Source organism: Quercus robur, chromosome 6 (assembly GCF_932294415.1).
Source record: "Quercus robur chromosome 6, dhQueRobu3.1, whole genome shotgun sequence".
Lineage (NCBI taxonomy): Eukaryota > Viridiplantae > Streptophyta > Magnoliopsida > Fagales > Fagaceae > Quercus > Quercus robur.
Window position 1 is genome coordinate 52,695,317 of NC_065539.1, and position 72,089 is coordinate 52,767,405.

Consider the following 72,089-nt stretch of genomic DNA (forward strand, 5'->3'; position numbering starts at 1 on the left):
CGGCCCCCTCCAAATTTGTAAAACCCAGCCGGCCAGCCCACATATAAAACTCAGCTGGCCAGCCCACATGTAAAAAAAAAAAGGAAAAAACAAAAGAAAAAGGGTAAGTTCAAAAATGTAAACCCAGGCTACCCGCAAGACAGAGAGACTGAGAGAGACTCTGCCGCTGCCCACGCCGCCACCACGCGAGACCCATCTCGCCTTGACGCCGCTGCTGGCTTTGATCTGCTCCAGCCTTCACACCCAACTGACTCAAGTATTTAATCTATCCTTCAAAATCTCAGAATCTGTGCTTGTGGTGTTTGTTTTTTGGTGAATCTGTGCTTGTGTTATTTTTTTTTGGCTTTGTGACTGTGTGTTTGTGTCTTTGTGAATTATGAATCTGTGTTTGTGAGTCTTAAAGCATAACCACAGCCACAATTCCAAGCGTGTGAGAGAGATAGGTCCCATACTCAGTTGGAATAATTAAGCAAGCCTATATAAATTGGATTATATGGATGTGGACCTTACCTTAACTTTTTAATACATGATTTGGCTTTTATGTTAAGGCTGAAAACGTGACAACAATGTGGTTTATCAGCCATTCAATAATTTCAATTCCAAGAACCAGATCAATGATGATCTTCAAACACTAAAAACCTTGTCCAAACAATAAAGAGCTGGCAATTTTGGACTTGCTTTAGTTATAAGATAAATTGGCCATTATCATTCCAAGCTACAATTAGTTGTTTTCCAAATTCCAATAATACAACATTGGAAAACAAACCAGTTTTGTTCATTACTGTAGTATAGGTACCGAATACAATAGTGAGCTATGGAAGAATAATTTATAAGCATAGGTGCTGCTCTTGTTGGAAGAGGGAGAACTTCAAAGATCGTACAAGACCTCACTAAAAAAGGAGAATGCAAGACAACTAGACAAAACCATCTACCTAATTTTATTTTTACTAATGTCTAGTGATATTGCTTCCTCAATAGTCAATACATCAATCTTGAGGAATCCATATTGTCCAAGACTTGTGACTAGATTTCTCCCTCTTCCAACAATCTTGTGGATGCGGTTAGGCCTCAAGCTTTGATTGAGTTAGAGAACAGGGCTGCATATATACAAATTGTGGATGTGGTTGGGCTTTAAGCTTTGATTGAGTTAGAGAAGATGGCTGCATATAGGGTCTTGGACAATATGGATTCCTTAAGATTGATGTATTGACTATTGAGGAAGCAATATCACTAGACATTACGAAAAATAAAAATAGGTAGATGGTCTTGTCTAGTTGTCTTGCATTCTTCTTTTTTTAGTGAGGTCATGTACGATCTTTGAAATTCTCCTTCTTCCATCAATAGCGGCAGCTATGCTTGTAGATTATTCTTCCATAGCTCAATATTGTATTTGGTACCTATACTACAGTAATGAACAAAACTGGTTTGTTTTCTAATGTTGTATTATTGGAATTTGGACTTGCCTTTAGTATAAGATAAATTGACCATTATCATACCAAGCTACACTTAGTCGTTTTCCAAATTCCAATAATACAACATTGGAAAAAAAACTAGTTTTGATCATTATTGTAGTATGGGTACCAAATACAATATTGAGTTATGGAAGAATAATCTATAAGCATAGTTGCTGTTATTGTTAGAAGAGGGAGAATTCAACGATTGTACAGGACCTCACTAAAAAAAGAAGAATGCAAGACAACTAGACAAGACCATCTACCTAATTTTATTTTTACTAATGTCTAGTGATATTGCTTCCTCAATAGTCAATACATCAATATTGAGGAATCCATATTGTCCAAGACCCTATATGCAGCCCTCTTCTTAACTCAATCAAAGCTTAAAGCAGGGACAGACACAAGTGGGGGCTCGCCCCTCTGGCCCAAATTTTTTTTAGTAGGTTAATTTTCAAAAAAAAAAAAAAAAAAAGACTTGGGCCCTTTTACTTTTAGCTTCGGCCCCCTCCAAATTTGTAAAACCCAGCCGGCCAGCCCACATATAAAACTCAGCTGGCCAGCCCACATGTAAAAAAAAAAAGGAAAAAACAAAAGAAAAAGGGTAAGTTCAAAAATGTAAACCCAGGCTACCCGCAAGACAGAGAGACTGAGAGAGACTCTGCCGCTGCCCACGCCGCCACCACGCGAGACCCATCTCGCCTTGACGCCGCTGCTGGCTTTGATCTGCTCCAGCCTTCACACCCAACTGACTCAAGTATTTAATCTATCCTTCAAAATCTCAGAATCTGTGCTTGTGGTGTTTGTTTTTTGGTGAATCTGTGCTTGTGTTATTTTTTTTTGGCTTTGTGACTGTGTGTTTGTGTCTTTGTGAATTATGAATCTGTGTTTGTGAGTCTTAAAGCATAACCACGGCCACAATTTAAATATATGCAGCCCTGTTCTCTAACTCAATCAAAGCTTGAAGCCTAACCACATCCACAATTTGTATCCCTTCATAGATGGCTAGCCATTATCAGTACTCATGTTTATTTTTGTTTGCGTAATACTACTGTCCTAAACCATTTTAGAACATTTTTACAATATCATCGATGTGGTAAATTTTTACTGGTTTTTATTTAAGCTCACTTTTAATACTATTTTTGTACTTATCAATAACCATTTACCTCATCAATAATTTATAAAAACGTTTGTAAAATAGTTTGCAGCTTTAGGATTTTCCAATATATAACCTATGCAATCCCCTATTTTGGCTTTAAAGTTACCTAGCTCTTTATTTAGTGACTTGTGGTATAGTAGAATTATTATTACTATTTTAAAAATAATTGCAGTGACTATATATTATAAGGAAAAGTGAATGGATGTCCTAACAATATTTTATTAAATATTTTGAAAAACTTTTTATGGGGAAAGAAAAAAAGCAACTAAATTTTTTTTTACAAATTTTTATATTTCTTATAAAAGTTGTATTAAAACTTTCATAAAATGTTCCATTAACTCATAAGTTGCCCTTGTTATAATAGTGGCCATTTATTTTTTGGGCTAAACGACTTGTGACTTGTATGTAACTCAATAACTCATGCATGCCCACTAGCTCAACGACTTACAGCACAAAATCTTCTTTACCTTCTTCAGTTCACTTGTTCACTAAACCCTCCTCTCTTCGCAACCCCAAAACCTCTGTGGCAAAAGGGTCTGTGTTTGGTTGAGATTCGATCTACTTGAGGTGCTTGTCCCATCTCCTTGTTCTTTTTTGGATTTGTTCTTTTCGTTGTTTGTAGGGGCGGCCCTAGACATTTTGGGGCCTAAGGTGAGAATTAGAAATATATGTGTATGTGTATGTGTATTTATGTATGTGTATGTGTATGAGTGTGTATGTGTATGTGTATGTGTATGTTTATGTGTGTGTATGTGTATGTTTATGTTTATATTTATGTGTATGTGTGTTTATGTTTATGTTCATTTATATTTATGTATGTTTATATATGTGTGTATGTTTATGTATGTGTATGTGTATGAGTGTGTATGTACGTGTGTATGTTTATGTATGTGTGTATGTTTATATATATTTATATTTATAAACATAAATTTACATAAACATAAATATAAACATAAACACATATTTACATAAACATACATGAACACAAACACAAACACAAACAAACATACACAAATACAAACAAACATACACAAAAACAAACAAACATAAACACACATACACATAAACACGCATAAACAAACATAAACAAAAACAAACAAATATAAACACACATACACATAAACACACACACATAAACATAAACATACATAGACATAAACACACATACAGACTGAAAAAAATTAAACCTTCATATAGACTAAAAAAAATTGCAAATTAACACTAATCCTCAAACAATTTCGTTAGTTACTTTAGTGTGCTAAATCGAGCATTTATGTGTGTTTATGTTTATATTTAAGTTTATGTGTGTGTATGTTTACGTTTATTTGAGTTTATACGTGTTTTTGTGTATGTGTGTTTATGTTTATGTATATGTATATTTATGTGTATGTGTGTATATGTTTATGTGTATTTGTATGTGTATGTATATGTGTATGTGTATGTTTATGTATGTGTGTGTATGTGTGCTTATGTATGTGTATGTGTATGTGTTTATGCGTGCTTATATTTATGTATGTTTATGTGTATGTGTATGTGTTTATACGTGCTTATGTATGTGTACGTGTATGTGTATGTGTATTTGTATGTGTATGTGTATTTGTAGATCTCTTTGTCTTTTTCAGATTCAGGTGCAATACCCTGATGCAATTATAATTAATGGCTGAGATTAAAAGTTGAAAAAACAACTTTCAATCTCAACCATTAAATAAAATATATTAAAGGAGAGTTAAAAAATTTTAAAAAAAAGAGTAAAAAATTTTAAAAAAATACCTGCGACAGTGCACCTGATCTCAGTTCGTCTTTCTTCTCTCACTATTTTTCTTTTCTTCTTTTTTATGCGGTACTTTGTTTTTCTTCCTTTTATTTCTGTTTATACGTCGTCTAGGCTGATAGGAGAGGAGCGAGCGAAAGCCACGTCAAGAAAGGAAATCGAAGATTGTGCTGTCGAGCCAAAAACTATGAAAATCTCTTCCTCTCAATTCAGACGATCCATTTAAGTGAAATTGTGGCTCACAAGACTTCATCAGATTATGGTGTGTGATTTTTGTTTATTTATTTATTTGTTTGATTAATTTGGATCTAAAATTAGTTCAACAAGATGATTCTTCTTTTAAAATATAATAACAAAACCAATATATGTTTTTTTAATGGTGGGTTCACTTTCAGTGTTTTCATTTTGTGATTTTGGTTGTTTTGTGGGTTTTGTGTTTTGATTTCGGTGGGTGTGATTTGATTTGTGATTTGGTGGGCTTCTGGGTTTTTGTTGCGATTTGATTTTGGCTGGGTTTTGGCCGTGGTGGTGGTCGTGATTTGATTTTGGCTGGGTTTCAGTAGTGATGCATGATTAGAGGTGATGGGTTTAAAAAGCTCCGGCCATGGAGGTTTAGAAGGAGAGCTTGGTGATCAGCCATGGAGCACGGTGTGACGTGGGTTGAGGTAGAGAGAGGATGAGAGGGAAATAGGGGTGGCCCTAGACATTTTGGGTCCTAAGGTGAGAACTAAAAATTGGGCATTTTTTTATACTTATATGTTAATTAAATTAATGTTTATTTAATATTTTTATATTATATTTTTCATAATTATTTTCATTTTCTTCTAAATTATTTTGAAGTTCATTATCAAGATTTGTTGTATTGCAAAATTGAACATCATCTTCATCTAAATTATTTTGGTGAATTTTTTGCTCATTTGTGATATTTTCATCTAAATTTTGTGTTATATTTTGTTTATTATTAATAACAAATTTATCCATTGATCCTTTTTGAGACTCAATTAATTTTTCTTTTTTTTTTTTAAGTTTTTCATATCCAAATATATATTTTCTAATAGACATTTCTAATCAAACAATATATTTATAAAGACTAAAATAAAAAAATAACTTTCAAGTGTAGAGCAAATGAGAAATAGAACTTGATTTATATAAAAAGTATTGTTGTAGTTTCACTGAACAATAACAAGTTTTTAGCAATCTCAACCTACATAAATTGAAAAAAAAAAAAAATAAGCACAAGCATAACAAAAATTTAAGCACAGCCATAACACTGACACAAGACTTATTAATAAGGCCCACCCACCAAAAAAAAAAAAAAAAAAAAAAAAAAAAACAAACAAACAAAAAACAAATCCTATCTATAACTAAAAAAAAAAATGCAGACTTTAAAAAATAATAATAATATAAAAAAATAACAAAAAAATTAAAAAAAAAAAAAAAAAAAAAAAAACCTTGAAGGCCCAAACTTAACGCCCAGTCCAGGGAGGGTCCAGGCAGCCATAATGATAAACTGATAAGTGATAAACAAAGTTACAAAACCAGCCAGGGAGGGCCCAAACAAACAAAGTTATCTTAAGTTCTTAACAAATAAAATGCAGTGCCCTGTGCCCAAATATTTATAATTTTATACCTGATTCCTGAGGTGAGGTGAGCAGTTGAGACTTGAGAGAGGCGGAGAACAGAGAATCAGAGAGAGGCTGAGGTGGTTCAGCTGGAGACAGAACAGTGGAGACTGGAGACTAGAGAGAGGCGGAGAGCAGAGACTAGAGAGAAAGGTAAAATTTTTAGGGTTTTGAGTGGATTTATTTGTTTTGATTTGTGATTGTTTTGTGGTTAATCTCTTAGAACGGATTTGTAGTTTATCTGGTTGATTTTTGGTCAATGATTTTGTTTAGAACCAATGTTTAATAGGATTTACCAAAATTTTTGTTTTTTTTTTGGTTAAAAGGATGTGCCAGATTATTTTTGTAATTCATTTGAAACTAAATATATATATATATATATATATATATATATATATATATATATTTTTTTTTTTTCCTCTACTACCCGGTTGGTTCTTTTCTAAAATTTTGGGGCCCCCTTCCACTTGGGGGCCTTAGGCAATTGCCTAACTCGCCTAAGGGAAGGGCCGGCCCTGGTTGTTTGGTCACTTGGGTCATTGTTAATCTGTCAATTTTTTTTTTTCAATGGACAATCATTTAATTGAATGCTTTTGATGGTAATATAATCTCATATTCACAGGGAATAATAGATAAGTACAAAGATGGCTTCTGGGTTTGCTTCGAAATGGTCTAAAGGTGTGTGATTGATACTTAAAGATTCAATTTTTGGCCCATAAGTTGCTTATATTGTGCCTTTTGATGCTTTGGTTTGTTTAAATGTAGATTTTAGTCATGCAGTTCATATGGGTTTAATTGATATGATATGATATGTGAGTGCATTGATTGAAATGCTTGTTCATAGGTTGTTAAGCTGTTCCTTTTCCTGGTACTTGTTCTTAATTTAATGTATGGGAAGAGGTAATAATAACTTCTTGTTGAAATATTATTTATGTGAATCTACAATTGTTTGGGTGGTAATGCATTAGGCTGATACATTTTTTTTAGATGTATGTAGGGTTTTAATTTACTTTATGAGTTTGGTGTGTAAATGAGCTTGAGCTGGGAAATCAAATGAGTGTTGAATCTTGATGTTGTTAAACTTTGTAGTAAGATTGAGAATACGAGTACTGAGGTTCAAAACCAGGTTAAGCAAATCTTCAATAAATTAGCTTAGGTTCTAGTCTTTGTACTTGCATTCTTTTATATTACTCACCACCAATAAGAAAGTGGAGTCTTACTCATGATTGGTTTGCCTCATTCAAGATTGGGTTGAATAGATTTAGTGATTTAGCCAAAGCTAAATTTCATTCATGTGAGTCAACTGTATGCTTTTGAAACTATTGGTGCTTAATTGAATTGGCTTCAATAGAAGGAATTAGAATCCAAGCAACTTTGAAGTTGGTGAGAATTAGAGGTAGATATCTAACTTACTATTATAACCTTCAGCGAGAATTCATTAGCTACTAATACTTCCTTGTTGGTCTCATATAGAGTTAGAAAGTCACCTTTGTGAGTACAAGAGTCTTGGTTCTTAATATGTTTCTTGCAGTGCGTAATCCAAGAACTAAATGACCTCCGTTGGTAATTTAATTATCCCTACCACAAAAATAAGGAAATTTAAAGAAAGCAAAGGTGAGGAATGAAGTATACACAAAACATCAGACCATAACCAACATCCTACCAGGTAGTTTTGTGCATTGCTCATGTTTGCATACATGGGAGAAATTGACATGTATGGTTGTTAAATCTGAATTTCGAATACCATCAGATCAATTAATATTTCTTTGCTTCTTTGGGAGTACTCTATAATCATATGTTGTAATGATAGTCCATGGATGTTAAAATCCTGTGTTGTGAATCTAGAAACCCTATTTGTATTAGTACATGAATGATTTTGAAGAATTGATCTGGAGCTTGTAACTATACACTGTTGGGACAAAAGAGTTCATGAAGGTTCAATCACATAGACTGCCATGTCTTGTAGATAGCTGATTTGGCTATAACCTAGCATGCTTTCTACACAAATGGTTCACTTATCTAGGATTTCACGATAATTTAAAATGAGGTGCATAAGAAATAGTTGATTTTAAAAGTTTCTAGCTGATTGATTAAGAGGATGCCTGCCTCTATTATGTGCAGAAGTTCTGGTTATAAAACAAGTCCAGTTTTTTGCTTAAGAGCATGCATGTTGAAGTCACCACACCTACACAGCAAGTATGCCAATGAGCATTTGATATAATAGAAGTTTTGGGTTGTGCATGGACACTCTCTTCTTTAAGGGATGACATGCTGCTGACTTGATTTTCTAATTATGTGGCGAATAACTGTTGGTTCACTTGGTGTGGAGTTGTGGTGCCCATTGGAGGGCTGCTCTTTTTTTTGGTGGGGGGAATTGAATGGTTGCTCCTTGCTTAGTATCTGATGTAAATTGGCTGATTGGATGTGAACCATGCCAAGCTTGGATTAATTAAGTTTCTTGCCTTGTTCTTTCTTTCCTGTCTATGCTATGTTTGCACAGTCCATATTTGTGTGATGCATGTCTTGGAATATGTGGAAACTGCATTTCATCCTATGAAGACATATTTATAGTTTTGGACTCTGAATTTTTTATCTGGTTGGCTCACTGCATCTTATTCAATGCATTGGGGGAAAAAAACTACTAGTGGGCCGTCAATTGCTAGGGGGCCTCAGTAACAACTTTTCTGGTTTACTTAGCACATCACATGAGATAACATGCGGTAATCCCTTATTTCAGGTCAGTGTTTTCCTCCACTGTTGTAGTTTTTTATTTTTTATTTTTATTTTTATTTTATATATTTTAATTTACTTAAATATTATTTTTATAGTTATAATTGTAGAAAATTTTCTTTTGGTTCTCATGCAATATTCTTTGAGATCTTGTATTGTTTGGATGGTTGATAAATGGAAGTAATTTCTTTGTAATCTTGAACAGTACTATGCATAGAATAGGCATAATGAGATGGACCGAGGAGCAGCTTTTGATGGGCTAATTATGAGGAAGAGTCATGATTATGCTTTTTTTTAGCTGACTGAAAATGGGTAAGGGGTTGTCTAGCAGTGGCAATCCTACCTGGGCATGGTTATAGTAGAAGAGGCATAATTATGTGGTTTTTGTCAGTTTGCGTAATTTATTTTTACCTGAGATATCTTTTGAAAATATTCTGTCAAAAATATATGACATACATGAATTGAACCTTTTGATTCTCAGTAGGCCAGACAAGTTTATTCCTCTGGGAGCCTGGGTAGATATATTCACATCCAGAGTCAGAGCAGGAAACCTGCTTGGATTTTCTGAATTCAAGGTGGTATTTGATGGGGGTTGAAAATATATTTTTGACCAAGCCTATATTAAATTTGGTTCTTATTACATCTGCCCCAAATGGTAGCTAAATAATGTTAGCCATCTCCCTTTGGAAGGCTATAAGGATGTTCTAAAAATTGCCTAGTGCCTACAATTTATTTGAAAGATTAAAAGAAACCCTGATAAAGGTCCGCTGTTTTTATCTCCTCTGGATTTTGCCTTAGTTTGTTCTTTGCAATTTCACAGCAACAAAGGACTTTCATTCAGATGAGGACTGTTCTCAAAGTTGTGGACAACTCGGGGGCAAAAAAGGTGATGTGCATACAAGCTTTAAAGGGGAAGAAAGGTGCAAGATTGGGAGACACAATAGTTGCGTCAGTCAAGGAAGCCCATCCAAATGGAAAAGTCAAGAAAGGAAAGGTTGTATATGGTGTGGTTGTGCGTGCTGCCATGCAACGCGGCCGCTGTGATGGCAGTGAGGTTAAGTTTGATGACAACGCTGTGGTGCTTGTTGACAAGCAAGGGCAACCAATTGGGACAAGAGTTTTTGGGCCCGTCCCTCATGAGCTAAGGAAGAAAAAGCATGTCAAGATTCTTACTTTGGCAGAGCATATTGCCTAAAGGAGGGACTCCAGATACATGAGTGACAGCTATAGGCATAGTATAATAGATCTAGCATATGCTTTGTTAGACGCTTGAAATTTATTTCAATTTTATGCACTTCTTTGTGAGAGGGGAAAAAAACCCGAAAGGAATGTCTTTTATCCCATCAATTTTCAAGTAGTGAGGTAATAGAATGACCTGTAATATTCAAATAAGCAATGCTTATAATGCTGCCATTAGTTAGCTCAATTCGTGTACTATCTACGCTGCTGTAGAATGGGGATTCCTCACTTGGTCTCATATTTCTAACCTCCCTAATTATCATCATTAGATAGACCAACCAATAGAAAGTCAAATAATACGGTTAAAGAACTAAAATAAAATAAAAAAGGTTTGTATGCTTACGGAGTCAACTCTCACACCCTAATTTATAGTAACGACTAACAACCCAAGAAGCAGTAAAACCTACTTTGTAGGTGTGTAAACGTATCTAAGAAAAATGACTTCTTTGTTTTACTAAACGTATCTAAGAAAAATAACTTTTTTGTTTTACCCCTTCTTCTAATTTTAATATGCTACTATAACCAGACCAAGAAGAATGTAAACATACTGTGTTTTTCCTCAGTTATCTTTTCTTTCTCACTTCTTTTTGATCGTTCTACTTTAGAGCATTTAAGGGAATGCTTTGATACCATTCAATCAAAGGTAAACAGAAATGGTGAACCCTACCCTTTATGCTTTCATTGATTAATTGATTTTCTCTTTGCTAGGAAAATATACTAAAGTTTCTCTCCTTCAATTATTTGTTATTTTGTTATAAACGCACGTATCGTGTGTGCACACTTCCTACTCCATCATAATATATGATTTTGTTAGAAATACTAGGAGATGCCAATTGAGCTACAAAGCTTTTGGCTATAATCAAATTATCATGATAGATAATTGTGTCCTATCAAAATATGGCTTCCAACTAGACTACTAATTTGCTACTCATTGAACTTGTCACGGTGTAATCAGCAGTGTGCTTATTGTGATTTGTGACCTGTAGATATCCAATGCTTTAACTCTATAAAATTACCACAATTTTTCTCGTGCACTCAAAGAGCTGTACACTTTCTTCATATAACATGGACTGGTCGAAATTTAGTACTTGCTGTAAGATACAAAGAAGAATATAATGTCTCATATTTTGCAACTCTAAAGACAGTATGGTCACATGAGTCTTGTTGGAAGACACGAAGGTTGTTATTTATTTTCAGAGGAAAAGAGCATAAGATAATGCAAATTCACGGTCTCCATGTCATTGATTGTGAATGGCCCAATAAGAACAAAAAAGTGACTGTTAGTAGTCAATAAAGCGGCCATGAGAAGCATTATATATGTATTTGCAATTAAATAAACTACAACTTGCTCACCACTCCAAGTACAAACCCCCTAGAGTCTGAATCCCATGTATGTGGGACTATATGCAATGAGATAATGGTCTCATAAGATGGTCAAGTGTGAATCCTCTCATTGTCAATTGGGTTAGACCTAATCGATGAGTATTCACACTAGTGGGATATAGACAACAAACCATTTGTAATTTCTCTGAAATGCAATAATATGCGTTGTTGTCACCTAAACTTCTTGCTATGGAAAAGTAGTCAACAAAGGCGGCTATTATAGCAAGCAGCATCAGGTTAACTCTCTAGTAAACACAAACCCCAACTTGGTCGTCACTCCAAGTAATGCAGAATTGGTCTAGTGGATTGACTTGAATAACCTCTGCTTCCAGGCAACTTCTTGTGGATCATTCTCTTGTATAAAAGGCCGACACCCTCGCACACTTTCCAAGTGAGTCTTTACTCTTTCTTTTGTACCTTCTTTCTTACATAGTCCTGTCAGCCAGGCTCAAAATTCATACAAACCCCTGCTACATAATCATTATCATCAAGAAGTACCAATGGAAGGAGGTGGAAATGAATTCACAGGTGAGATCACTCTTCGGCCATTGGAGCTTTCTGACATAGATGATTTCATGGTGTGGGCTACAGATGAGAAAGTGACTCGCTTTTGCTCATGGGAACCTTACACTAACAAAGAAGATGCAATCAACTTTATAAATACTAAAGTTATTCCTCACCCATGGTTCAGGGCAATTTGCCTTAATGGCCAGCCCATTGGTGCCATTTCAGTGACTAAAAATTCAGGCAATGATAAGTGTAGAGGTGAACTTGGCTATGTTTTGGGCTCCAAGTACTGGGGTAGAGGGATTGCAACTAAAGCAGTTAAGCAGGTGGCTAATACTATATTTGCTGAATGGCCACACTTGGAAAGGCTTGAAGCTATAGTTGATGTAGAAAATCCGGGATCCCAAAGGGTGCTAGAGAAGGCTGGGTTTCAAAGGGAAGGTGTTCTAAGGAAGTATATGCTTTTGAAGGGGAAAACTAGAGACCTGGTGATGTTTAGTCTTCTTTCTTTTGATCCCAAGAGCTGACTATTTGTTTAAAGTTTTTGTTTTTGTTTTAATTTGTATGTGATTTATGAATCTTAAGCCACCCACCAGCAGAAAACATTAATTAAAATTCTATTCAAATGCTTTGAATGTTCTCTCTTGTCATATAGAACATTCTTGAGATTATAAAAATTTATATCCATAACATATAATATTTGTTTAAAAAAAAAATGTTATTCCTACTACAATCTTTCCATAAGATAGCAACAGATTAATCGTACATAGGAAATTTGTTTAGTGCCAGGCCATCTAGCATATAAAATTTGTATTGGTTGAAGTACAGAATACATATACCATGTAAAATGCACATATAATATGCTTCTCAGGCATGAATGACAGTTGAACTTGAAACCCACAAAATTCCTGTATGTAATGGTAATGGGGTCTCAAAGATTCGGTCCCTGCTGCAAGTCTTTCCAATAGTGCAAAGCAACTGCAATGGACCTTCCCCTAAAATTTAACATCATGTAAATCTTCTTCCCTAACATACATATTATTTTACTATTATTAGGAGCCAAATATCCATGATGAGAAAGAACATATACCAAACACTTGATGTCAGATCAAAAAGACTAAAAAGGGCAATTACTTATTATTATGGAGTGCAAAGGAACTGAGTTTATCTTGTATTTATTTTTAGTACTTTTGGGCCTTGTCTTTGGCTCCTTATGGCCAGCTTTTCCAGGGTGGGATAGAATTCTAATCACACAATCAACTTTCTGCATCATTTTTATCTAACTAAATCTTTGTACCAATTATATATCTATATACATGGTGCACATAACTCTAAAGAGGGAAACAGAAATTGACAAGAATGGCTTAATTTAAGTTGTTGATTTACTAACAAAAAAGAAAAAGAAACGTAGATTTGCTCATGTCATGATACCAGTAGTTATTGTCGTCGCATGTACAATGATTATTTCATATATTGAATATATGTATCCTCTTTTTCAATAGATCAAAATAAAGAACTAAATTGAAAAACAAATTTGCAACACAATAACATCAATAGTCTTCCCAATTACAATGACATATTTCCTAAGTTCACCTTCCTTTTGAAACCCAACTTTTTCCAAAACCCTTTGTGAGGCCCTAATATCTACACTAACAAAGCCTTCCAATCTTTCCATACCTAGAAACTCTTCAAACACACTAGAAATAACCATTTTCACTATCATTGATGGTTATACCTCTGCCCCAATGATGAGTGCAGAGGTGAACTTGGCTATGCTTTGGGCTACAAGTAATTGGTCAAAGGAATTGCACCTAAAGCAGTTAAGCTGGTGGCTAATACTATATTTAGTGAGTAGCCACACTTGGAGAGACTTGAAGCTCTAGTTCTTGTTGAAAATGTGGGGTGCCAGAGGGTGTTAGAAAAGGCTGTGTTCTAGAGGGAAGGTATTCCAAGAAAGTATATGAATTTGAAGGGGAAGACTAGAGACATGGTGATGTTTAGTCTTATTTTTGCTGATCCCCCTAGCTGAGTATGTGTTCACAGTTACTGTTGTTTTAATTTGTATGCGATTTTATGAATCTCAAGGCACCCAGTGGTAGAAGACATTCTTAAAAAATCTAATTTAAATGCATGCTATGAATGTTGTTTCTTGTCATGTAGAATATTCTTGGGATTACAAATTTTATATCCACAACAATTAATTTGTAAGAAAATGTGTGATTTTGTATAGAAAATGTTATTCCCTACCATAGAATTTAGTGCCATGCAATAGCCCATATAAAATACATATATCATATACAAGCAATTGCAACTTTTAGTATTGTTGTGATTGGTCTTTACCTAATGGCTCCTGATCATACTGGCAACATTCTGCATCATTTTTACCTAACCAAATCATTATACCAATTTATCTATTTATATTAGTTAATAAGGCATAGAACTCTAAAAAAGGGGAAAGGAAATCGACAGGAGTGGTATAGTTTACTGGCAAAAAACAATGTTGATTTGCTAAACAGATGGTGACATAATACCAATTTTTGTTGCTGCATTATTGTTTCATACATAGAATATACGCATGATTTCTTTCCAGTGAGTGAACCCCACAACTGTGTGGTATAGCATAGGAAATCCAACATAACATTAGAAAAGAACTGAGTTAATAGAACTTTTCAAGCCTGTTAAGCTTGTCCATCTTCAACTCATTGACAGAAATTGATAGGCCAACCTTTTTAACAATAGATCAAATATCAATATACAAATTGGCAACACCCAGAGAGAGAGAGAGAGAGAGAGAGAGAGAGAGAGAGAGAGAGAGAGAGAGAGAGAGAGAGAGAGAGAGAGAGAGAGAGAGAGAGAGAGAGAGAGAGAGTTAAAAGAAAAGAACCCCTTCAATTAATTACTTGGTCAGTTTTTAAAAAGCTATATATAATGACATCAATCGTCTTCCCATAGACAATGACATATTACCTAAGTAGACATTCCTTTTCAAACCGAGCCTTTTCCAAAACCCTTTGTGAGGCCTTAATATCCACATTAGTAGAGCATTCCAATCTCTCCATATCTAGAAACTCTTCAAACACACTAGAAATAACCAATTTCACTGCCACTATAGTTATACCTTTGTTCCAATACTTTGGTCCAAGAGCATAGCTGATTTGCCCTCTACAATCTCATAGTTAGACCCTGGTTTGACACATGAATCCAATTGGATGGTCCTCCAAACATATGGCTCTGTACCATGAGTGAGGAATTGAAATTTCCTTAAATAATCAAGTGCATCTTTTCTTGAAGTGTAGTACCTTAGTTTGCTAGTGTGAATGACTTGATCATTGCATGCCAATTCCATAAATTCATCTACATCAGAAAATTGATAGGGGCTTTGGTTGATTTCTATCTGATTATATTAATTTATATGCGTTGTTCTTGTAGCTAACTCCAAAACACTAAAATGATTGCTAAATGTTTAGGAAGAAAAGAACAGGTTATAACTTAAGAAGACCAAGAATTAGAACTACAAGTTAAAAGAAGCTACATGAATTAGGGAGCAAAAACATAGAAATTATAGCTTCAATTCAAACAAGTTTAACATAATTAAGGAAAGAGAGAGCCTATGTTCTGCTCTTTCACTTCATACTCGTATCCTTTTATGATACAAGCAATTAGCAAAGGCTCTAAAGATCTTCTTGTACGCACAGACTAGTACAATAATGTTACCCATTACAACCACACATCACATGGCTTGTACTATAATTGGCTGACACTTCACACAACTCTTTTTAGTGATAGACAACTTGCGTCAAGTGCACTAGAGCACTAGACCCATATGATGCAAGCACTGTGTCTAAAATTTGGCATGGGTCCATATTGTTTCGGATTTAGTGCACTGGACTCAAGCTTTACCCTTTAGTGACAAAGTAGGAATCTCTCTACTATTAATTAGAATTCAGCTATTGAGTCATCTTCCAAGTTGTTTAGTATCATACAAAAGTCAACTTTAAGTTTTAAGGATTAGAAAGTGCATTCCAAATATAACATGGATGTCCTACTGATTTCAGGTGATAAGGTTAAATTCTAAACTTTAGGAACCAAAAAAATTAAATGTTAAGAATGTGTTGGTTTTCAAATAGCCCAAAGCTCTGTAAATTGCATAAGGTGAAAAGCACATTTTCGTCCTTACATTTTCACGTGATTTCTACTTTGGTCCATATTTTTTATTTTCACCGATTTTAGTCCCTATTTAGAAAATCGCCATCCATTTTAGTCCTTTCCGTAACTGCCCTAACGACAAAGTCCTAGGTTGCAGACAGAGTGCATCGCTGGCACACTAAATGTTGACGTCAGCATTAAAATAATAATATAATATATTATTTAACATTTTAAAAATGCCACGTCATTTTTTAAAAACAAAAAATTAATTTATGAATTTTAACTAAATGAAAAAAAAAAGGAAAAAACAGAAATAAAAACCAAAAATAATATGAATTGAGATCTAGCTTTATTTTGAGTAAGAACAAACAATCCCAATCATTGTTTTGTTGGCAACCAAACACAATATCAGCTGAAAACTCTTTATTATCAAAAATATTTTTTTTGATATGGGAAAATAAGTAAATAAACCTAGTCAGTGTTTATCAAAAAAAAATTTTTAGTAACCCATTGTTCTTTCCCTGACATCAGAAACATGAAATCAACGATCAAACGAGACAGCATAATCCCAACTTCATTTGCTTGAACTTTTTTCACATTCAAAACCCCAAATTCCTTATCAGATTCTTCAGACTCTCTCAAGCTCTCTCTTCAAAATGCAATTTCAGACTCTCTCTCTCTCTAACTCACCCTCTCTCTTTTCCTCTCTTACTGGTGAACGGAAATGGGCGTTAGTGGTGGAGTCATCCCACAACGAGGAGATGAAGGAGTAGCGGCGGACGGGGTTGTAGTTGACGGTACAACGGACTAGACCCTGCGAGAGCGTTTGTGGAGGGAGCGGATTGGGTTGGAGGTTGGGGGAAGAGATAGATCGTAGATCTTGAGAGAGCCATTGGCTACGACGGTGATAAGGAGAGAGTCGTTGTAGATGCCGTCGACGGTGTCGAAGAAGGCGAGTTCTATGAAAGAGGAGGACGGAGTGGGAGTAAGGTCGAGGATGTGGACGCGACTGGGTTTTTCTGAGTTGTTGCTCACATCAGATTAGGCTTGAGTGAGTGATGGCTGAGTTTTTCTGGGTTGTTGCTCAGATTAGTTTTTTTATTTTTATTTTTATTTTTTATTCATAAATTAATTTTTTGTTTTAAAAAAATGACGTGGCATTTTTAAAATGCTAAATAATATATTATATTATTATTTTAATGTTGATGTTAACATTTAGTGTGCCAGCGATGCATTCCGTCTATCATCTAGAATTTTGCCGTTAGGGCATGGACAGAAAGGACTAAAATGGATGGCGTTTTTCTAAATATGGACTAAAGGCGGTGAAAATAAAAAATAGTGATCAAAGTGAAAATCACGTGAAAATATATAGACGAAAATGTGCTTTTCGCCTATTACCGCACATAAATTTCATTGTGAAAATAGTCTCTGTTGCCAAAACAATCTATTCCATCTCCCATTTTTTCTTGCTTTGAATCTTATGTGTTTTATGTGAAGAATCCTATTTTATTTTTATTTCAACTTTCAGCCACGACATTTTTTTATAATAGCAAAGACATTTATTTTTCTTCAAATCACAAGGATATATCCATACCTGCGCATACAATGGGAAGCAATTTTTTGGTTAATGCGAGGGGTTTAGACTATTTTCTTTGGGTGTGTATAATCCCTTAATTAAAATAACCACAACTTGTGTATCTGGTCTCATAACTTGTACCAAAGACAGATCAGCATGTAGGGTCATTTACTCATTTTACTCTTTGGTTGTCACCAAAAGTTCTTGACATGGTAAAGTAATCAACTAAGGCGGCTATTATTGTAGCATGAGGTTATCTATTGAATTGGGCAGAAGCCACAAGAAGCCAAATATGTTTACTTCAAGAAAATAACCACTCTTCAAATCCACAAGGAGAGATAGTTTGGAGTACCAGAAAATATAGGAACAAAAGTCTGAATTGTCTTGTAGGCTATAATGTGTTTAAGTAGTAAAAGAAACCCTAGGGCAGTTAAGAAAACACACTAAAATTAGATGGCAAAATTGAGATAATTTCAAAACTAAATACTAATATTTCTAGGAGATGCCCTAAAATAGATAATACATTATTCTAAAATTTAATTTAAAAGTTATAATGGAAATAAAAAAAAAGTATTAAAAATGGCAAAAACTTAGATTTTAAGACCTAAACAAAGGAATTTGCCCAAATAGCGGCTTCAATCATGGCCTAAGGCACAAGTTTTGCCTCAAGCGTCGTGACGGATTATCACACAATTTTGTCTTTGTCGCTTATGATTTCTACTAGGGCTTTTCTACATTTTGGATTTTTTTGTGCACTGACTTTTTGATGCTCTCTTTACTCAATGAAAGATTATGTTGTTGGTTCAACATCACCCATCTTGTAGTACAAATCTATATATATCTAAAAGCTGAAGCGTAGCATTTATTGTTGCTACGCTCCAGTTGAGCCATGTCAGTGTCCATCTTATTATCATTTTCTTTCTAATTTTCCTATAATTATTTTTAACATTTACTTTTTATTTTATTTTAATATTTACACTTTTTCCAATATTTCTCCACCCTTACCTTTTCATCTCTCCACTACCCTTTACATAAATATTATTCTTTTTCTTTTCATCTCCCCACTACCCTCTACATAAATATTATTATTCTTCTTTCTCTTCATCATCCTTTATTTTGTCTCTTCTTATTCACACTCTCTTACTATAAATTTGTAACTATCTATTCCATTCTATACATGATTTTCTCTCACAAAAAAAGGTTCTATCTCTCTCTCTCAATTTTTTGATGAATTTTTTATACATTCTTCTATTTATGCCAAATTACTAATCTTTGGGAATCCTTTCTTTTGTATTCTTTTTTTTTTCTTTCTTTCTTTTTCTACACTAGAATTATTATGCTCATTTTCTCACTTAATTTAATCGGGTAGTTTGCCGGAATTCAAAAAAAGGTTCTCTCTCTCTCTTTCTCTCTCAATTTTTCAATGAATTTTTTATACATTCTTCTATTTATGCCAAATTACTAATCTTTGGGAATTCTCTCTCTCTCTCTCTCTCTCTCTCTTGTCTACGCTAGAATCATTATGCTCATTTTCTCACTTAATTTAATCGGGTAGTTTGCCGGAATTCAACTAAAACCAGACAATAAGGAATTTTACGGCATTGGAGAACGCCTGAATATATACCAGCCAAAAGTTTAAAGTTAGCAAATTAGTGGAGCTATGATTAAGCTTCAAACGGGATTGATGGTATTGCCAATGTTCTTTAATTAGCATCCTTATTTCTATTTCTCTATATATGTTTCCTAGAATTAGTATTAGTCTCATTTTTTATTTTCTTTATTATATTCTAGGTAAACCAAGAGTTCTTTAAAACTCCACATTGGTTAATGCCATTTAGATTTGTTTTTAATTTTTTTTTCTCTTTAATTGTTAAATGTTATCCTATTTTTGTTCTTTCTTATAACTCTAATTAATGTTGATGATTTTTTTTTTTTTTTTGGTTAGTTAAGGTTGATGATTCTTTCTTATAGAGAAAAAAAAAATGAAAACAATTGAATTCCATATAAACCTGTACCTAAAGGGACATGGGCCTTTGTTTATTTGATTAGAGACAATATATTAAAGGGGCATATCCTTTGGCCATTGCATTGCATTTCTTAGAGGTTAAAAGATAAAACTTGTCATTATAGGAAAACATTTTGTGTGGGGATAAGGGTGTCATTTTGTTTGCTCTAAGAGTAACAAAAGGTCCTATTATAAAGGAAGCCCACAATCATATCACATGCTTATTACACTAATCATGAGCACAACCCATTATTCTCTCTCACCATGTTTCTACTACATTTGCATTTAGCAACCTAAGATTATAATTTATTCCCAATAGAAGACTTGTAGAATCATTTAGTTTTTATAGGAAACTAGCCGCAGACTTGCGCGATGCGTGAAAATATAAATATTATGCAATGAAGTGTAATATATAAAAAGTAACAATTATTTCAAGCATTGTCTTTTTTTCAAAAAAAAAAAAAAAAGACTTTTACACTTATTTTCTTTTAATCTTTTTATCTCTACAAATATATCATTTTTATATATTTTGTGTGTGCATTTCATTAATATGTTTTAAGGTGAACCCTATTCTTCTAACTTTGTTGTAGTGTGTTACATTTGCTTAGTATACAACTCATCTCTTAAGGAATGAGGAAATTATCATAATAATAAAAAATCATCACAAAATTACAATGTTAACTTAACCAAAATTAAAATAAAACTAAAGAAATAAAAAAAATTTTATAATAATTGATTAGTCAAATAATTGGTAGGCATATTCAAATCTCTATTTCCAAAAACAACTAAGTATTAATCCAAACCAAAATTATAAAAGGGAAAGAAAAGACTTTCTGATGGGAAATTAAAAAACACAATACTAAAACGCATATTAAAAAAAAAAAACCATCAATCTTAATTAGAGTTATAAGAAAGAACAAAAATCTTTTATATGCAATTGTTCTCTTTATTGGTATTTATTGTTATATATTTTATTTTTACTTTTTTTCTTCTTCGCATCTTATGTTATTTAACATTTAAATTCAGTCACATCTTTCACATCATTAAATTATTTATATTTTCTCTCTTTTTTATTTTAAAATAAAATTATCCTTAAAAAATTGTACCTTTTTTTTTTTTTTTTTTTTTTTACATTTACACTTTGTCCAAGCTTTTTCCATTCCTTTATCTTTTCATCTCCCAACTACCTTCTACCTTAATATCACTATTCATCTCCCACATCTTCTATATCATTAAATTATTTATATTTTTCTCTCCTTTTTATTTAAAAAAATTAAAATTTTACTTAAATTCAATAAATAAAAGTGTCCTCATAAAGTGGAGTAATACTAGGGACACACTCATTCTCAAACCCAATACATCAAAGAAAAAATATAATACTAAACAGATGCCAATTGGGAAACAAACACTAAATTAAAAAATAATAATAATAATGAGGAAATCAAACCAAATATAATATAAAGAAACTAATAGTTATGAATATACTAACTTAAGGGTAGCAAAATTAAATGGAAAAAAAAAAAAAAAACTACAATACATATTTAATGCAATATAATCTTTATCAAATTTTGGAAAACAGTAGGTTGCTTATGGAGAGAGAGAGAGATGTCAATTAGTAACTATTAGTTGGAAAACAAAGAGGTTGTAAGGAGAAGTAAAAAATAAAAAATAAATATGACCAATATAGGGAACATTAAAAACTTTACAGTGCAATAAAATCAACTATTATATTCACTTAAAAAATTAAATCAATAATCAATAATTAAACACAATCATAGCAATATATTTAAACTTAAAACTAATCAAACTCTAATTCATAACTAAAAGGAGATGTTCTCATGTAATAATAGAAATTAAATAAGAAATAAAGTTAGAAAATTTTAAAATCCCTTTTTTGACATTTCATTTAACTTTATATATATATATATATATATATATATATATATATATATATATGTATGTATGTATGTATGTGTGTGTGTGTGTGTGTGTGTGTGTGTGTGTGTATGTATAATCTTCATACACAATTACATTTAAAAATCTAATAAACGATATTACATCTCATTTAATACCTCTGTTATGAAAATCATTAGCCAGTAAATATATGATAATAGAAAAAAAATGTTATAACTGAAATTATGAAAAAAAGTGATAAAACTAATTAGCTACTATCATTATGAAGTAGTAGTCTATGATTTTACACATCTAAAGAAGTGGAATATATAGAGTTTACTTAAGGTATATGTAAAGATTCACATTAAAAAAAAGATATGTAAAGGTTAAAAAAAATATATTTTATAAATAAATAAAAAGGTATATGTAAGGTTTTTATTAACTTAAAAGAAAATGAAAAATCAATTATAAAAAACAATAACAACAACGACAACAACAAGAATATAGGGGTAATTACATTCCCCTTCCTTGAGGTTTGAAGAAATGATACTCTACTCCAAACTTGAAAGGAAAAAATATTTTCACCCTTTACATTTGTTTGACCAAACTCTGTTAAATTAATATTAAAATATTGTGTGCTAACCTGCCTATACTTAAGGTAGGTTCAAAAATTATCCTTAATTTTAAAATTAAATTCTCTTATTTTAAAATTTTAAATTAAAGTGTATTTCAAAATATTTAGAAATTTTTTTGCTTTTTTCCCCCCTTTTCTTTTCCCAATGAGTTATGGAGAGATTTGTCATTTCAAATGTTTTGGTATTTTGTAAATTTGTATTTTAATTCTAAAGTTATGAGTAATGTCTTTATTAACCATGGTTAAACATTTATAAACAGATTCTTAAATAAATTTAAAATATTTTGTTATTAATATAAACAAAATGGGAGAGTGTTATTATTTATTACCCCAAATATATTTAATAAGATCACCCTAAAAAAATATTATCTCGCGCAATGCGCGGGTCTGCGACTAGTCACTATTAAACACAAACCATTTGTAATTTCTCTGAAATGCATTAATATGCGTTGTTGTCACCTAAACTTCTTGGCTATGGAAAAGTAGTCAACAAAGGCGGCTATTATAGCAAGCAGCATCAGGTTAACTCTCTAGTAAACACAAACCCCAACTTGGTCGTCACTCCAAGTAATGCAGAATTGGTCTAGTGGATTGACTTGAATAACCTCTGCTTCCAGGCAACTTCTTGTGGATCATTCTCTTGTATAAAAGGCCAACACCCGTGCACACTTTCCAAGTGAGTCTTTACTCTTTCTTTTGTACCTTCTTTCTTACATAGTCCTGTCAGCCAGGCTCAAAATTCATACAAACCCCTGCTACATAATCATTATCATCAAGAAGTAACAATGGAAGTGGGTGGAAATGAATTCACTGAGATCACTCTTCGGCCATTGGATCTTTCTGACATAGATGCTTTCATGGTGTGGGCTACTGATGATAAAGTGGCTCGATTTTGCACATGGGATGCTTACACTAGCAAAGAAGACGCACTAGACTTTATCAAGAATAAGGTTATTCCTCACCCATGGTTCAGGGCTATTTGCCTTAATGGCCAGCCCATTGGTGCCATTTCAGTGACCAGAAATATAGGCAATGATGACTGCAGAGGTGAACTTGGCTATGCTTTGGGCTACAAGTACTGGGGCAAAGGAATTGCAACTGAAGCAGTTAAGCTAGTGGCTAATACTATATTTAGTGAGTGGCCACACTTGGAGAGACTTCAAGCTCGAGTTCTTGTTGAAAATGTGGGGTCCCAGAGAGTGTTAGAAAAGGCTGGGTTCCAGAGGGAAGGTATTCTAAGAAAGTATATGACTTTGAAGGGGAAAATTAGAGACCTGATGATGTTTAGTCTTCTTTCTACTGATCCCCAGAGCTGAGTATTTGTTCAGAGTTAATGTTGTTTTAATTTGTATGTGATTTTATGAATCTTAAAGCATCCACTAGAATAAGATATTGTTAAAAATTCTAATTCTAAAATTTATGATAAAATTTTAGATGTTTAGTCTTCTTTCCGCTGTTTCTTGTCATGTAGAATATTCTTGGGATTACAAAATTTATATCCACGACAATTTATTTATTAGAAAATGCGTGATTCTTTGGGTCCGTTTGGATTGAGCTTATTTTTGTTGAAACTGAAAACACTGTAGCAAAATATTTTTTAAATGTGTGAATAGTACCGTGGGATCCATTTTTAATGGAAAGGTTGCTGAAAAGTGGAATTTGTGGGTCCGTAAACAGTGCACGAATCATTGTTCACAGTGGAAAGTCAACATTTGCGGTTACTGTTCATACAACAGTGCATGAACAGTAACCGTATCACTCTGCGTGAAAAAAAAAAAAAAAAAAAAGAAGGAAGGACACGTTTACTGTAGCGTGGGTCCCATGCCCAAAACGTAAACTCTGAACGCAGGAAAACGTCCAACCCAAACGAGCACTTTATAGAAAATGCTTTTCCCTATCATAGAATTCAGTGCCATGAAATAGACCATATAACATACACATATCATATGCACAGGCAGCTGCAAAGGATCCAGATCTCGTCAATAAATTAACACAATATCATGTAAACCTTCTATCCTAAAGATAAATACATATTCTTTTACTTCATTAGGAGGCGATGACAAAGAACATAAACCAAGCACTTGATTTAAGATCAAAGGTTATTATGGAGTTGAAAGGTGTTGAGTTTATAGTTTATATTGTATTTATTTTCAGAAATGTTGTGCTTGGTCTTTGCCTCTCCTAATCACACTAGCAACTTTCTACATCATTTTTACCTAACCAAATCATTACATCAATTATATCTATTTATCTTGGCTAATAAGGCACAAAACTCTAAAAAGGGGGAAAGGAAATTGACAAGAATGGCATAGATTACAGACAAAAAATGCTGATTTGCTAAACAGATTGTGACATAATACCAATTTTTGTTGATGCAGAATTAGTTCATACATTCAATATACGCATGATGCCTTTCCAGTGAGGAACCCCACAACTGTATGGAATTGGAAATCCAACATCACACTAGAACAGAATCCAGTTATAGAACTTTTCAAGCCTGTTAAAGCTTGTCCATCTTCAACTCTTTAATAGAAACTGACAGGACAACCTCATTAACAATAGATGAAAAACAAAATACAAATTGGCAACCCAAAAGATAGAGAGAGAGAGAGATGAAAATAAAAAGAAAAGAATCCCTTCAATTAGTTTGATCAGTTTTTAAACAACTATACATAATAACATCAATAGTCTTCCCATGGACAATGACATATTTCCTAAGTACACCTTCCTTTTGAAACCCAGCCTTTTCCAAAACCCTTTGTGAGGCCTTAATTTCCACATTAACAAAGCCTTCCAATCTCTCCATATTTGGAAACTCTTCAAACACACTAGAAATAACCAATTTCACTGCCACTGTGGTTATACCTTTGTTCCAATACTTTGATCCAAGAGCATAGTTGATTTGCCCTCTACATATCTGATAGTCAGACCCTGGTTTGACACATATGAATCCAATTGGACGGTCTTCCAAACATATGGCCCTGTACCATGGGTGAGGAATTGCAACTTCCTTAAGATAATGAAGTGCATCTTATCTTGAAGTGTAGTACCTTAGTCTGCTTGTGCGAATGACTTGATCATCGCATGCCCATTCCATGAAGTCATCCACATCAGATAATTGATAGGGGTGTAGTTTGATTTCCATCTTGTTAATCTCTCTAATATCTTGGGCTTGTAGCTAACGCCAAACACTAACATAATATTTAGGGGGAAAACAAGAAAGAGAATAAATATATAGAAAAGAACAGTTTATAACTTATAAGGATCAAGCAATAGAACTACAAGTTAAAAGGAGCAACAAGAACTAGGGAACCAAAACACACAAAATTCATTGATTCAAACATGTTTAACATAACAAAGGAAAAAGACTGCATAGGTTCTGCTCATTCACTTCATACTCGTACCCTTTTACAATTCTAGCAAGGGCTTTGAAGATCTTCTTGTGCGCACAAACTAGTACTATAATGCTACTCATTACAATGACACTTCACATGGCTAGTGCAATAATTTGTAGACACTTCACACAACTCAGATGCTTTTAGTGATGGACACGGATAGTGCACTAAATCCAATATGATGTGGATACATGATTAAAATTTACCACGTGTTCATATTGTGTTGGGTCCAGTGTACTAGACCCAAGCTTTGCCCTTTAGTGACAAAGTAGGAATATCTTTACAATTGGTTAGAGTTCGTCTAATGAGTCAAATGATTCAAGCTGTTTTTAAATTAGAAGGATTAGAATTAGTACAATACAAACATAACATATATGTCCTACTAATTTCAGGTGTTTGATTTGTAGGACTTTACTTTCATAAGACTCCAAAGGACACAGATACACTTCATGGAAAATATTGGATCATTTGACATCTTTAAATTTTCGATGTGGTGATGATTCCATCTATATGTTGAGTGGGGATGCTAGAGCTACACACATCATATGGTGAAGTAAATTCCCACAATAGATTAAATTGCAATTATTTGAGCACTGATCAATCAGCATGAACACACAAAAGATATTAACCAGAGTCAAAATCAGCTTTACCTTCATTCAACACTCTGAGTCTAAAAATAAAGCATGTCGCATCAATCACAGAGCTTCAGTCAGCAACACCAACAGGAAAATCAAGTTTTAAGGACTGATAAATAAACTTGTTGATGACTAATTTAAAATCAGCCTAGCTAACGTTCTTCCTGGTTCTTGTTTGAATTTCATTATCCTATCTAACCTTCAAAATTTCAAAATCAAATTTTCATAATAAACAAACATGACTAGTATGACTGCTGAGGCATGATTGTGGTGCATACTTGGTATCCAGACTCTAGTAGTTAATTCCAAATACCTACTCCAAAAGAGTAGCTTCTTTTTTTATTTGGTGAGGGCTGCCCTCTCTTCTTTCATAATAGTGAGCCTCACCAATTAAATTCACCGTACCAATTTGTGTCCCAACTTGTGTATTATATTGTATTTGCATGTTTTGTTTTAGTAAGATGATGCCCAACTTGTGATTAAATTTTTATCCTGAAAAAAGAAAGCAAAGCTCTGGTAGGAAATCCATCATCACACTGGAATAGAATGAATTATAGAACTAATCAAGCCTGCTGAGCTTGTCTGTCTTCACGGCATTAACACTTTAACAGAAACTGATATACCAACCTTGGTAACAACAGATTTTATAACAAAAACAAATTTTCAACAAAACAAAATGTTTAAATGATTATTTTGTCAGTTTTTAAGAAGTTGTACATTGAAACATCAATAGTCTTCCCTCATACTTCCTATAGAAACCTTCCTTTTGAAACCCAAACTTTCTATAACCATTTGTGAGGCCTTAATGTTGTTTTTGAGAGAGAAAAACTCTAAAAAAATGCATATGAATGCACTCAATCAATATGGTGGTCGCCATTATTAATTCAGTAACTAATTACTTTGGAGACTATGGAATTATAAAACTTGGTATAGAATTGGGTGGGCTGCGCCAGGCCCAAGCTCTAGTGCAACGCATGGGCGACGCTTAAGAATCCCAGTAGCAAGCTACTGTGGTGGGCTCTTCCCCTCAAGAAATAAATTTAATATCGTGTGAGCCGATGACCCACATATCAGATATTAAACTGATAAGAACAGATACTACACTTGATCTTAGCCAAAAGGCCGAGAAAGGTATGAGTTTACTCCTAAAATGTGCTCTTTTTTATAGTAAGACTGCTTTGAGCTCTTTTCCTGCTTTCATGATGTGGGACGTGATTGTCAAACTCTTATTATGCTTAGATTATACATGGCTGGCATAGGAATACAAACATATCTTCTTTAAACAGTTCAGAGAAAACAAAGTAGATGCCAACAAACACCATAGTGATGTAGATGATAATGTCTGAAATACAAAAATTTCTGCCTTTAAATTCAAGCTCTAATTGAAAGACAACAGAGTGGGGACCTGATTTATATTGCTGAAATGATATAAGTGATAAGTAGCATTAGAGGCACAGATGTAGCTCACAATGAATGCAGAGATAATGGATGTTGTGACAAGTAGGAGATATAATCAATTTCCAGCTGGGAAATGTAATCAACTTCTAGCTTTTGCAAGTTCAGTATAAATGGAGGGCCTAACCTTACCAAACATTTAAAATCTAGCTCCAATAGTTCATAACTCAAAGACATGGGAAAACAAAAATTGAAAGAAGAAGATTGTAAGACTAAAGGCACAGCTTATAATTAATATCACTCACAACAAACTATCTGTCACTAAGAAGCTATAGATAAACATGTCTCTGATCTCTCCTTTACAAAATCCGTACTTTCTTAACAACCCTTCTTTAAGAAATCCAACCTTTTCTAACACCTTTTGAGACCCCTTATTTTCTACCTCTACCATTGCCTCTATCCTCACCAAATCTGGGAACTCTTTGAACACCTTAGAGACGGCTATCTTCAATGCAGTGGTGACTATCCCTTGCCCCCAGTAATCTGTGCCCACAGCATAACTAATGTGTGCTCTGCATCTGTCATCGCGGGATTCTGGCCTAATTGAAACGTAGCCAATTGAACGATCATCCAAACATATGGACCGACGCCAAGGATGGGGTATGGCAACCTTCTCAAGATATGTCAATGCTTCTTCCCTAGAGGTGATGGAGTCCCATCTAAGATACCGCGTTACTCTATCATCACTAGCCCATTTCAGGAAGTCATCAACATCAGAGAGATTGAATGGACGTAGGGAAAGTCGTGAGGAATCCATTGAAACCAGTTTGAAATAGTGCTAGGTTCAATTAGATTCATCAGGCATATATATGTGGCAAACGGTGGATTTTTGAAAAAGCTAAGAACGTCACTGGCCCCATGGCCATGGACAATTAGACATGGTCAATTATGGTATTCATTATTGAGAATCTGGCCCTAGTAGCAGACAGTTGGACATTCATTCCAAGACGCAACTAGCAATTCTTGATAAGCTGAAAAAAATTGACTCGAAAAATACATCATGTACTTATGATCAATTCTTAATTTACCTTTGGTAAATATGACATGATATTGGTAACAACAAGAACAAGGGTTGGGTATAAATCCTCAACAAATTCATCAGGTTGACCATATGAAGGAATATCTTTGTTGGTATAAGATATGGTAACAAAACAAAATAAAAAACAAAGATATCAAATAAACACATTAAAAATCAAGCTAAGGGTTGGAGAAGGGATAGTTCAAGGGGAAATTATTATGTACTCCCTAAGTAGCATAAATGCATATTCCCTCCTCTCACATAAATAATGAGTCCCACTAATTAAATTCATGGTGGGACCTACCATTTATGTGAGAGAAAGGAGTACGCATTTATAATATTTCGGGAGTACCTAATAATTTTTCCAGTTTTCAAGGCATAAAATCAGTAGATAAAAGACTGTACATGACCATATCCCTAGTCTCACCTTTATTAAAGCTATACTTCCTCAACACACATTCCTTGAGGAAGCCAGCTTTGTCTAAGACCCTCTGAGAAGCCTTGTTCTCTAACTCAACCAAACCTTGAAACCTGACCACATCTGGGAACTCTTTTAGCCCTTCACTAATAGCCATCTTCACTGCTCTAGTTGTTATACCATGCCCCCAGTACTCAGCAGCTAGGGCATATCCAACATCTGCCCTACACCGGTCATCACTGGAACGTGGCATTATGATAACAAAACCAATTGAACGGTTGTCTATGCATATGGATCTGCAATAAGGGTGTGGAATGCAATAGTCATTGATGTAAGAAACTACTTCTTGCTTGGAGGTGAACGTGTTCCACCTTGTGAAGCGCGTCACTTTTTCATTGCCACCATACATTAAGAAGTCATCAACATCTGAAATTTTGTATGGACGAAGTGTGATCTTTGAAAGATTAATCTCCATCTCCTTTGACATGTCAAATGGTGGGAACAGTAGGTGGTGCTGTTTGTTGAGAAATGGAAGTTATATGTGATTTCTAAAGTTTGCAATACCTACCATAGGATTCTTATAACTTTTGTTTTGACCTTATTATTAAAAAGCCTAGTTTATTCATTCAACAAACAGGAAAAACTAGTTTAATAGCTCAATGGATATGCTAACCTTGGCTTTCTTAAAGATGTATCAAAGCTCTTATTGTTCCTAATCTACACAATTGATGTAGAAAAAGTTACAGAATGCTTTTTAGAAATTAGCAAGTGCTATAGTTGGTGGTTTAATTTAACTCTGAAGTAAAAGAAAAATATTTTCACAATAGTTTACATCCACTATTTCATATCTGCAATTGATGTAGGAATGTCCACATTTAAAATGTTCACATTTTAACACATAAAAGTTGTGTAAAAAAACAGATATGAAATAGTTGATGTGTGGGAATCAAAACTCTAGAATGTACAACTTTTAAAATCGCTATCTTTCTTTCTCTTTTTGATACAATTGTATTTTTATTCAAATTATAGTTTGAGTAAAATAAACCAATAAAAATAAATCATATCAAACCAACACTAGATAATTGTTCTTCTTGCTGACTCAAAAATTAAAATATAGTAATCATATTTCACTAAATATCTATCTATCATTGCAAGGAAAACCAAAAACAAATCTCACACTACCAACTTGTGATTCTGAATGGTGGTGCATCCAAGGGGAAAACGTTAAAACAACATTGTCTTGAAGGGAAGAAGAACATCAAGATTGGAAATTCAAGGTCCCTACTTGACGTGAAAGTTCTATTTAATATTAATTATACAATTATATAAGCTCTATCAGAAAAATAAATTATGGGAATCTAGGTTATTTGATTTGAAAAAGCAGTCAATTTAGTCATAAACAGCACCATATAAAAGAACTTACGTATTACTTTGTTTTCTAGCTTATAGAAAGAAAATGAGTGGTAAAAACCGTGACTACCCTACCTAATTTTGACCATAAGGACCACCAAGCATTTATTAAGTAACTTTTTTCTTCTATTTAGGAATAATTGAACCCTAGATGCTTCAAATAAAAACATTTTAAAAAAAAGTCAGTTAAGTAATTATTTTTCTTTCTATGTAAGAATAATTGAAATCCTTGACGTATCCAATAAACCCCCCCCCCCCCCCCCCCCCCCAAAAAAAAAAAAAAAAAAGTTAGTTGAGTCACAAGTTCTTAACTCTCTTTTAAATTAACTTAAGCCACAAATTAACTTCACAAACTTTTGATGAACATCAAGTCTTATATCTAATATAGTTTATTGTTCTTCAAGTCTTAGATAAGTCTTATATCTAGATATAGTTTATTGTGGCTCATAGATCAACATCGATACTTTGACGTTCTAGAATTGTGAGCATACCCTTCAAAGTAGTAATTAAAAATCTAGAGCGTGAAACTTGACTATCAGAAATATATTATAATTACACCAATCAAACTAGAACTTAATGAACATCAAACCCGCACAGAAGAAAAACAAACTTGTGATGCTTCAATCAAATTCAAACTTTTAGACTAGAATTGGGTGGGGTGCGCCAGGCCCGAGCAATAGTGCAACGCATGGGCGACGCTTGAGAACCCCAGTAGCAAGCTACTGTGGTGGGCTCTCCCCCTCAAGAAATAAATTTAATATCGTGTGGGCCGATGACCCACATATCAGATATTAAACTGATAAGAACAGATACTACACTTGATCTTAGCCAAAAGGCCGAGAAAGGTATGCTTTGCCCAGCTGCTGATTTTCCGTTTTATACCTCAGCTTTGTTTATCCCTCCTCTCTCTTACACGATGTGGGAATCGGCATTTGAAACTAGCAAGAGTGGAAGCACATTTATTCAATGTATCTCTCTTATGCACATAGCCAGGAACGTGTCTTAGCATATGCTATTATTTGCAGTCTAAGAACCACTGCATTTGGTGATAATATATATTTTACTTAAAATGTAATACAAACTACCTTACAAACTCTTAGAGATAGTAGATAGACTGCATCTCACTTATTTACATACTCAAAAATAGTAGATTTAGATTTTTATTATTTAGATGGGTAGTAGAGTCTTTTGGCTGAATATTGCAGAAAATTGAGTTTATTTGTGGTATGGGTACTGTTTAAAGTTATTTGGAAAATTGAGGAAAGAAAGTGAATTTCGGCAACATCGTTGCCAAAATTCTAACAAAAAGTATGAGAGAGGAAAGACAAGTGATGTGATGGGAGGATTTGAATTACCGATTACCGAAATTCTTGTTGCTCGAATTTGCTGCCTAGTTGCCAGGTGATGTGCCCGAAGGAGGAGTGGCTGAAAGGAAATCAATTGTGGCAACCAAGTTGCCGAAATTGTAGGGGAGTGAGGAGAGAGAAAATAAGAATTGTGGCAACCAAGTTGCCGAAAATGGGAGGAAAAAAAGAAAAAAAGAAAAAAGAAGAGAATTGTGGCAACCAAATTGCCGAAAACTCGGGGAGAAATTTAATAGTAATTTAGGCAATGAAGTTGCCAAAAATGAGGGGAAAAAAGAAGAAGATTTAGGCCGAAAATTGGAGGAAAAAAAATTGTGGCAATTGATGTGTGGCAATGGAATTGTCGAAATGGAAGGAAAAGAAGACTGCTTCTTGCATTCATTGGTTTCTTACAGAAGAATTACACTCCTTTTATAGGAGGGGAAATGGAACAAAAGAATATGTATATATATATGAATAGGTTTCCCAATAATTCATGGTCATTTGTTTTTTTTTTTTTACATAGTATGATCTGGTTAGCATCTTGCTGTTACAATGGTCCACCAAGTTTCACATGTGCAAATCTCATTCCTCCATTTGGTTGATGAGGTTGTAATATTCTTTTTTGTCTAAAGATGACAAAGAGATAAAACTTCAGTCATTTGCCATTAAAAATAAGTCATACTACACATCAAGAGATTTTCTTGTGGTCATGTCAAATCTTCTATTTTTTTTTTTACACAATTTTTAGTTAGACATGTAGTTGATTGGTATTTGAGTACCAAAAAAAAATTTGTCAATTTTTATTATTATTATTATTATTATTTTTATCTTCTAGAAAATGAAATTTTAAATCTAGATTTTGAAAAACACAAAAGAATCGTATTATTTGAAAAAGCAAAATCCCTCTTGCGTTGAAGCCACAAATATGTCAATCTTCATGAAGGACTATTGAAGTCAATAGCCATTGAAGATAAAGAATGGGGAATTATTAACCAATTGATTTTTCAAGCTTTACCAACAAATCAATTGAAGACATGGCCATAAGTTTAGCATGATGGAGAAAAAGAGGTAAAAATTTTTATAGCCATATCAAATTTGGTTCTTAAAGACAACAAAGGAAGAAGAATTTGCTAAAAATGGAATAGTTAATAGCAAGGTGCCAACCATATCATACTCTGTAAAATGATATAAATGCCCCTGAATTATTGTACGTATAAAAGTTGTAGATATCCAACTAATGGAGGTAGAATAAACAAAATTATAAGAGTTTTGTAATTTAATTGATACTTTTTGGTTTTTTCAACTGAAATATTCAAGGTTTAATTTATCCCTCCCTCTAGGGCCTTTACTATGAAATTATAAAATAAAAATAAAAGTAAACAATACCTCCTCTACCCATATTAGGAGTGACCATAATACCTCCTCTACCCATATGACTTTGTACCATGAGTGAGGAATTGCAACTTCCTTAAGATAATCAAGTGCATCTTCTCTTGAATTGTAGTACCTTAGTCTGCTCGTGTGAATGACTTGATTATTGCATGCCAATTCCATAAATTCATCCACATCAGAAAATTGATAGGGGTGTAGTTTGATTTCCATATGATTATATTAATCTTTATGCATTGTTCTTGTAGCTAACACCGAAACACTAAAATGATTGCTAAATATTTAGGAAGAAAAGAACAGGTTATAACTTTTGAAGACCAAGAATTAGAACTGCAAGTTAAGAGGAGCTACATGAATTTGGGAACAGAAACACAAAAAATATAGCTTCAAACATGTTTAACATAATTAAGGAAAAAGAGAGTCTATGTTTTGCTCTTTCACTTCATACTCATATCCTTTTATGATGCTCAAAGGCTTTGAAGATCTTCTTGTACACACAAACTAGTACAATAATGTTATTCATTACAACCACACATCACATGACTAGTACTATAATTGGCCGACACTTTTCACAACTCTTTTTAGTGATAGACACAACTTGCATCTAGTGCACTAGAGCATTAGACCCATATGATACAAATATTGTGTCTAAAATTTGGCATGTGTTTGTATTGTTTTAGATTCAGTGCACTAGACCCAAACTTTGCTCTTCAATGACAAAGTAGGAATCTCTCTACCATTAGTTAGAATTCATCTATTGAGTCATCTTTGAAGTTGTTTATTATGATACAAAAGTCAAATTTTAAGTTTTAAGGATCAGAATTAGTACATTCCAAATATAACATAGATGTCCTACTAATTTCAGGTGATAATGTTAAATTCTAAACTTTAGGAACTAAAACAAATTATTGCATAAATTATCACACATAAGTTTCATTGTGAAAATACTCTCTGTTGCCAAAACAATCTATTCCACTCTTATTTTTTCTTTCTCTGAATCTTATGTGTTTTATGTGAAGAATCCTATTTTATTTTTGCTTCAACTTTCAACCACGACATTTTTCTATAACAGCAAATACGCTTATTTTTCTTCAAATCACATGGATAGATCGATACTTGTGCACACAATGGGAAGCATTTTTTTTTCGTTAATGTGGGGGGTTTAGACTATTTTCTTAGGGGTGTATAATCCCTTAAAAATAACCACAATTAGTGTATATGGTCTCATAACTTGCACCAAAGACATCAACATGTAGAGTCATTTACTCATTTTACGCGTTGGTTGTCACAAAAACTTCTTGACATGGTAAAGTAATCAACTAAGGCAGCTATTATAGTAGCATGAGGTTACCTATTAATTTGGACGGAAGCCACAAGAAGAAGTAGAGCATGTTTACTTCAAGAAAATAAACTTAAATCCATGGGGTTCTTTGAATACAAGAAGAGATTAGTTTGAAGTCTACCAGAAAATAAAGAGACAAAAGTTTGAATTGCCTTGTAGGCTACAATGTGTTTAAATAGTAAAATAAACCCTAGGGTAGCTAAGAAAACAAACCAAAAATCCTAATTTGTATTAAACACAAAATTAGGTGGCAAAATGAGATAATTGCAAAACTAAATACTAATATTTCTGGGAGATGTCCCAAAATAGACAAAACATTATTCTAACATTAATTTAAAAGTTACAATGGAAATTAAAAAACAAAGGTACGAAAAATGGTAAAAACACAAATTTTAGAACTTAAACAAAGGAATTTGCCTACATAGCGGCTTCAATCATGGCCTAAGGCCACGAGTTTTGCTCCAAGCGTTGTGAAGGATTTTCACGCAATTCTTCAGTTAGTTTGATCAGTTCTTAAAAAGCTATACATAATAACATCAATAGTCTTCCCATGGACAATGACATATTTCCTAAGTACACCTTCCTTTTGAAACCCAGCCTTTTGCAAAACCCTTTGTGAGGCCTTAATTTCCACATTAACAAAGCCTTCCAATCTCTCCATATTTGGAAACTCTTCAAACACACTAGAAATAACCAATTTCACTGCCTCTGTGGTTATACCTTTGTTCCAATACTTTGATCCAAGAGCATAGCTGATTTGCCCTCTACATATCTCATAGTCAGACCTTGGTTTGACACATGAATCCAATGGGACGGTCCTCCAAGCATATGGCCCGGTACCATGGGTGAGGAATGGCAACTTCCCTAAGATAATCAAGTGCATCTTCTCTTGAAGTGTAGTACCTTAGTCTGCTCCTACTTATGACTTGATCATCGCATGCCCATTCCATGAAGTCATCCACATCAGATAATTGGTAGGGGCATAGTTTGATTTCCATCTTATTAATCTCCCTAATATCTTGGGCCTGTGGCTAACACCAAACACTAAAGTGATTGCTAAATATTTAGGGGGAAGAGAGAGAGAGAGAGAATAAATATATAGAAAAGAACAAGTTATAAATTATAAGGATCAAGCAATAGAACTACAAGTTAAAAGGAGCAACAAAAACTAGGGAACCAAAACACACAAAATTTATTGATTCAAACATGTTTAACATAACAAAGGAAACAGACCGCATATGTTCTGCTTGTTCACTTCATACTCGTACCCTTTTATAATTCTAGCAAGGGCTCTGAAGATCTTGTGCGCACAAACTAGTACAACAATTCTACACATTACAATGACACTTCACATGGCTAGTGCAATAATTGGCAGACACTTCACACAACTCAGATGCTTTTAGTGACAGACACAAATAGTGCACTAAATCCAATATGATGCAGATACATGATTAAAATTTACCATGTGTTCATATTGTGTTGGGTCCAGTGCACTAGACCCAAGCTTTGCCCTTTAGTGACAAAGTAGGAATATCTTTACAATTGGTTAGAGTTCATCTAATGAGTCAAATGATTCAAGCTGTTTTTAAATTAGAAGGATCAGAATTAGTACAATCCAAACATAACATAGATGTCCTACTAATTTCAGGTGTTTATTTTGTAGGACTTTACTTTCACAAGACTCTATAGGACACAGATACACTCTGCATGGAAAATATTAGATCATTTGACATCTTTAAATTTTCAATGTGGTAATATATCCACCTATATTTTTAGTGGGGATGCTAGTGCTACACTCATCAAGTGGTCAACTAAATTCCCACAATAAATTAAATTGCAATTATTTGAGCACTGATCAATCAACATGAACACACAAAAGATATTAACCAGAGTCAAAATCAGCTTTACCTTCACTCCACTCTTTGAAGCTAAAAATAAAGCATCAATCACAGAGCTTCAATTAGCAACACCAACAGGAAAATCAAGTTTTAAGGACAGATAAATATACTTGTTGATGACTAATTTAAAGCCATCCTATCTGACGTTCTTCCTGGCTTTTGTTTGAATTTCATTATCCTATCTAACCTTCAAAATTCCAAAATCAAATTTTCATTATAAACAAACATGACTTGAATGACTGCTGAGGCATGATTGTGGTACATACTTGGTATCTTGACTCTAGTAGTTAATTCTAAATACCTCTCCAAGTCTCCAAAAGAGTAGCTTCTTTTTTTATTTGATGAGGGCTGACCTTGTAGCAAGCAACTGTTATGGTTCTCCCTTATCTCACATAATAGTGGGTCTGCCGTACCAATTTTTGTCCCATTGTCCACATTAACAATGCTTCAATGTTCACATTAACAATGGCTTCCAATCTCTCTATATATCTCTTCAAACACGCTAGAAATTACTATTTTTCATTTTTCACTGCCAATGTCCATGACTTGTTCTACTTCTGCATATGAATCCAATCAACATGTTTGTAAAACATGAATGGCCTGTTTGGAAGTTTAGAGAGGGAGGAGAGTAGAGGGGAGGAGAGTAGAGGGGAATGGTTCCCTTCCACTTTGTTTGGATGTTTTTAAAATTAATAAGGGGGAATGGAGTAATTAGCCCTTCCCCTTGTTTGGATGTTTTAAAAATTAGGATGGAGAGGAGAGGAAATGATTAAAATAGACAAATTTACCCCTATTTGAAAACGGACTTGCAACATTGGTCTATTATTAATTTAGAAAGGGTAAATTGGGAAATTTATCTACCCTACTCTCCCTCCAAATCTCTCCAATTTAGGGAATTAAAAATGAGGGGTTAGAGGTAGTTGAAACCCCTCCAAACTCCTCCCCCTTATTCCTTAAAAAACTTCCAAACAAGGTAATTGAATTACTCTCCCTCCCTCTACTCTACTCCCCCTCCTTTTTTAAACTTCCAAACATGCCAGAAATTTCTATATGGAGGTTGGCATTATTAATTAATTCAATAAATACTATGTAAAAGCATTTATTAAAAAAATTATTGTTTTGGAGATTGTATGGACTTACAAAACTTGGTCTAGAATAGGGTGGGGTGCGCTAGGCTTGTGCAGTAGTGCAACCCATGGGCGACGCTTGAGATAACCAATTAACCATACACAATCACTAATAAGTGCCTATCACGTGGCTTTTGAAGTTCTACATAGATCAATACAACTTCTTTTGGTCACCCACTAAATTTGAGTAATTCTGGTGCCACCCCATTGGCCACAACTTGCCTATGTGGCGAGTTGTGGTTGGTGGAGGGATGATGGTGGGACACCCCTCCACCAACCACAACTCGCCACATAGGCAAATTGTGGCCAATGTTTTGGTGTGGCACCAGAATTTTTCACTAAATTTATGCAGTCACCCACTAAATATTCACTGTCAACGACTTTTTTAAGGTTAAAATTACGTGAATCTCATTTAATTAAAAAAAATTAAACAAACAGAAGAAATTTTATAAATCTGACTTTTACACTTCTAAAATTGACAAATTTTCAATTTATTGACAAATACGGACATAAAATTGACAAAAATTGACCTTAAAAAAATGAATAATTGACAGAAATTCTGACATAAAGTGCTGTCAAGTGTCATTCACTCATTTTAAAATTTTTATTGGACTTTGTTCTTTATTTAATCAATTATTTAATGCTTTATAAGGCCACTCTTCTAACTTTTATATATTTATTTATTTTTAAAATTTTCATAAATGATTGAATATTCAAATGGGCTTTAGCAAAAAACAATTTATTGGGTAGTCAAATGGTTTTAGCATGACTTAAGAAAATTTAAACATTGTTGATACCCATTTTCACGACACATTTTTTTTACAAGCCCGATTCATGTATTATGTTTTATTTTATTCTTTTAAAGCATGGCCTAAGCCCATGCGACTTATTGGGGAAATTGAGGAAGTGTGGTTTGGAGGGTATGGGTCGTTTCCTTTCGGACCTTTTGCATGAGCCTAGCCCATGTGTGCTACCAAGTGGGCAAGGGACACTGGTAGCACCTCAGGCTCATGGAGGAGGTTTTGTATCCAAAATTTCCACCTCAAAAGAGTTTTCATGCTCTGGGTGACTGTGCCCCTAATTTTCAGCCCATCTCCATTTTCCACACCAAAACACAACTGACCCTAAGAAAAAGGTTGAACAGCCTAGCTCACTCAGCCACCCAAATGCAGCTATCAAAAGCCTACAATGACAAGGAAAGAATGGCTAATGGAGTCAGCCACTTTATTTCCAAAATCATGTAAAAAGCAAGCCAACTCTCTTACCCAATTAAAGCAAATCTGACCATAACCTCTTTGATTGAGACCTTGGGGTTCAAAGCCTCTTCTATTGACCATAAACCAGTCACTTAGAGCATCCCAAGTTCAATACAAAAGGCCCCAATCAGATTCAAAATAGAGAGCCATGTTCTACCTATGACCTGAAACTTCAGAACAAAAACCCATTCAGCCAGTCAATAATCTCAGAATTCTAAACCTTAAGGGTGGAAATATGGGTATAGGGGAACCTTCCCTCTCTTCCTCACGACTTCCCTCAATTTCCTCTTCTGTGTGACTGTGGGTCGAAATTTCAGACTTGTTATGTTTTTATACTTTTTCTGAACTTTTGTTGTAAGCATTTTGATTCTCTCTTGTCAAAGCACCATTAGCCTTTGTTTTTTATACATTGTGAATTTTGGATGATTCTCCATAAACAAACACTTCTAAAGAACCCAAGGGGAGATTTGGGCCGTTTTCACATTTTTGGTCATTGTCGCAAAACGTCCCCGACAAACATAAGCTCTCATAAAAATATTAAAAGAGCAAAATATTGCACTTTAACAAAAAATTATTTAGGTTTGTGTAGAATTTAATATTTTTTAGCTACCTTATGAAAGTTATGATATAAAAAAGACATTTGAAAAATAGATCTTTATATTAATTTGGAATATTTTAGTTCATTTTTCTACTTTTATTAATTTAATATATTTTAAATAATTATTAAATTAATTATGATGTCATCACGGTTAAATCTTAGTCCAACCTAAAAAAACCTTAACTTTTTCCTTTTTATGGTTCATTGAACAGTCCGAATTTCAAAATTACGCCTCAAAGTTGTTGAGCCGATCTTAGTAGCCAAATATTTTATCCTGCCTTACATCTTTGTCATTTTTTTTTTTTTTGGCTGAGAACATCTTTTGTCATTTTAAATTTATAAGTTTGGACTACATATATTTTTTACCAAAAAATCACCACCATTGACCATAAATAGTAACGATGATGAAGGTTGTTAGGCAGTATTGGGGGCCATACTTGCAGTGGCGGAGCCACACACAAGGGTGGAGGGGCCAAGGCCCCCCCCAAAGTTTTAAAAAATTATTTTATGGTATTTATATTATCTACATTTTAAAAAATGTAGCATGTAAAAATTGAAGTTGGCCCTCCCAAATTTTGAGTCATTTCAATGGTGTTCTTAAAAGAAAGAGAAATTATATTAAAATCATATAATTTAAGAGGTTTAACAAATTAAACTATGTAAAAAATGATAAATTTTTGTACATGTCTAATAGAAGAAATACATGACTTTTGTATGCTCATTAAAATTTAGAAGATGATAAATTCTCTTAGTAAATTAATTTTTATATGTGTGTGTGTAGAGGTTTGTCTTAACTAATATATTAACATCACAACTTGGCCCCCCCAAACCAAAATTTCTGGTTCCGCCCCTGCATATTTGTTGAAGATTTTTGTGTGGTGGGTTGGGCAGCAATGGACTTCATCTCTCTAGCTACTATACCCGTATATATATACTAGTTTGGTTGGCCATTGAGTGAAAAATTAAGATAGAGCTTCTATTTGAAGAAGTATGAAAACAATTTACTAAAAAAAGTATGTCATATAATACTAATCTCCTTTATAAGAATATTGATTACATAAAAACTTAGAGTAGAAAATTAACAAATGAATATTTATTTTACTATGATAGTCCCTTAGAACCACTTTGTTAAAGGCAAGATCCATTGACTAACAGATTTTAAGAATGATAACGAATATCATCAACTTCCAACAATAAGCAACTAAGTTTTGCTATGACATTTTCATGATAGATAAAATTTTGAAATGTGCGATGTCATATGTTGCAATTGAAACTTTTCATCAAACACTTGCAACCATTCACAATCAAGATTTTGTTATTAATACTTCCTTTGTTATCTTATCTAACTATGATGTTTAGCTTACTTAGTTCTTAATGAACTCCTTTATGCATGAGAAAATGAATAAAAAAGAACAAGATAACGAAAGACATATATGGGTATTCAAAGTTTCCATTAGATAAGATTATAGGTGTAGAAAATTAAAACCTAGTAAATCATTGTTTTCTAGCTAACAAGTAGAAGACCTTAGAGCATTCACATTAAACCTCTCAAATGCTAAAAATGCTATTTTTTAGCATTTTTGAGATAAAAACACCACTCCATTAAAACTGCTTAAGATTTAAGCTATAGTGCAATCTCATATTTGAGACCGCACTGTAGCTACAATTGTAAAACAAAAATTATTTTTTATTCACCTTAGGCTCTCTCTCTTCTATCTTTCTCTTTTCTCTCTCCACTTCTTTCTTCTCTCTTCTCTCTCTGTGCTTTGTCAATGTGGTTCGCCGATGAGTGTGCTCTATCGATGATTGTGCTCCGCTGATGGTCATGGGTTGTGGTTTGATGTGCTCTAACGATTTTGTGGGTCTGAGTTCATGGGTTTGGGATTGTGGGTCTAGGTTCATGGGTTTGAGTTTGTGGGTCTGCGTTCGTGGATCATCGGCGTGACTGGGGTTGAGATCAGGGTGGTGGGTTTTGGTTGGGGTTGAGAATAAGGTGGGTGGGTGGGTGGTGACTAAGGTGGGTTGCTGTGGCTGAGGCGTGGGTCTTGGGTTTGATGGGTTTTGCTTGCCGTGGGTCTTGGGTTTGTGAGTTTTGTTCGCCGCTCTATCCTCCGCTTCCCTCTCTTCCTCTCACGGTGAGGCTTCTCTCTCTCAAGTTTTTTTTTTTTTTGGCTATGGGGTTGATTTTTGGATGGATGCTGATTGTGGTGGCAGTGGGTTGGCCATGGGTCTGTGTTTGCTGTTGAATGTTGATGGTTTATGGTGGTGGTGGCTGACAGTGGCTAGCCGTTGAGAAGAAAGTGGTGGAAAGAGAGAGAAAGTGGTAAAATAAAAATAATATTATTTAAATGAAGTTGTAAAAAAAATAGAATATTTGATGTTTGGTGGATTGTAAAATGGTATGTTAAAATTGATAAAGTAGGATTTTGAAGTGGTAAATGCTAAAATATTTAGCATTCTTGATGAGAATGCTCTTATATAACTACTCTAACTTTCCACCAATGACTACAACATAAAAATTAAAAAAAAAAAAAAAGAAAGAAAGAAAAGAAATTAAAATAGAAAAGGCAAACACACATAGTTTGGCTAACTGAGACAATCACATAATGAAATTAAAATAACATGTGTAGAAATCGGATAAACTTAAATTGAACAAACCTATAAAATTAAATCCATCAAGCACAAGAAGTAAAACCCATACCTTGGAAAAAGTGTGAAGTAGTGCATATTTGCATTAGAAAAACACACCGCCAAGGTTTGGAAATCATGCTGAAGAAGGATGTGGAACTTCCTTTTTTCTCTTAAAAAATCGTAAAAAATCTCCTCTCCTATTTTCTCTGTTGTCCAAGGTTTCACTAAAGCCAGTCAACTTTTTCAATTGTTGACTACCAAGGCTATCAATTAAGATAGTTGTCTCCTTGATTATTGCAATCTAAATATGAATGTGATTTAATTATCCAAGCAACTTAGATTGGATGTAAAGTATTTTTTTTTTAAATGATTTGTTTAGCCAATAATTATAAGTAGAACTATTGTCACATATACAACATTTAATCTTCCATGTTCTCTCCTTGCTTTGTAACTTTTATTTTTTTTCGGTTTATGCTTGAGTTAAGAATGAAGTAATGGCTTCTTTCCGTTTATGTTGTATCAGGTTCCAAGGCCAAGAGAAAAAGTAGGACAAAAAGTTATAGAATTATGTTCATTTCAGAACTTTCAGGGGAAAAAAAAGAAACTTTTCATTCGTTTAGTGTTATTTCACTTGTCCCTTTCTAGTATCACCTGATCATCTTTCTTTATGTGTGCATTTTTACTTTACATTCTTTGTAAGATTATATTTCAATACTGCCTTATCTTTAAAGATATGGGTGCGTTTTGATGTTGGGCATATACATGATAGCGGAATATTGCATTTTGCTTCACCTATTAATGGTTCAACTATTGAATCTACTATATATTAGCAAATGGACTTTTTATCAGTAGTTATCAAGCATCCTATTGAGGATATGAGAAATAACAAATGGTGAGTGCTACAAGGCCAAACCTAACTGGGTATGTAAAATATGAGACAAACCCACAAAGAAATTTACTTTTACATAGCTATTTCAAACACAGATAAAGTTAGAAATTTAGATTATAAGAATGAAAAAGATTATAGAAGACTTGGCTTGAGCTTGGAAAACACTCAGATAGACTCTTATAAATGCCAATTATAAGCCCCAAAAAGCATCCTTCTCTTCCTCCATTTGTGTCCCCAAATCCAAAATCTTCATGATCCAACACTGCAAGTAGAGCAACCAACAAGGAAAAACTCATAAAAATCCGAAAATTCAATCAACTAAGCAAAGAATGTGAGAAAGAAATTAATTTTTCCCTTAATAGAGAAAGTCTGTAATCTAACATGAGGGAGAGAGGCCTAGTGATTTCCACAGTCTCTCTCTCACCCACTCCTCTGCTCATTTCACTCTACCTCATCGCCTTTGTTTTGGAAAAAAAAAATTCTCAGCAAAATGCACCATTTAAAGTTTTTCCTTTTTCTCACCCAAATACACCGTTTTGGCACAACACTTGAATAATCCAAAATTACTGTAGATAAGCGCATTGGCTCTTTTTATATAGTTGTAGAAGTGGATATATTTTCCTTCCTGCTGCCATGGAAAGAAGTACATAAAGAAGCTACACCAAGAGCATTACACTCAACTTTGATACGAAGAAATAATTAAGAAATCCATATAGGCATAAAAAGAGAAAGACAGTGATAACTAAGAGTTATGCTCAACCAAATGATAATACTCAAATAAATTGTCTTGATTTGAAGTTCCACATCTCCTCCATATATATACATATAATCTTAAAAACATAACCACCCTCATAGTTAATTCAATTCCTAACAAGTTTACAAGTTCTTAAAAATCTTCTATCTAAATCTATATAATATCTAAAAATTGAAATTTACATCTATTGTTACTACACTCCTATTGAGTCACATGAGCGTAGCATTTCGGTTCACTTTGTTCCCATTCGGTTTACTTGGTCCACTTTGGTCCAGTTTGGTCACATTCAGTTCATTTCAGTCCCATTAGGTCCATTCCATCCATTTTAGTCCACTTTGGTCAATTCGGTCCATTTTTATCTCTCTTAGAGTAGAAGAGAGCGCCTCTATACGTTATAAAGTCCTAGATGCTAGATTAAGTTTGTAAAGCTAAAATTTCATACTATAAAAGTCCTTAACAAAAAGATGCTATAAAGTAATCTACATATTTTTTTCCTTTCATTTTCAATTTAATTTTTTTTACCATAAGTTGAAGACTTGGCTTTTGTTTATTTTTGATAGATGTTATGTCATGCCTTAAGGCAACAATTTTTTTTTGCCTATGACCTTGTTATCTAAATGTTAGTCTATCTCTCTCAAAAGGCTGAATCTTTTGTTTTGTTCAATTATTTGGGTGATTATTTTTTTAGATAAATTTTAGCTTTGAGAATTTTTTTTTCCTACTAATAGAGTAGAGTCACACTCAAAAGCTGTTGGTCGGTAAGTGATTTTATTTTATTTTATTTTATTTTTGTTAATATTGTTGATAGTAATCTGTTTAGATGTTGAACTATGCGGTTTTGATGAGGTCTTTTTTGTGTGGATCCTTTTGGATGAAGAAATTTATGGTTTTGGTGGGAAAAGTATTCAGAGTAGTTGTTTTTAAAGTATTCTATAGTGGCACTTAATCAGACAAAAATAATAATTAGTTAAACAAAAATAATCGGAAGTCTTTCTCAAAAAAAAAAAAAAAAATAATCGGAAGTGACATATTTTGGTTTTTGCAATTGGATTTTAATTAATTATTAAAAAAAAAATTATAATGTTGCATATAGAAGATTTTGTGTTTTTATATAGGTATGTAAACACAAATATAATTTGTATTGATTGAATAGTGAATACAATTCTTTGTTTTTGATCCTTTTAATAAGGTAGAATCTTCTGATTCTATCTTCTTTGTAATCTTGACTCTAACACGGAATCTTCTTCACTTTGGTTGGAAGATGGATCAAACAATATTCACAATAAATTTCTAGCTTTGAGCTTGTTAGAGATTTTTTGTTCTTCAAGTTCTTTGAATGTTCTTCAAGTTTTTTGAAGATTCTTTGAATTTGAAGGATTTTGGGTTGAAGTTCCTCGGGGCTTTAAAGGTTTGATTCATTGAACTTAAATGATTGAGAGCTTTTTGAAGTTTATGAAGGCTTTTGATCTTGATTCCAATAGAACTTAAAATCTTGGAAGAAGGATTCAAATTAATTTCTTTGAATGTTCATTGGGCGTTCTTGGCAGATTTTCTCCAGAGTTTTGACGTCTTGAAAAGTTGGTGGAGAATGAGAATGGGTGTCCTCTATATATAGTGGTTTTAGAGGATAAGTCTCATTTTGAATTGATCTCAAAGATAAGTAGTAGACTCTGATTGATTTAAAAGAGTCTCACCAAAACTTGTTGCTTATAGATAATTATCTCTATTTATTTGTTTTGATATAGTTTCTACTTTGATAAAGATAATAATCAACAAAGAGTCTCACCATAATTTGTTACCTGTAGATAATTATCTTTATCTTATTTATTTATTTTAATAAAGATAATTATCCATCAATTATGATAGAAAATTTATCTTTATTTTATGGATCAAATGACATATGACAAATTTTAATTTGCTAATGTGATATCATCTTAGATGACACATGTCATGATTTGATTTAATTAATTTAATGATGCATAAATTTGGAATTTGTCACTAAATTTTGATGTGGCGTATTATAATTAGCTTAATTAATGTTTTGCCTCCTACAAGGTACATTCTGATTTGGTAGATATTTTCAAATTTATCAAGATAAAGCAATGTATTCAATAAGAAATGTCATGATCATACTTTTGTACTCTCCGTAAGAGATAGTACTATAATAGTTAAAAACTTAACTCACAAGACACGTACAAATTACAAGACATAATGAATACAAAGCTTATTTTCAAAGATAGTAAAAAAAAACACAACTCACAGGACAAATACAGCTTATTATTTGATAATTCGATAAATTATCAAAAACCACTTTCCAAGTAACTTTTAATTTTCCAATGGTTGGCTCTCGTATGCTCACTTGAAAATTAAATAGCCTATTATTACATCATAACAGATACTGATTTATCAAATGATACCAAGTCAAATTATGCATATACTTGAGCATGCAAGCGTGGAGTGAGATGGACTTCAAGTGGGGTGGCTTTCTGGTTGGTAAGCCTGACTTTCTCTGTCATGTCCACAGGTTTATTCAAAGGGCTTGCAATTTCAAAATTATGCAACAAGGTAGCAAGTGTGAGTTGTGTAACTTGTAGGGAAAATGAAGTACCAGGGCACATTCTTCTACCACTACCAAATGGTAACAATTCAAAATTATTGCCCCTAATGTCAACATGCTTGTGGGTTGTAAGAAATCTTTCTAGCTGAAATTCACTAGGATTTTCCCACACGTTTGGGTCTTGTTGAAGTTTTGGAAGATTAACTAGGAGTCTTGTGCTTGCTGGAACGTGGTAGCCTACTAAAGTACAGTCTTCCATAGACTCGTGTGGCACTAAAAATGGATTAGGAGTGTTAGTGTATAGCTTAGACTAGTTTAGCCCATTGGGCTTAGCCCAGTATACTGTACTTGTAGTTTACTCCTTTTACTTGTACTGCACACATACCTAGCCTATATAAGGCTCTCTATTGTACATTATTATACATACATCAATATACAGACTATTCAGTCTTTCTCACACTTTATATTGTTAACATGGTATCAGAGCCATTCCTTTGACTTTCTGGTTCCTGTGGACATCTCCGGCGTTCTTCCGCTGCCCTCGACTTCATCCAGTAGTCACTGTTAGAAACGAGTCACCGCCGTCACGCCCACAGTCCCAGCAACTCTTGGATCTCATTGTTCCGCTTATCCAACTGTCAAAGCAAAGGCATTGAGTGACAGAACAGACAATCCCGAGCAAAACCCAACCAAGAACGGCCAGAAAACACCTCACACGCGCCTCCATGTGCCGTCTGAAGATTCTGCCTCACTATCATGCGCTCCACGCACCGCCACACGCCTCCACGCGTCGTCAGTATCTCTCACGTGCCGCACGCGCCAGGACACACGGCCCCCACGCGCTTACACGCGCCTTCTCCATTTCACGAACTGCCACGTCAGCCCTAGGGCGACGTCATAATTCCACGTCAGCACACGTCATCCGTTGACCGTTGACTTGACCAGACCGTTGACTTTGACCGTTGATTGTTGACTTTGACCAAGTCAAAATTTTTCAACAGGACCTGTCTTGCTCAGTTTTTCACGTAGATTCTGATTTTGGACTCCGTTTATGCATTTGAGGTCTCTAAATCTCACTTTTTGGTCATTTTCTTCATTATGGCTCAATAAAGTGAACGAGATATCATACGTCCTATCACCATCATGTTGGATGGTCCTACTAGCTATCATGCATGGTCTTAGAATATGACTGTCTTTCTCAAGGGTTGTAAACTGTGGAGATATGTGACTGGTTCAATTCCTAAGCCAGTACCAAACCCTAAGTCCAAAGCCACAGCTGCTGAAGAGTCTTCCAAGACTACTGTTACAACAGATGATTATGAAGAACGTCTAGAGGAATGGGAGAATATTCAAAGTAAGATCTTGTCTTGGTTTATCAATACCTCTATTCCCTCCATTCATAATCTTCTTCCTTGTCTTGAAACTGCTGAGGCTGCTTGGAAATTTTTGGCTGATTGCTATAATTGCACTAATGATTCAAGCTTGGAGTTTCACATTGAATCAAAGCTTTATCAAATGCGCCAAGAGACAGGTCAGTCTATTTCTGATTTTTATTCTCAAACTTCTACTATGTGGGAACAACTCTCTGCTGCAGATCCTCCACTGGTGTGTTCTAAGGACATTGAGCTCTTTGTCAAATATCGGGATCGCCGTAAATTTATGCACTTCATGATGGGTTTACATGAGGATTTTGAGCCTACTAGGGCTTCTTTGCTTAGCCGGTCTCCTACTCCTTCTCTTGATGCTTCAGTAAAGGAGCTCATTTTTGAGGAGAATCGTCGGCCTACTTATCACATGACATCATCTGATCATGTATTGGCTACACCCTTACCACAGCCTCCTATTGTTGTATTCACTGCTCCTCCACAAATAAACTCCAAGCGTCCCACCTCTCAGTCTTCCAAAGGTACTCATTGCAAGTTTTGCCGTGCCAAAGGCCATGACATCTTTGTTTGTCGTAAACTACAGAAATTTGTGCAAAAGCAGAATAAAGCTTCTCTTCCTCAAGCAGCTGCTGTATGTCCTTCAGATCCATCGGTTCCTACAGGTCCATCTTTGGCTTCCTCACTTACTACGGTTGATATTGAGGTAGTTATTTAACATGTTTTATCCCGCACTTCCATTGCCCTTTCTGTCACCTCAGGTAAACAACCTTGGTTTTTTGATACTGCATGTTGTAACCATATGACTCCTGATGAATCCCAATTTTTTGATAAGGCACCTTTAGAACATCCAATCACCATTTACACTGCTGATGGAACTCCTATGCCTGTTAGTCATAAAGGAACAATCTCTTCTCCTTGTTTATCCCTTAGTGACACTTTTCATATTCCAAAGTTATCCCTCAATTTGCTTTCTGTTGGTCAACTTTACGAATTAGGCGTAGATCTTCTATTTACTAATCATGGTGTGGATGTGCAGGATCTCCGGACGGGTCAAATGCTTGGGGTAGGCCGTAAGGTTGGTCGTATGTTTGAGGTTCATGACTTGAAGATTCCTTCACAAGTTGTTTTTGCAGCTGCTACCACTGCCACCTCCTCACCTGATCTATGGCATGCTCGTCTTGGTCATCCATCCTTATCTCGTCTTCAGTTGTTAGCTTCTCAAGGTCATTTAGGTTTAGTTCAGTTTCAAAAATTTGATTGTACTTCTTGTCATTTTGGCAAACAAACAAAATTGCCCTTTAATAAAAGTGACTCATTTTCTTCTGCCCCTTTTGATCTTATACATTCTGATATTTGGGGTCCTGCACCTGTTCCCACTGAGGAGGGATCTAAATATTTTGTCATATTTGTGGATGATTTTTCTCGATATACTTGGATTTATCTACTTCACCATAGGTCTGAACTTGTGTCTATTTATCAAACATTTCATAAAATGATTGAAACACAGTTCAATCGCACCGTTAAAGTCTTTCGATCAGATAATGCTCAAGAATATAATGATAAATCTTTCTTATCCTTTTTAGACAGTCATGGTACTCTTCCTCAGCGGTCTTGTCCTTACACCTCTCAACAAAATGGTCGTGCAGAACGAAAATATCGTCACATTCTTGATGTTGTCCACACCCTTCTCATTTCTGCCTCTCTTCCTGAGCGCTTTTGGGGTGAGGCCGCACTCATTGCTGTGCACACCATTAATCGTATTCCTTCACCAACTACACGCAACAAATCACCATTTGAGCTTCTCTATGGTCAAACTCCTGACTACTCCTCTCTTCGGGTTTTTGGTTGTGCTTGCTTTGTCTCTCTTCCTCCTCATGAACGAACAGAGCTCCAACCTCGTACTCGTCTCTATTGTTTCCTTGGTTATGGTGTGTCTCAAAAGGGGTTTCGTTGCTATTATCCCATTTCTCATCGCCTTCGTGTCTCCCGTCATGTTGAGTTTTGGGAACATCGTCCTTTCACAAGTCTTCAGCAGTTTCCTGCATCTTCTTCCTCAGAGTCTCCCATTTTTATTGATCCTTTCCTCCCTCTCTATCTTGAACTTATGGAGGATTCTTCAACATCGGCTACCTCTCCAGACGACTCATCTCCGATTCTGTTTCCAGCATATGACCCGCCTGTCTTGGATCCTGTGGCACCACCCTCTCCTGAGTCTCCTGTTGGTCCTGAACTTCGTCGTTCCACTCGGGTAAGCATTTCTCCACCTTATCTCACTAATTATCATTGCTCTTTTGCTTTTGCCACCCTCTATGAAGCTCACACCTATCGTGAGGCCCATACTGACCCTCTCTGGCAGCAAGCTATGAACGAAGAACTAGATACCCTTCATAAGAATCACACTTGGGATATGGTTGATTTGCCTCCTGGTTAGTCTGTAGTAGGTTGTAGGTGAGTTTACAAGATCAAGATCAAGGCTGATGGATCTGTTGAACGATACAAGGCTCGCCTAGTTGCCAAGGGCTTTACTCAGGAGTATGGTATTGACTATGAGGAAACATTTGCTCCTGTTGCTCGCCTTACATTTGTTAGATGTCTCATTGCTGTGGCTGCTGTTCGCCATTGGCCTCTTTATCAAATGGATGTGAAGAATGCTTTCCTCAATGGAGACCTCCGTGAAGAAGTGTACATGTAACCACCCCCTGGCTATCCATACTCAGGCAGTCAAGTTTGCCGCCTTCGCCGTGCTCTTTATGGCCTCAAGCAGGCTCCTTGAGTTTGGTTTGAAAAGTTTAGCTCAGTTGTTGCTCAGCAGGGTTTCACTTCGAGTCCTCATGACACTAATCTCTTTGTTCAAAGATCCTCTGCTGGTATCACTCTTATTCTTCTTTATGTTGATGATATGATTATTACTGGAGATGATTCTGCAGGTATCCGCTCTCTTTAGCACTTTCTTAGTCAGCATTTTGAGATGAAAGATCTGGGCACTCTCAGCTATTTTCTTGGGCTTGAGGTTACCTCATCCTCTGATGGATACTATTTTTCCCAGGCTAAATATGCTTCTGATCTTCTCTCCAAAGCCGGTGTCATTGATAACAAGACTGTTTCCACTCCTTTAGAATACAATGCAAAGCTCACACCCTTGGATGGTGAACCTATATCCGATGCTACTCGCTATCGTCAGTTGGTTGGCAGTTTGATCTATCTCACTGTTACTCATCCGGATATTGCACATGCTGTGGGTATGGTTAGTAAGTTCATGGATGCACCTCGTTCTGTCCATTATGCTGCTGTTCTTCGGATTCTCCGATATGTCAAAGGCACACTTTATCATGGTCTGCATTACTCCTCTCGATCTTCTCTCGAGTTTCATGCTTATTCAGATGTTGACTGGGCAGATGATTTGACTGATCGATGCTCTATCACAGGTTTCTGTTTCCTGTTAGGTACTTCTCTTGTCTTGTGGCGCAGCAAGAAGCAGGATGTGGTTTCCCGTTCCAGTACTGAGGCTTAGTATCGTGCCCTTGCCGACAACACTTGTGAGCTTGTTTGGCTTTGCTGGCTCTTGGCTGACATGGATGCTCCACAGCCCACTGCCATTCTTCTTTATTGTGACAATCGTATTGTTATCTACATTGCTCATAATGATGTCTTCCACGAACGCACCAAGCATATATATTGAGATCGACTGCCACATCACTCGCCAGCATCTCAAGAAAGGAAATCTCAAGTTGTTCTCCATCTCCTCTGTTGACCAGCCTGCTGATATCTTTACCAAGACTCACCTGCCTGGTCGTCTTCGAGATCTTATATCCAAACTCCAGTTGGCTTCCTCCTTGCCACCTCGAGTTTGAGGGGGGATGTTAGTGTATAGCTTAGACTAGTTTAGCCCATTGGGCTTAGCCTAGTATACTGTACTTGTAGTTTACTCCTTTTACTTGTACTGCACACATACCTAGCCTATATAAGGCTCTCTATTGTACATTATTATACACATATCAATATACAGACTATTCAGCCTTTCTCACACTTTATATTGTTAACAAGGAGGATGTAAACGCATTGTTTCTTTGAGGATAGCCTGAAGATAGACCAAATTTTTTAGGTTAGATTCCTTCACTTGCCTTTCTCTACCAATCTGGATGTCTAATTCTTCTTGGCTTTCATTAAGGCTTCACGATTGTTGAGGACTAAAGCAAGAGCCCATGTCAATGTTATTGTTAATGTGTTTGAACCCGCTACAATAAGGGTCTGCAAATGTGACATAATAGAAAATGGAGGATTCGATGGTCAGCTAAGGTTTTAAGCTTTCTAACCTTGGACCAATTATCAAATTTAGTAGTTGCAAGATTTAGATTACATTAAAAATCCTAAATATGTAGGCGTCAAGGGCTTTTATACTATGGACGTAGGCCATTAGGCTGAACCATGTAAACTTTCATGTGTACTCTCTCTTTTATGCTTCTATTCATCATTCATTCATTACTTACAATCACGTAACAATTTTTACAGTAACAATAAAAAATAGTAATGATGGCAATATTCAATATATGTAGCATTGTAGCAAATGAGATTTTGGTAGTGTATGTATGTAGCTGAATTAATAGGATTATGAAAAACTTACCATGCTTGTAGCCTTGACTATTGTATCTAGATCATAACCAAAAGTCTCATCATTGTCAGTGACAATGGATAGCAATACATCCATAAAATCTTGGTGTTCCTTCATCCCACCACAAAATTTCTTCTGCTTATGTTCTTCTAGCCATCCTCTAGCCATATGATCCAATTCTTTTGCTGTCTTCTTCATAGCTTTCTCATACCCTCCTATGTCCAACGACTTTAGATAAGGAAGTGCATCTGATACCACAAATGTTCCACTCAAATTGAAAAACTCTCTCAATGCCATTCGACATTGATCATTCCCTTCATTCTCATCCTTGGTCGTAGCCCCACCAAATCGCTTCCCTACAACCATCCTACATATTACGTTTAAGACTGTGTACCCAAACCATCTCTCCATCTCCAATAACACCTTCTTGTTCTTGCCTAATAGCTTATTTATCTCTTTTATAGAATCATTTACCTCGACATCCGGAATGTGTTTGAGTGTCTCAAGGCGATGGTTTGAGAGGACCTCTAGCGTGGCCATTTTTCTCACTTGGTGCCAGAAGGGACCATAAGGGTTGAACCCAATCATGGCATAGTTATAGCCCAAGACTTCTAGAGCTACACCTTTTGGGCGGTTTGCAAAGACTTTGTCATTGGTGGTAAAACACTCTTTAGCTATCTCCCAACTACTTACTACTAGGGTTTTATGCACCCCCAACCAGATTGTGAAGATTGGTCCATACTTATCAGCCATGTCACCCAAGGTTATATGGGGCGGTTGTGACCCTCATAACAGGTGGAGGTGACCAATCAAAGGCCACGCTTTTCCAGCATCAGGTGGAACTCTCTTTTTACTAGTAGTACTTTGAATTCTTTTTGATATCCTTAATAGAAAGAATATAAACATGAAAATGGTGAATATGTTGGCCATAGAAGTAGTGAAGAATGGGTAGGAGAATAGCATGTGTTAGGTTCTACAGACTTAGGAGCTAATGTATTTAGAACTCTAATGTGTAATGTTGGCAAACCATGATCAAAACAATTGTTAGTTGTCTTTAGACTTGCTCAAAGTGTGTGCATTGTATGTAAAGTTGGAATTGAGTGGCTGCAGAAGTATTAGTGACTTTCGGCCTGGCTCGATTGATTGAAGAACAGGCTTAATTGATCAAATCTCGGGCAGAATATTTTTTTTGCAGATTTTTCCAACTCAGCCCTAGCCTATTAAAACGTGTAGGGTTTTATGTTTTGCCCTAAGTATAAAAGGCAAACCCTAGCCACGTTTTAGAGGTTGCTCTAGTTGCTATGTGTGTGAATTTCTTGTGAGATCTAGAGGTGGTTGCCTTCACACATGCTTAGGATTATCAAGATGGAGATTTGATTGAGAGCTTGATGATCATTTAGTTGTTGCACTAAGAAGCTTAAAGAAACACAAGCGGATGTGCTTGTACTTGCTGGAGAATCCAAGAAAGAAGGAGTCCGTGGTCTCGGAGCTTGCACGTGGTCGTGTCAGTAAGTTTCTATTGGTGGGTAGTAATAGGATGTTAGTGGTCTAAGTCCTATTGTAAAACTTCGATTCTTTCATAGTGGATTTAAGTTTACCTTGAGGATAGTTAGGTTAAATTCTCCTCAAGTTTTTACCGGTGTGGTTTCCTGGGTCATCATATCATTGTGTTATTTTTATTTCCGCTGCTATGCATGATATGATTGTTTGATTGTGATAACCTAGATCTGGAATTTAGACTAAGTAATAACTTGGCTAATTAACTAGGTTAATCCAATTGTGTTTTAAGGGGTCTAAAAACTAACAAGTGGTATCAAAGTAGGTAGCTCTTTTGTTTTAGATATTTTGATCTAAGAGTTGATCCTTGACCCCTGTTGTCATGGATAATTTGAAGTGTCCTTTTGATCATGTTTCTGCTCATGCTTCTGTTGATTTTATTGATGCCTGTGAAACTCTTCGTAAGGAATTATTGAAATCTATGAAAATTGCTAAGAAATTCAAGGAAGAGTTAAAATTGGCTAATCTTGAAAAAGAGGAATTGGTTGTTAGATTAGATGAATCTAATAAAAAGAATGAATTTTTGAGAAATCAAATTTCCTCTCAAGATGAGAAGATGAAAAGCTTGGAACAAGAGTTAGTTGAATTTAAAGCTAAAATTGAAAATTTGACTAGTACCAAGCTTGCTGATAACATAAGTGTTTCTGTTTCTTTTAAGCCTAAAACTGAGAAAGTTTATATCTCTCCTTTTAAGAGGAATAATAAAGAAAAGACTTATTTTACTAGGTTAGACAAATGTAAAAGTTCTGATGTAGACGCTGAAGTTTCTAAACCTATGTCTAAACCTTCTGTTAGAGAGCATAATAAATTTGTTTTTGTGCCTACCTGTCACCTTTGTGGTGTTGTTGGTCATATTAGACCAAATTGTTCTTTGTTGAGGCAAAAACCAAAATCTGAGACTAGATTTGTTGTTAGGAATACTGATGTTCCTAAATTTGTTCCCGTTTGTCACTTTTGTGGTGTCTCCGGTCACATTCGTCCTAATTGTCATAAACTGAAATTTAAGCATTCTGTGTTTCAGTTTAGGATTTGTGATGATATTTCTCCTGCCATAAGTCCATATAAATTGTTTCATATTCTTTTGAAAAATTTGAGCTTGTTGGCTTGTGAAAGGAATTTGCAGGATTTTAGTTTTTCTCAGAAGATTGGTGTAATCTCTCAAATACACTCTGCTTCACATGGATTTTCACCTACAAAGCCGAAGACTCGTGCTATATAGGTGAGAAAAGATTCTTTAAGGTGAGTGTTGCTGGCTTGTCCCTAATTTAATTCTTTCAATTAATTGTGGACATGTTTTCTTTTAGTTTTTGGTTCTTTTATTTTTTCTTAGGTTGTTTTGTTTATTCAAAAAATCCAAAAACATTGAAAAATTTCAAAAAGACAAAAATATTTTATTTTGTGTCTTGTTTTATTTTTCTTGAGGATTACATGAGTTATGATATCTCTCTCTTGATTTAGAACATGCTTGACATTGTGGAGAAACTTGAATAGTATGTGTTATATAAGTGCTAAGCTATTTTTGATTTTATGTATGTACTAGTTTGTACATGTACTCATGGGTTAATTAAGAAATTGATATTTCTTTTTTGTGTACCCTCTATAGCTTAGTTAAGCATTGTCATGCATTGCATTCGCATTATTCATTTAGCATAATGTGTGCTTTTTGTTTTTGGTCATAACTTTTTTTTAAAAACCAAAAAGATTTTTGTGTTTTGTATTTCACATCTAGGATTTATAATCAAGGATTGGCCGTATTATCTTTACATAACATGTTTATGTACCTTGTTTAGCTTGGATGAGCTTCTTTTATTGCACTTTACTAGTTTGAGCTTTGTAGTGCATGTTATGTGGGAAAGATGTTTATGGTTTTGATCATTTTGTCTTGATCTTGAAGTCACATGTCTTTGACTGTCGGACTTGAACCTTTTGAGAAAGGCATAAATAATCATCTCACCACTGTTCACTAGCCAATCATGAACACCTTATTGCATATTGTAAGATTTTGTGCTCGAGAAAGTGTAGCATATGCACAAAAAGAATATAAGGTGTAGCCTCGGTTTAAATGTTAAAATTGGTGTGTACATTATTGGACTTAAAGCTAAATCAAATAAATGAAATTGGTGTGTACATTATCCCGGCTTTTTAATAAATTTTTGAACAATTAAAATTTGTGTGTACAATATGAGGCAAAATTCAAGAAACTTACATGATTGCAAGCTTATGATCTGGGAGATGTGGGAGTTATATGATGTAACTCTTTAGGTGATAGTCTTTTTCAAATCCTATGTAATGAATTTTTTAGACCTTGTGGTTGATTGCTATTCACATATCACCTCACATGTATCTCAAGCTTTTGCTAGTTGCACACACTACACAAGTTACTTTTTACTAAACATTGTACATGTTAGTGTGTGTGTCTTTGGTCTGACCAACCAAGTTTGCAAATACTTTGAGTTTTTATGCAAAACAGATTTGATGCTTAAGAATTTATGGAGAATGTTTGAAAATCTTAATTTTGGGAAAACTGGGTTTAAAACTATTTTTTTTTTGGAAAAACATTTCATCACATACTCATGCATTTTGTTCATCAATTTCAATGCTTTGAGGTGTTTCTAAATTGGGTTTTGTTTTTTTTTTTTTCAAAAAACTGTGTTTTCTCAAAAAAATTTGTGAGCCTTTGTCTGTTTCGATTGATCGAGTCTGTTTTTTGATCAATCGAAATTGGTTTTTAAAAATTTAAGGGAGCCTCTCTCTGTTTTGATCAATCGAAACTGATTTTCGATCAATCGAAAATCGTGAATCAGGTTTTTTAAAAACTGAGTTTGACTTGTTCAAACTCACTTTTCAAAAGTTTTTCAAACTTTTCTCTCTCTCTGAATCGGACAAGGCTTACCATCAAATTTTTTTCGTTTTCCTCCGTTCTTTTTGCAAGGTTTTCCTCTCCCAAGGCCGGTAAGACCTTATACCCTTCCTTTTGCATTTTATTTCATGTTTCATGCATTAATTCATGGTTTTTGGGTAAATTTTTGGACTTATGCAAAATTGAGATTTTTGATTATTCAAGCCAAACTTTCTGAAATTGATCAATGGGTTTTTGTTCTAGGATGTTATAAACTTGATCTTGATGGTTTAATTTGATCAATTTGGTGTTTTGTGAGAAATTGAAAATTCTAGGGCTTGTATTTACCCGATTTGGGGATTTTGTTCAAATTGGGTTTAATTGATGAAATTGGCTTGTTAAATTGATGTAATTGATCATTATATTTTGTATTCTAACTTGTGTGATGATCAATTGGTCAATTTTTTTTACAAATTGAACAATTGGTTTTTCAAATTTTGGGATTTTTGTTAGAAACTCTATGCTCAAGCCAATTTTGTAAATTTGAACTTAAATTGAACTTAGTTTCACTACATTAGAGCATGCATTATGACATTTAATTGTTCATGCATCATATAGATTTTTGTTCTATATTTTTTGTGCTAACTTGTAGTCTGCCCTTGGTTTTTCTTTCTGTTTTTTGTTTTGTTCTGCTTTGTGTCTTTGTCCTTATCCTAGCACCATGCCTAGGAAGACTAGAGCCCATAGGACACCCTCCACTTCCTCTGAGTCTCCCTCTAGGAGTGAGTTGTTTCGGAATGACAAAAGTAGAGAGGTTTATGAGAAGCTGAACAGTAAGAGAAAGATTTGGGCTAAGCGTTCTGTTGTGTTAGATGAGCTTGATCCTGCCATTAGGGCAAACTTTGAGAGTAGAGGCTGGTTGTCTCTGTTGGAGGTAGATCATCCACCCTCGACTGCCTTGATTAGAGAGTTCTTCTCGAACCTCTCTTGCCACATCTATGATTCCAACACCCTTGTTAGGAATTGGATGCGAGGTGTTGAGTTCACCATTACCCCTAGGATAGTGGCTGAAACTCTTGGGGTTCCGGTCGTTAGGGAGCTTGTCTATCCTTATAAGGAGTCTCCACCCCTTGATGACGTTATGTCATACATCACTGCGTCTTTTATCCAGTGGGGTTCTGATCCTCGGATCATGTTCGCTGAGCTTACTGAGACTACCTATCTTTTCTTTAGGATAGCGTGTCATTCTTTGTGGCCTATTTCTCATCTCCACACCATCCCTCTTGAGTAATGAGTGTTTTTGTATGCCTTTGTTTCTGGTGCGTCTATTAGTTTTCCTCATCTATTTCTTAGTTCTTTGAACGAAGTTCATAGGAGTTCAGCTGTCACTTATGCTCTTATTCATCTTATTTTCATTCATAGGATTTTGTTGTTTCTTGGTTTAGTTGACTTCCCTGTTGGTGAGCCCATACATGTTATAGCTCCTATAGGGGCCACCTTCCTTAGGCAGAGGGCTGCTCATTTGAGAGTTGGCTCTGCGCGTCCTAGAGGTGAGTCTTCTGGTGCTGTACCCCCTCCTCCCTCTTTTACAGGTGCTATTACGGCTGAGACGTCTGGTGGTGCTGCTACTGATGCTGATGTTCCTCCACCGACTACTTCGGATGATTTAGACATTCGACGTATGTTGGATCATGTCTTGATCATTCAGGCGACTTATGGATAGATTTTGGTGGATGTGCTTGAAGAGATCCGTGCCTTGCGAGCAGAGTTGGCACAGTTTCGACGATCCTCACCGACACCTCCTTTTGATTGTGGATTTTGATTGCCCTTTGGCATTCCGTCACAAAAAGGGGAGTACATTTAGTACATTTGGGACACTCGTAGAGTTTTTTGTTCTTAGGGGGAGAGTTTTTTTTGTTGTTGTTGGAGCTTATGGAGTTTAGATTGTGTCTAGGTGCTTCACTTTGTATTTACCTTTTTTAGCTCTTGATGTATTTTTGTTGGGTTATTCATGTTAGGGGGAGATACATTTATTGTTTTATATGTTTCTTGTTTCACTGCTTATTGATATATGTGTTTATTTTGTGTTGAGTGAAATCAAGAATTAATTTTGTTTACTTGTATTTTCCACACATGTGTTTATGCGATTTGTTTAGTGTTTCAGGAAATATACAGGTTGATTCAATTGAGCTGCTGTCTACACTTGCAACTGATGGATAGTAGTTAGGATTGGATTTGTTATAATGGGCATTTTTTGTAAAAGGCTTTTCTTTGTAAACTTTGAGCTTTTAGTTGTGTTTGTCACGGATTGCCAAAAGGGGAGTTTGTTAGGTTCTAAAGACTTAGGAACTAATGTATTTAGAACTCTAATGTGTAATGTTGGCAAACCATGATCAAAACAATTGTTAGTCGTGTTTAGACTTGCTCAAAGTGTGTGCATTGTATGTAAAGTTGGATTCGAGTGGCTGTAGAAGTATTAGTGACTTTCGGCCTGGCTCGATCGATCGAAGAACAGGCTCAATCGATTGAATCTCGGGCAGAATGTTTTTTTGCAGATTTTTCCAACTTAGCCCTAGCCTATTAAAACGTGTAGAGTTTTATGTTTTGCCCTAAGTATAAAAGGCAAACCCTAGCCACATTTTAGAGGTTGCTCTAGTTGCCGTGTGTGTGAATCTCTTGTGAGATCTAGAGGTGGTTTCCTTCACACATGCTTAGGATTATCAAGATGGAGATTTGATTGAGAGCTTGATGATCATTCAGTTGCTGCACTAAGAAGCTTAAAGAAACACAAGCAGGTGTGCTTGTACTTGCTGGAGAATCCAAGAAAGAAGGAGTCCGTGGTCTCAGAGCTTGTACGTGGTCGTGTCAGTAAGTTTCTACTGGTGGGTAGCAATAGGATGTTTGTGGTCTAAGTCCTATTGTAAAACTTCAATTCTTTCATAGTGGATTCAGGTTTACCTTGAGGATAGCTAGGTTAAATCCTCCCCAGGTTTTTACCGGTGTGGTTTCCTGGGTCATCATATCATTGTGTTATTTTTATTTCTGCTGCTATGCATGATATGATTGTTTGATTGTGCTAACCTAGATCTGGAATTTGGACTAAGTAATAACTTGGCTAATTAACTAAGTTAATCTAATTGTGTTTTAAGGGATCTAAAAACTAACAACATGGTTTCTGTTTTTGGTTAGTGACAGTGGTTTTGTGGTGAAATATATTTATAGCCCAAACTTTAACAAGGAGAGGATCTTTTCTCAAAGCCAACAAGCAAGCTAATATATATAAATATATATATATATATATATATATTTATTGGAATGTCATTTTATATCTCACGTACCCAATAGGGCTGGTTGAAGACAAGCAAGTGATGCAATACAATCGCTCCAAAATAAAAGAAAGCCCCACTTATGTGTGCGTATGTCTCTCTCTCTTTATATATATATATATATATATATATATATATATATATATATGTACTAGTCGTTAACCCGTGCGATGCATGGGAAAGGTATTGAGTACAATATAAAATTTAATCTTGGTTTATTTTACTACAACACCAAAATTGAATTTGTAAAATAAAATCATGTAGCTAAAACATTCGCTAACAGCTATACGTTTAAGACATTTATCAAAATATATTATTATTATTATTATTATTATATCAACTTAACAGTATTTAAATATATGATATTCATTGAAATCTTCTAGACAATTTCAGATAATGGAAAAAATAAACTCAAAACAGAATACAAAACAGACGCAAGTACCCTCTAATATAAATAAGATTAAACCAGAAAGCATGTAAGTTGCAGGGTTCATATTGAAAATCCCAAAGAGAAATTTTGGGCAGGGTTAACAGACCATTGGCTAAAGCAATACAAGCCCACAGTAAAAGGTTTTTTTTTTTTTTTTGTTGTTGTTGTTGTGATAAAGGTTGAATGTTTTAGTAAAGCAGACCATGCAAAATCAATACATCAAGTCATTTTGGGTAGCTCACAGTGAAAAGGTTAACTTAGTAGAACTACCAGGGAAAAAGAAAAAAAGAGCCATTAAAACCAGATAGTGGACAAGTACAGGCTTGCATCAAGAAAGCTTCCACATGTAGACAAAACCAGTAACACTGCCAAAAACATGAGAAAACAACAGGTGGACAATCATGCATCCATCAAATAAAACCAATACAACAGGTGGACAATCATGCATCCATTAAATAAAACCAATACAACAGGTGGACAATCATGCATCCATTAAATAAAACCAATACACATGTAGACAAAACCAGTAACACTGCCAAAAACATGAGAAAACAACTGGTGGACAATCATGCATCCATCAAATAAAACCAATACAACATGTGGATAATCATGCATCCATTAAATAAAACCAATACACACGTAGACAAAACCAGTAACACTACCAAAAACATGAGAAAACAACAGGTGGACAATCATGCATCCATCAAATAAAACCAATACATGCTCAAAAAAAAAAAAAAAAAAAACCCAAATTCTTAGAATATTTAACACCAACTAATCCTTCGTCACCTATTTTGTAAGGTCAGCTATATATTCTCAGCAGAAAATAGAACACCTTCTAATGGTGGTTACATTATTGTAAGAAAAGTTTAAATAATTTGTAACATAAGCTTCAACAGATTAAAGGACTCTTTGTTTCCTCTTCCTCTTTTGTTGATCTGCAATAGGTGTGAGCTGTACATCACTTGCATCATTTGTAGGATTAGTATCTTCTTCACTTGGTAAGTTGTTGACAGAATCATTTGTAGCATCACCCATATAATACTGTTAAAAGAATATGGTGTAAATTGTATTATGATATGAATAAGTAACATTAAAAATATCTAATTTTTTTATTTAAATTTAATATAAAAGTACTCACATTACTTATTTGATCAATTTTAACTGAATTGTCAGTCTGTATAACAGGATCAAAAAGTTTCTTCACAGTGTAGATCTCCCATCCCTGTTTGAGGTTATAGTCATTGAGTTCCAATTGAAAGACAAATGTTTTCCCAATAAGGTTTGCTATTTGCATAGGCAGGTCAAACTCTTCAGGTACCTTGTAGAAATAGTAGGTCATAAACTCTAAGTTCAATTATACTAAAGAATATATTAAGTACTATTTATGAATTTCAAATTCTCACTTGTGAAAATTTATTTATAAGTTCCTTTGCTGATATGTGGAGTAATTTTATAGCCGTAGAATCAAATAAAATGAATGTTGCCAATCCTGTGTCTTCTTCAACTTTTAGTTCAATTCTATACCTGAAAGAAGGCATGGTAGATATAATTTTAATTTTTTTTTTCTCTTTACTTTATATATATATATATATATATATATATATATATATATATATATATATATATTTATACTTTTATATTATACATACCTTGGGATTGGGAAGCCTGCCAGTTTGTTACAACGATCACACCACAAATGTTCACCTCTTGGTTTAACCTTTCTATGACATATTTCGCATGACATAAAGTACCAACCAAAAGCTATTTCAATTTTTGTAATCTTTCCATGGCAGGTGAAGATAGTCTCCTGGAATTTCAAATTTATTCAATGATTTATTTGTAAACTCACCCCAATCAGAAGGGCGCTCACAAAAAGCAGAAATAAGCTCGTCTTTGGTCACAGTCCTTAGACGCTTACAACCGGGGTAGTCAGGATACTCTACCTTCAGGACATGGAGCACATCAGAGACAATCTTCGTTGTGACAACAATGCGCGTACCTCAAATGTGAGTAATGAAATGAGGTACTGAATAATCAAATCCATGTATGTTAGAGTAAAACTCCTGGATCAGCATGGATGGATAGGTGACTGGGACGTCACACAGTGACTCCTAACCCCGACTGTGAATGATAGTGGGTAGGTCAGTGTCGGAAAAGTCCGACAAAATAACTTGGCGTTCTGAATGAACGCCTCGTCTAGAGAAGTTCTCCAAGAAGTCCTTTCGGGCTTTCTCATCACGGAATCGAACAGAAGAGGGGGTGGGATCAGAAGAAGAAGACGCCCCAGAACGTAGAGGGTTTTGGGACGGAGTAGATTTATGCTTTGGTGCCATGACACACTAACGTAAACTAGAGAGTGAGGGGGGAAGAAAGAAACACTCAAAAAAGTCCCAAAACAATTCAAATATATCAAAATATATTGAAAAAAGAGTACGTATGCATGGGAATGCATGAATATGTGACATGCAAAGGAAAATTGCATCATGGGCTCAGCCTAATCCAATCCTACCAGCACACAGTCAGATAACATATATAACACACATCTAAATGCATGAAAATATAGTTATAATGCACATGAGATGCAATATATGAAGTTTTTAAGATCAAATCTTCAAAACCCATCCCAAAAATTTTGCAAAAACCTCTTTGATTTTGAAAAACCCCAAAATTTTCAAAAATCCTCAAAACTTAGGTTAGAAATCATGAAATGCATGAAAATGAGTGATTTGGACACTTACCAAATGAAGAGAAACTTTATAAAGGTCGAAAATCTCTTGGGAAAGAGGTTTGGAGTGAGAAAAATGTGTTTGGGAGGTGAAACGGTTGAGAGCAATTGAAAGAGATCGAGGAAAGTGAGATCCGAATCGGGCTGACCCTATTTATACAAGCTCAGTAATTCTCAACAGATCGAGAGGTATCGAAAGGTGTCAAGCTTTAAAGTGGGTCGACAAATGCAGCTATCGAGTAGGTGTCCAAGACAAAAGGAAGCTCAATGGATCGAGGATCTGTCAAGGAGCTATCAAGGGGACAAAAACTTTCTCGATTGATCCACCTAACTATCGAGAGGTGTCAAGATTGCAATAAAAAGCAACTGAAGAGCTCGATAGATAAGCCAGGTATCGAGAGGTGTCGAGGAGGTGTCAAGATTGCTTAAAAATAGTTTTTCAAGAAGAGAAAAACATAGATATGAATGCAATCAAACATGCAACTCAACCAAGGATCCAAACAACATTTTGAACCCTCAAAATCATCTCTCAATAGAAAAATGATAAGCATTTTGATCCCAAAACACACACACACACACACACACACACACACACACACACACACACACACACACACACACACTAAACAAGTCTAACCAATTTTATATTTCAAAAACAAGTCAAGATAGTTTAGTGAGCATACATTAACACATGTAAACCTTGTGATGTCCAAATCACATTGTACTTGCACATGTATCAAGAGTAGCAAAGAATATTGCGTGTTGTGTGTGAAAAACATCGCAAGATTGCATAAGTGTCTACATGTTATGACGATTTGAGATATGAGAAAATCACTTTAACTCACACACAATCATAACTGTTTGATGGGGATTATCTCCTTCGAGGTACATCCTATAACTCCCACATCTCCTAGAATACACGCTTGCAATCATATTTAAAGCATTTTATTCTTTTTGCTTTTTATTTTCTTTGCATATTTTTCTTTTTGAGCAAATCATGCATGGGCATATAAGAGAGAGAAAAGAAATACCCAATTATGTTAAGCATTTTGACATTTCACTTTTGCTATGCTGAAGCATACAAATGTCATTTCATGATTGGCGGGCAATAGTGATGAGATGGTTATTTATGTCTTTCTCTTAGGATTTTTTAGTCATTCCTGTCAAAAAGAGTGATACGAGTATTAAGTACAAGAGATCACTTAACCTTACTCATCACAAACACGAGGCACAAAGCTCACTTGCTTAGTTGTGCATAGAGATGCTCATCTAAGCTACAAAAGATACAAAGTTTAGAAAACTTTGTTTCAATGGCCATCCAAGGTACACAAGTACCAATGTACACATAACACACAATGTTTTTGTATTTTTTCTAATTTTTCAAAATTTTTTTTTATGAAAAACAAAATAGACCAAAACTGAAAAGAAAACAGATAAAAACAAATTAAACAAAGCAATGCATAAAACTAGACTGACTCAAAACAATTAAGCAAAATACACAAGTAATGCAAACAAAAACAAGAAGATGAGAGGGAAAATGTGACAGAATCACTTGGTGCCATTTTCCTTCCACACCCTGGAAGAACCTTTTTGTTTGGCGAACCCTTGATCCGGTGGTAAGGGGGAAGAATTGAAACCGTTCAAGTTCGAAAGGAATATGAGGGCTTTGAGAAGATTTCCAAGGGGAGCAAAAGAGGATGGAAACTGATTCTGGTTTCCAGATGCAATCATGTTGTTGCTCTATTGAGTGGCTAACCACTTATAGCACTTAGGTCGAGTATGACTAGCTGCTCCACAATGATAACATAGATGCTGCTTCTTCTGTTTAGGATTTTGAGAGTTAGCATTCTTAGCCCTAGGGTTTTTAACTTCTTTCTTATCCTGCTTAGGGGGTGCTCCTAAGATAGATTTACCCTTGTCTATGTTCTCACTAGCTAAGTCATTTTTAACAACATTGTTCTCAGTTTCAATATTATTAGTAGGAGGAACAAAAACAGTAGTACTAGTAGAAGCAATACTACGAGAAGAGAAATCATACCCTAAAACGGTTCGATCAAAATCAAATTTCTGAAGACTGAGCATCTCATTGAGCTTAGCGCTTGAAGTCCTTTACAGCTAAGCTCTGACTTGGAACAATTCTGCCTCAAGTTTCTTAGTCTTCTCAACCAAGAAATTATTCTCAAACCTCAGTACTCTGATAGTCTAATTGGCTTCATCAAACTTTGTGGAAAGCTCTTCTCGTTCCATCACTAAGCTTCTTGGTGGTCAACCTATACATCTTCTTTTGCTTCTCTGAGACCTTGTATAACTTTACATAGGCTATGTGGATGTCATCTTGTTCATCCATCTTCTCAAACTTGGACTCCACCAATTCCTCTACTTCATCCACATCTTCAACAATCCCTTCAGTAGGATTGACAATGGCAGTGAAGGCATTTAGGATTCCATCATCCTTATTGTTGGAATCATCCTCAGGCTCGGTGTCACTCAATGTAGCAGCAAGTGCTTTGCTCTTCCCAATAGTCTTAAGATATGTGGGGCATTCTTGTTTCATATGATCGAAGCCTTGACACCCGAAGCACTTTGGTCCTGAGGGAACAGTGTATTGACCGCTATCCCTAGCATCCTTCTTCCCTTTGTCTTGGCTTTTGAATTGAGAGGAACTAGATTGCTTATGGTCCTTGTCGAAGCCCTTCCCATTTGGCATTCTTCATGAACTTCTTGAATTTCCTTGTAATATAGGACTTCATCTTAGAATCTTCATCGTCTAAAGATTCATCAGTAACACTGCTCTTGGCCTTCAATGCTGTGCTTTTGCCCTTACCCAACTTGCCAATTCTTGTTAAATCTAACTCATAGGTCTGCAGATTACCAACCAACTCTGTCAAAGGAATCTCGCCAATGTCCTTTAATTCCTTGATCATGGTGATCTTAGCATGGAATCTCTCAGGTAGAGATCTGAGCACCTTTCTCACAATCTTGGGTTCAGGAATGGTTTCCCCAAGATTGAAGGCTGAGTTCACTATGTCCTTGAGCTTGGCATAGAACTCATCGAATGACTCATCCTCCTCCATCTTGATCTCTTCGAAACTTGTAGTGAGCCTCTGAAGCTTCGAATCCTTGACAGCCTTTGTTCCTTCATAGGTTGTCTGAAGGATGGTCCATACTTCCTTTGCAGTTTCAATGGAGGCTATCTTCTTGAATTCCTCATTAGTGACTACACTGAACAAAGCATTCAATGCCCCGCTGTTGAAGTTTGCCGCCTTGATCTTGGCATCATCCCAATCAGCAGGCACTTCCTTTGGCTTGGTCTAGCCTATCTCCACAGCTTGCCACACTTTCTCATCTTGAGACTGCAAGAAAGCTCTCATGCATACTTTCTAGTATGCATAGTTAGTGCCATTAAATAAAGGAGGTATAATGAGAGATTGTCCTCTATCCATGACAAATAGGGGTCAATGGATCACACAGTAAAGGTTAACCCTAATCAGAGTGTGCCTACTCTGATACCACTTAATAGGCCATAAACGTATTGACCTCTTGTGATATATTAATTGATTAATTAGTCAAGTTTATCAATTAATCAAATTAACATACAAAGCGCATGGTAGCACAAACAAATCACCAATAAACTAAAGTATGCAGTGAAAATTAAATTGACATGGTGATTTGTTTACAAATGGGAAAACCTACACAACAAAAACCCCACCGGGTGATTTTAAGGTCACCACTCCTGAGAATCCACTATTATCAAAACAAGCGGTTATGAGTAAAGGAATCCTAGTACCTTTTATCAACCTACAGTTGAACCCTTACCCCAATACCCAATTGGATTTGTTCTGTAATGACAATCTCTCCTTGTAATGCACGGTTCCTAATATGTGACTAACCAATTGCACGGATCTCAATACGCGACTTCAATCACCAACTAGAGAAGGTTGTTGGCTGCAAAGTTCTTCAGTTCATCACACGATGAAGATCGAGAAGCTCTTTGGTTACAAAACCTTATGGTGCACAAACACAGCAGCTTCTTCACAAGAAAGATGAACTATGGCAAATTCTATCTATGGTCACAATTTGCTTGAACAAATTTTGCTTAACACTTGTACAACTTGTATCACCTTTGACAGCTCTTAAAATAATCCTTTTATATGTCTAGGGTTGTGAGAAAAGAAAGCCCAAACATACAATCACGGATTGAATGAAAAACAGTCTTGAAAAACTAAAGTTCATAAACCTCGACAAATACTTATCTGTTGAGCTGCTGTCGAGCCACGGGCTAGAACAGCTTTTCTAGGCTTGATAGATTGCTAGCTGTCAAGCTTTAATGAACAACACTTTTCACACTTGAATCTTGGACAGACTTGCATGGGTTTAACACTTGAACTTGAAACCTTGTTTCTTGAAGTATTAAACACATCCTAGATCTACCTAAATAAAAGTAAAGTGCGTTTTGTCAAAGGATTTGCCAATTACATAAAATAGTGACATATGTTCCTAACAAGTGAATTACATATGTCCTAACAATCAACACTCATGATAAATATTCAAACCCACAAGCTCAACGTTTAAATTATAATGCGGTTATTAGAAACCACGAGCATTATTTACAATACGGAATTCACGGTAAATGATTTACAAAAGCATTTTGAAGCTTGTCATATTGTTTCAAATATTACAACTAATTGCCTAAAGGCCCATTGCAAGTATCTATGAAAAAACCCAAAGTATTCACTAACAAAAGTCCTTGAGGAATGAAAACTCATGGCAAACATTTGTTGTTAATGTCTATTTTGTAAGATGCACACAACCTGGCCCAAATTAACCAGTCCATGTAAGCAAGCCCAATCCAAAAGACACTAGCAAGAGGCAAAGGATTGAGAGTGGACAACCAGCCCTTAACCAAAAAGCAACTAGAGACTATTAGGTTCTAAGTACTTAGGAACTTATGTATTAGAACTCTAATTTGTATTGTTGGCAAACCATGATCAAAACAGGTTTTTAGTCTTGTTTAGACTTGCTCAAAGTATAGGTCTTTTGTGTAAAGTTGGAATCGAGCTGTTGCAGAATTCATTGTGCAATTTGGTTTGGCTCGATCGATTGAGAATTAGACTCGATCGATCGAAAGTCGGGCAAAATGTTTTTCTGCAGTATTTTCCAACTCAGCCCTAAGCCCATACGTCATGTAGGGTTTTATGTTTTGCCCTAGGTATAAAAGGGAAACCCTAGCCACGTTTTTGTGGTTGCTCTATTTTGCTGTGTGTATGAATCTCTTGTGAGATCTGAGAGGTGGTTGCCTTCACACATGCTTAGGATTATCAAGAAGAAGATTTTATTGAGAGCTTGATGATCATTCAGTTGCTGCACTTAAGAGCTTAAAGAAACACAAGCAGGTGTGCTTGTATCTGCTAGAGAATCCAAGAAGTGTGTTTGTGGTCTCGGAGCTTGCACGTGGTTGTGTCAGTAAGTTTCTACTAGTGGGTAGAAATAGGATGTTAGTGGTATAAGTCGCTATTGTAAAACTTCGATTCTTTCATAGTAGATTTAGGTTTACCTTGAGGATAACTAGGTTAAATCCTCCCCAAGTTTTTACCGATGTGGTTTCCTGGGTCATCATATCTTTGTGTTCTTTTTATTTCGCACTTTACATTGATATGATTATATGATTGTGTTAACCTAGATCTAAAATTTGGACTAAGTAATCACTTGGCTAATTTACTAGATTAATTCAGTTGTGTTTTAAGGGGTCTAAAAACAAACAAGTGGTATCAGAGCGGGTAGCTCTTTTGTTGAAGATTTTTTGATCTTTGAGCTGATCCTTGACCCCTATTTTCATGGAACACGGACACTCTCTTGTTATTCCACCTCACTTTGATGGGAATAATTATGCTTATTGGAAAGTAAGGATGAAAGCCTTCCTGAAATCAATTGATGAGAGAGTCTGGAACTCAGTTGAATATGGATGGGAGAAGCCCATTACTCCTGTTAGTGAGTGGCAAACTTCTCAAAAAGAAGCAACCGCGTTCAATAGCAAAGCTACGAATGCTATCTTTAACGTTGTTTCTATGGAGGAATTTAAGAGAATCTCTAATGTTGAGGTTGCTCACACTGCTTGGAATATCCTCTAGACTGTGCACGAAGGCACAAAGGCTGTCAAAATTAATAAGTTACAGCAATTAACTTTTAAATTTGAAAGCATTAGGATGTTTGATGATGAATCCTTTGATGAATTCTATGCTAAACTTAATGATATTGTTAATTCTGCTTACAACTTGGGTGCAATCTATGATCAACCTAAAATTGTTAGGAAGATTCTTAGATCTTTAACTGAAGATTTTAGACCTAAAGTGATTGCCATCACTGAGAGCAAAGATGTGGACTCCATCCCTGTTGATGAACTTGTAGGATCTCTTCAGTCTTATGAGTTGGACCTACCTAAGACTAGCAAATCCAAATCAATGGTTCTTACTAGAAAATCCAAATCAATGGTTCTTAAGTCAGTTGATGATGTTGATGTTGGTGGATTTGATGATGAGCTCTCTGCTACAAAGGTTGCCTACCTTGCCAAGAACTTTAGGAATTTCCTTAGAAATAACAACAGAAGGGCAAAAGATAAGAACATTGCTGAACCTTGAAACTTTAGGAAGAATGATCCCACTAAGGTTAACAACACTGATAAACCTAGAGAAAAAGTAGGTCAACCTTCTAATAATTCTATGGGTCCTCAATATTTTGGATGTCAAGGGTATGGTCATATGAAATCTGAATGTCCTACATACTTAAGGTCTAAGGGTAAGGCTATGGCTATAATCCTTAGTGATGATGAAGTTTCTAATGATGAGTCTGGTTGTGACAAGGATGGAAACTTCATTACTTTCACTACTACTGCTGTAATCAATGAAAGCTTGTCTGTTGAAAAGAACCCTTCTGATGGGGAACTCTCTGAGGATGCAGATCTTCAAGAAGCCTATAATAAACTTTGCAAAGTTGCTACAAAGGATGCTATGAATGTTGAATTAGGCTTAAAGAAAATTGCATCTCTTAAGCTTGAAAAGAAAAATTTGCTTGTTAAATTGTTTGATGCTAATGATCTTTTGAATAATGTGAAGACTGAGAACATGCTCTTGCTTGAAAAAGTTAAGAATTTGGAACATGATCTATCTATTGCTAGAGAACAAACTGATAGGTCTGCAAGCTCCAAACTTGCTCACATGCTAAGTGTTCAAAAGTCTTCCTCTGACAAAACTGGCTTAGGTTTTGTAGAAAGCATCTTTGTGTCTGCACCCCATTCTACAAACTTTGTACCTTCTTCTTCTTCCGAAACCCTTGTGAGTGAGGTTGTCAAACCCTCTGTAAGTGAGGCTAAATCTGTAGAAGTTACACCTCCTAGGAAGATTAGGGTTGATCTTTATGAGTCTAAACCTAAGGCTCCTAACCCTCCTAAGGGCAAGACACATGATAAGCCTGCATGGGTTTATCACTTTTGTGGAAAGTCTGGGCACATTCGTCCAAACTATTACAAGCTGCAAGCTGCTAAGAGAGCAAACAAACCAAAAGTGTTTGTGCCTCAAGCACAAGATCCTATGGTACTTATTGGTGAATTGGTAAAGGCTCTAGACCTTTATTCCAATCCTGGAGTTGGTAATCACTCTCATGTGAATAATAACTCAAATGCTCGAGGTGCATCTAAAAAGTTTTGGATACAAAAGGCTCAGTCTAAGTGAGTCTTTCTGACATGGTCCTTGTGCTTCAATGCTATACTCTTTGTGACCATTGTTCTTTTTTTTTTTTTTTTCTTTCTTTGTTTCTAGGATATGCATTGCATTACATTCATACATTTCATTCTATGACTGTTTTTTGTTTCTTCTTTTCAAAATAAATATAAAAAAAAGGGAAAAAGGAAAATGGAAGCAAATTGTGTTTTGCATTATTTTCTTGGCATTGAAAACAAGGTTGGTCAATTTATTTTCACATAATATGTCTTTGTTCCTTGTTTAGCTTGGATGAGCTTATTTATTACACTTTACTAGTTGAAGCTTTGTAGTGCATGTTGTGTGAGAAAGACGTTTATAGTTTTTGATCACTTTGTCTTGATCTTGAAGTCACATGTCTTTGACTATCAGACTTGAACCTTTGGAGAAAGGCATAAATAACCTTCTCACCATGGTTCACTAGCCAATCATGACCACCTTAGTGCATATCGTAAGATTGTGTGCTCGAGAAAATGTAGCACATGCACAAAAAGAACATAAGGTGTCACCTCAGTTTAAATCCTTAAAATTGGTGTGTACATTATTGGACTTAAAGTTAAATCAATCAAATAAAATTGGTGTGTACATTATCCCGACTATTTTAATAAATTTCTACTAAATTAAAATTTGTGTGTACAATATGAGGCAAATCAAGAAACTTACATGATTGTAAGCTTATGATCTAGGAGATGTGAGAGTTATATGATGTAACTATTTAGGTGATAGTCTTTTTCAAATTCTATGTGATGAATTTTGTAGACTTTGTGTTTGATTTCTATTTACATATCACCTCACATGTATCTCAAGCTTTTGCTAGTTGCACACACTACACAAGTTACTCTTTGCTAAACTTTGTACATGTTATTGTGTGTGTCTTTGGTTTGACCAACCAAGTTTGAAAATTGCTTGAGTTTTATGCAAATCATATTTGATGCTTGAGAGTTTAAGAGAATGGTTTGAACACCTTAAATTTTGGGGAAAAATGGGTTCAAAACTTGTGTTTTTGAGAAGCATTTCATCTCATACTCATGCATTTTATTCATAAAATTCAATGCTTTGAGGAGTTTCTGCAATATTTTGCTTTGTTTCTTGGCTCTGTGTATTTCAATCGATCGAATTTGTTTTTCAATCAATCGAAATTGCAATTAAAAATTCTTGGCTTGGTTCTGTGTGTTTCGATCGATCGAACCTAATTTTCGATCAATCGATAATCGTAGAGAGAGTTTTTTA

The 72,089-nt window shown here is 35.0% G+C and overlaps 5 protein-coding genes, 2 non-coding genes and 4 pseudogenes across 7 annotated transcripts; 3 read left to right on the forward strand and 8 right to left on the reverse strand.

Moving 5' to 3' along the window:
• The first annotated feature begins 5,942 nt into the window (after positions 1–5,942).
• On the forward strand, positions 5,943–10,159 carry LOC126689440 (50S ribosomal protein HLP, mitochondrial-like). Its single transcript, XM_050384634.1, has 4 exons — positions 5,943–6,156; positions 6,626–6,681; positions 8,649–8,740; positions 9,554–10,159. The coding sequence occupies exons 2-4, from the start codon at positions 6,648–6,650 to the stop codon at positions 9,926–9,928; spliced, it is 501 nt and encodes a 166-aa protein (XP_050240591.1). The 5' UTR covers positions 5,943–6,156; positions 6,626–6,647; the 3' UTR covers positions 9,929–10,159.
• A 1,441-nt stretch (positions 10,160–11,600) lies between these two features.
• LOC126689441 (uncharacterized) lies at positions 11,601–12,501 on the forward strand. The gene has a single exon (XM_050384635.1). It carries the CDS (start codon positions 11,856–11,858, stop codon positions 12,387–12,389), a length of 534 nt encoding a protein of 177 aa, XP_050240592.1. The 5' UTR covers positions 11,601–11,855; the 3' UTR covers positions 12,390–12,501.
• Positions 12,502–14,518: 2,017 nt separating this feature from the next.
• Positions 14,519–15,580, reverse strand: LOC126690362 (uncharacterized; annotated as a pseudogene).
• Positions 15,581–22,516: 6,936 nt separating this feature from the next.
• LOC126689442 (uncharacterized) lies at positions 22,517–23,563 on the forward strand. Its single transcript, XM_050384636.1, has one exon. It carries the CDS (start codon positions 22,902–22,904, stop codon positions 23,430–23,432), a length of 531 nt encoding a protein of 176 aa, XP_050240593.1. The 5' UTR covers positions 22,517–22,901; the 3' UTR covers positions 23,433–23,563.
• A 1,172-nt stretch (positions 23,564–24,735) lies between these two features.
• Positions 24,736–26,771, reverse strand: LOC126689449 (uncharacterized; annotated as a pseudogene).
• A 310-nt stretch (positions 26,772–27,081) lies between these two features.
• Positions 27,082–28,358, reverse strand: LOC126689448 (uncharacterized). Its single transcript, XM_050384643.1, has one exon. It carries the CDS (start codon positions 28,356–28,358, stop codon positions 27,843–27,845), a length of 516 nt encoding a protein of 171 aa, XP_050240600.1. The 3' UTR covers positions 27,082–27,842.
• On the reverse strand, positions 27,086–27,281 carry LOC126690662 (U2 spliceosomal RNA). The gene has a single exon (XR_007644706.1). It is a non-coding gene; the product is annotated as a U2 spliceosomal RNA (small nuclear RNA).
• A 632-nt stretch (positions 28,359–28,990) lies between the features above and the next one.
• Positions 28,991–30,638, reverse strand: LOC126689447 (uncharacterized). Its single transcript, XM_050384641.1, has one exon. It carries the CDS (start codon positions 29,522–29,524, stop codon positions 28,991–28,993), a length of 534 nt encoding a protein of 177 aa, XP_050240598.1. The 5' UTR covers positions 29,525–30,638.
• Positions 30,639–31,100: 462 nt separating this feature from the next.
• Positions 31,101–31,296, reverse strand: LOC126690650 (U2 spliceosomal RNA). The gene has a single exon (XR_007644695.1). It is a non-coding gene; the product is annotated as a U2 spliceosomal RNA (small nuclear RNA).
• A 3,634-nt stretch (positions 31,297–34,930) lies between these two features.
• Positions 34,931–36,463, reverse strand: LOC126689450 (uncharacterized; annotated as a pseudogene).
• Positions 36,464–46,103: 9,640 nt separating this feature from the next.
• LOC126689444 (cytochrome P450 CYP82D47-like) lies at positions 46,104–53,158 on the reverse strand (annotated as a pseudogene).
• Positions 53,159–72,089: the final 18,931 nt, after the last annotated feature.

Bases quoted from the DNA above. Each gene is read 5' to 3' on its own strand.
- LOC126689440 (XM_050384634.1), top strand. From the start codon at position 6,648: ATGGCTTCTGGGTTTGCTTCGAAATGGTCTAAAG. The intron at 6,682-8,648 runs GTGTGTGATTGA...AAAAACTACTAG, and splicing joins TGCTTCGAAATGGTCTAAAG to TGGGCCGTCAATTGCTAGGG. The intron at 8,741-9,553 runs GTCAGTGTTTTC...GCAATTTCACAG, and splicing joins GCGGTAATCCCTTATTTCAG to CAACAAAGGACTTTCATTCA.
- LOC126689441 (XM_050384635.1), top strand. From the start codon at position 11,856: ATGGAAGGAGGTGGAAATGAATTCACAGGTGAGATCACTCTTCGGCCA.
- LOC126689442 (XM_050384636.1), top strand. From the start codon at position 22,902: ATGGAAGTGGGTGGAAATGAATTCACTGAGATCACTCTTCGGCCATTG.
- LOC126689448 (XM_050384643.1), bottom strand. From the start codon at position 28,358: ATGGATTCCTCACGACTTTCCCTACGTCCATTCAATCTCTCTGATGTT.
- LOC126689447 (XM_050384641.1), bottom strand. From the start codon at position 29,524: ATGTCAAAGGAGATGGAGATTAATCTTTCAAAGATCACACTTCGTCCA.